At 35.4% G+C, this 72,089-nt stretch overlaps 1 long non-coding RNA gene across 1 annotated transcript; it reads right to left on the reverse strand.

Annotated features, from left to right (window-relative positions):
* Positions 1–12,418: 12,418 nt before the first annotated feature.
* On the reverse strand, positions 12,419–39,374 carry LOC109143889. The gene is made up of 3 exons (XR_005603632.1): positions 39,209–39,374; positions 28,757–28,854; positions 12,419–15,071 (listed from the first exon to the last, which is right to left on the reverse strand). It is a non-coding gene; the product is annotated as an uncharacterized LOC109143889 (long non-coding RNA).
* Between the last annotated feature and the right edge of the window lie 32,715 nt (positions 39,375–72,089).

The raw sequence follows: 72,089 nt of genomic DNA on the forward strand, positions 1-72,089 counted from the left end.
TCTATTTCTGTCACCTTTCTGTGGGGTCTTAACTGAAACACCTGTCTGAGGAGTGGAGACATTCTAATTTCTTTGTAGGTAAGAATCATCTGCAAGGGTTCATTCAGCTCAGCCTCTGCGAGGTTAAAACTTATCAATTTTCTACAGAAGGAGCTCAAGTCAATTTGGCTTCTAACTCAAGCTCAAGTCTGGGGAAATGAATCTGGTTCCATTGTCCCAGGGCTGCGTAGATTTTAGGCAACAAGAAAGGAGCCACAGCACAGCAACACAAATTTTACGCTGCCCTTTGCTGCATCCAGGTGGCTGGATGATCATGTGCTGTTTTCTTTAGGAACAGAAAGTCAAGGATGGGCTGCTGTGCTTATGACTATTCTGGTATATGCCCCAGCAAGGCTTTTTTTCTGTGCTGAGGGTGTCCTTGCTGGAAGGAGTTTACAGAAGCTGCTGCTTTCTACCTAGGCCTTTATGAGGTCTGGTGTTCAAGAGTACGCACATTCTTAAAAGAAAGCTGAAGTGGTTCACAGTTTTACAGAACTCCTAACAATCGCAAGGTAAAAAGTCACACTTCCATTTCACTCCACAAGTGAAGCTCACTCTCTTCCTTTAAATAAGTATCCCTTAAAATAAATAAGTATACAGTGACATACGCTTCTCTGCTCTCAGAGGACTTCTGTTTTCTTTCCTCAGAAATTACATTTTCTGGAACATGTTTCACAGCAGCTATCTCTTTGCCCTTCTTTTGGGAGAAGTTCCTTAGCAAATAGAGCAAGGCTTTAAAAAAACTATATATGATCTATACATGGTGTTAACATAGTAAAGTAACCTACCAGAACAAACCAAAACCCAAAGCAAACTCATACAAAGCCCACCAAGACAAAACAAAACAAAAGACTATCACAATCACTAATTTCCTAAAGATGTCCCTAAACATGGATTCATTAATTTATATCTAAGCAGTTAAATAAATGACATGGTATTAGTGTGAGCTGCTTTATAATTTTCTAGGCTTTTCTACCTTCTCCTAACCACCAGTTAGGATGTTGCATAAATACAATAACTTCTGCAAATGTGTGCCATCTCTCCCATTTTTTACAAAAATCATGAAAAAGAGCTTTGCTGGAATGCTCACCTTGCCTCACAGTGGCAACACCCAAAGAATAAACCAAAAATTCTAAAACATGATCAGCTTTTGATGGTAGCTGCTAGAGAGCTGCTGGAGATCTTGCATAAAAGTAGATCAAATAAATTGCCTAAGAAATTTCTTTGGTATCAGATGTTGCAAGTTCTTGGAAAGTTTTAGTCCCAAGTAAACAGTAACATAGTTTTTCCTTGCAGGGAGAAGTGAACTGTAGCTATGATATTACAATTTTCAACCTCTGATCTTGCTTCTAGCCAAATAAAGCATGATATTTGTTTAGTTAACACAGCAAAGAACAGGGTGGTCCTTGCATCTGTTTTTGTTTCTTTAAGTCCTTTTGGAAATAAAAACAAATTAATGTCTTGAGGATTTGTCCTTCTTTCCAATTTTGGTGCTTCATTTGTTTACTAAAGGGAGCATTTGAAAAAGAAACAAACATTTGGACTATTTCTTAAAAGGTAGAGACATCCACTTAGAAAGAATTAAAATGATTATAAAAATTTTGCTGTTGATGGTGCTGATTGTCTTTAACAGTTTAGTCCTTTTTCTGAAGAGCTATAAAACACAGATGCAGCATGCTGGTCTGATACACTACAGCATCTTTATATTTCCTCAGGTACATAAATTGTTGAATTTTCTTAGCATACTTTATACAGCTTGTGAATGCATCCAAGGACACATTTTACATGTCTTTTACATCCTTTTTAGAATACATCTCTATACCAATGTGAACGAAAAGCAGAACAAATTGGGAAAATTTTATCTCAGGTCTACATTTGGAAGCTTTGTACAACTCTACACCAAAGTCATTCTTTTGACAAAAGTAAGTGAAACATAAATCAATTATGTTTTAGAGAAGTCAGAAGACTAAATCATTCTCTGTGAACAGCAGCAATATCATAATTTTCCATAAACGGCACCAAAATGATCCAGTTCTGTTATCTAAAGATATTCTGATCATACAGAACATCTAAGCAGAGAGACCCAGCACAGTCCATCACACTGTCCTTCCTGCCAAAAAGTCATTGTGCCCTATGCACCTGCAAAAGGGATTATTCTTTGTGCATTTTAAACAGTACCAACACTGATAGATACTTGAATATGGTTTTGACCAACCAAAGCATAAAAATGGTGTTTCCTATGTCTGTGCTAAAGACACTGTTTACCTGCAAAAATCTCAGAAATAGACAAATAAGGAGATAGAGCTTCTTAATCTCATTAGTAAGATAAACTTTCTTACTGAAAAACTGGAGTTTTTACTAAACCTCTAAAGAGCAGCTTGAAAAATTAGAAATTATCCAGTCTGCATCCTTCCAGACAATTGAGAATAAAATCACAAGATGCTACTTCAATAACAATAATAATGATAATAATGGGGAAAACCCCCAGCCTTAACCCCAAAGAAACATTTGAATAATTTCTGATATTCACAAATCATTAGATGAATATTGTGGCATTATATTTTCCTTCATAATTTGGACTCAGACAAGTTTGGATGTTACCTAGGTAGAACAATATATTATTCTACAATTTGTCATGAGTGTGTGTGCAAGGATAAGCCTTGTCTGATCAGTTGTAGAAATCAGCAGTGCAGACTGCTACCCCAAAGCTTTCCATTCTAGGCTCCCTTCATAATTAATACAAATAAATAAGCTGTTTCGGGGTGTGATGCCTTTACCTGCTAGGGTTAACAGGGAGGTAAAAGTATAGATAATACATAAAATACTATTACTCTGACCTGACTTCATTAGTTCTTCCCCCTAAAGCCTTAAGAACCTGAAGACAAAGTGATGACTGCTATTTTTTTCAGTTGCTCAGATTTTTTCTACAGTATGGATAGGATCACGTTATGATTGTAACTACATTTTCCAAGTGATCATCTGACATGTTAAAAGCTAATATGATTCAGTTTATCCAGAGAGCAATTTTTTTTTTTTTCCTGGCAAAACCATGTGTTAACCAGGTTGGCCTGTCAACACCTAGTATGCTAAAGCACTGGTTTTGTTCCAAAGCATTCTGGTATAACCTGGGCAGCTTTCCCAAGCTGCCAGGTGGAAGAGATGGAGAAAATGTGGGTGTTAGAAGACTATAAGCCAAATCGTGTCAACTGTTTCTTACTGTAATTTTTTAACTGAAGGAACTCTAAAATTTAAATGGAAATTTCTTATTTTAAAAATAAATAAATAGATGCTGAACACCTTATTTTCCTTTCAGGAAATGTACATGGAAAAATTCAAATCTAGCAAACTTCCTGCTGTGGTAAGGGAACACATATTATTGTTTCTGACAATGAAATCATTTTTGTTTGGGATTTTCTTTTAGTGCTTTTAAAATTATGAATGGACTAATTCTGGTGTATCTCCTGCCTCCATCTAATTCTGAGTCAGTAAATTACAAATACATCAGTTGTAGCTCATTTATATTACTTTCCTATCTGGTCTTCAAAATGGAAAAGTTTGTCATAGATGTACATCTGTGCTTGCTTTATTTGTGCAATGTTCCAATCATTCCAAAATCTGAGCAAAGACTGGTAGATATTTCAGGGAGATATGCATAAAAACTATCAGTCCCTTTGGAATTCCAGTTAACTCCCTACACCACTTATCTACAGCTGTGTTAAACTTCTGTATTGGTTCTACTAATGTTGTAGTTTTGTCTTCAAAAAAAAAAAAAAATTAACTGCCATGTAATTTTTTCTGCATAATCAACAAAGTAAAAGATCTAGAGCACCGAGATAAATGGAATGTAATATGCTAATTATACCCTTAATTTAATATTTCACTGTAGTTTAATATTTAAAAAAATTATACATTTGTTCAAATAATATCAAGAAAATAAGTAAAATAAAACACAAGATGAGATTAAACAATGCAATGTAATAATAAATTTAAAAATCCATTCTCTGGTCCCTAGATGGAGAACTGAAATAGACAGTAAAAGCAAGAATAACTGAGATTATAATACATTTAATAATAATATTACATTTAATGTCCTAAATATAATAATGAAATTCTATGCAGTGAGTCTATTCTATTCCTCTGAGTCTAGGATAATGGCCTCTTATTAAATCTTGTTGTGCCTACTGAGGTACACACTTTCTCACCTGTAATCCTTCTTTATAATATAGTCAGAAAAGAAAATTAAAAAAACGCCAAAACGAAAAACCCCAACCTAAACCTCCACCATCATCACACAAAACAAAGTGTTCAGCATGGAAACAAGTTTGAATGGTAAAGCAATAACAATGTTAATAATGAAGTATATTCTGACTGGATAAAAAGACCAAAATATTAATAAACTTTCTTTTCTGAAGACTACATCACAATAGAATAGTATTGGAAATAAACCTTGGAGTTAATGATCCGGGTATTATGGATAAGTGATTTTTGTTGTGATCCACAATAGTTTCATTTAGCAGAGCACTTAAATAGTTGACCATATATCTTTGGACCATATTAATGTTGGTTTAAAATCCCTGCAAAGTAAAGAGGACTGCATTTCAACACCAACTTCTCAGAGAGTATGTGGGATGCCTCTCTTTTGGTGTCCTGTGTGGGGCCAGGAGTTGGGCTCAATGATACTGATGGGTGCCTTCCAATTCAGCACATTCCATGATGTTTCTATGATTCGATGGTCTTGTGAGCATTCCCAGTATACTTCTGGCTATAGTTAAATAAGTTCATTTAAACAACCCTCAATAATGTTACTTAGTTTATTTAACTTTTTTGGAAAATGAGATACAGTTTTTCCAGGTATCACAACTTTAACTGCTTGATAAACTAGTAGCTGGAAGTCAAGCTACCAGGACAAGATATCAGAGGAAGATCTTTTAAGCATAATATTTTAAACTATACTTCTTTCTTAATACATAGTGTAGTGTGTGATGGTTAGATGCATGGAGTGTGAGGTTGCTGATTAACATTGAGACCAGTTAAAGCTGAGCATGTAGACATGGCTCTAGCAAATTCAGTGATTATACATACATTTTTTAATTTTTTTAAAATTTCTTTATTTAATCCTATTTTTCTTGATATGAATAATTGTCTATATTGCTATATAATATTATTCATTAATTCTCTGATTTAAAGCATACTGCAGTCTAAGAACATGATTCCCTTGACTTGAAATATTTCACATTAAGCCTAAGAATATTTGCACTTTTAAAAATTTGCAGATCTCTAAAGGAGGTCTTAACATAAATATAAAAGGGCATCGTTAGTTCCTAATTGCTAGGGTAACATTAATTACAGCTGTTGAAACCTTTACACTAAGTTTCACTGTCACTACAGTAAGATCTCCTGGCTTTAAAAATTAATTCAAACAGTATAATCCATATTATTTAAATCTCAGTTTAGTACAAAGAAGTATAATCCATTTATGGTAATACAATAACTGCTTATTCACACTTTTATGAGTGTATCTAATGAAATGCTTTAAACCTTTTTATGCAAATAGGACTTTTATATATTGATCAGATTTACTGCTTTTTGCCTTTCCTACAATTGTATGAACAAACTGCATTTTGTGCAGAATCTCCATAAATGTGCACATACCTGATTAGTAGAGTGAAATGATGAGTATACATATCTGTACTTATTGCCAACCATTTATGTTTTATTGTTTTAATTATAAGGAGCAGTCTTTGCAGTGACTGCAATACAATATTCCTAGGAAGAGCAGAATTAAAAGAATTAATGTACTTTTAAATCAGACTCCAAATTAAAAGATATTAATCTGGCATTAATTTTAGGTATCACTTAGGGGAACTGATATGTATTTTAAATGCAGAGTAAACCAGAAAGTAGAAGTTACATTTCACTGTTAACTGACTGTTACATGACAAGTAAACAAGTTTAATTGTGTTATTCACCTCATTGACTTTAATGATTCAATAATAGATGTAATAGGCACCTCAGGACCAGATGGCTTAGGGAAAAAAGTCCCCATGAACTACCACTTTTTCATCTCAAGTATCTGATAAATATGTTAACTCCCTGCACTGCGATGACAGCCGGAATTTCTCACCAGCTGGCCAGTTGCTCTGCACAGTGGGTGATATCATCCTCAGCTGAATGTTGAATTCTCAGCTCTGTAGTAAGGTCGGGACTTCAGGGTTTTTCTTAAAAAACATATTTTTTTATTGATTTCACATAAACATTACAAACATTGACAAAAGGATAAGGGGGAAAGGTCTTAGGAAGGGGCAGATCAAGAGTTAAGGTTCAATACGAGCTGTACTTGTAGCAGTGCTCATGACCCCCATGCATTAGCGATGCGGGTTGAATGTGCAAAGAGAATGTGGGGCTACTGATACCTCTCATCAAGTTGTTTTACATCCCCAACCTTTTGCTCAGTATTTTGCTACGTCAAGCAGAGCCTGCTTATGATCATGCCTGGCAGACATTTCAGCCATGAAAACACTGTTTATTTCTAGCTGTCATCTGTGCTGCTGCAAAAAAAGGGCTCAGAAGAATTCCACCCCCTTCCTTTCCCAGAAATGTCAACAAAATGGACACATTGATTATCTACAGCCTGTATCAGCCAACACTGTTCAGATCTGAAGCAGTATACAGCCTACTGTCTGCCACCATTTCTTGATTTTAGCCTTGTTTTTTTAACACTTCTTGTCTACTTAGATACCACATCTGTTTTTGCCTCTGTGCAAAATACAACCATGGTAGATCCTAACAAGACAAAAGGGGTTTTTCATGTGTGTATATTCACAGACATTATTTCCCCTTTGGTCCCTGACTTCTGATTTACCTTTGTAAACTAGACCGTACTTGGTCCTGCATCAAGAAGAAATTTTGTCCTGAGTTTTGGAAGGAAAACTGAAATATACATAATGAAAAGAGAAAGGAGAAAAATAAGATACAGGCGCATTAACCATCTTGTCAGTTAAGGGATTCTGAAACACAAGACAATTCTGAAAGCCCATGGTCAGCTAATTGTATGTCTACTCAAAGCCCACTTTTAAAACAAATTGGATTTTCTCAGCAACTTTGATTGCATCCAAGTTGTATTAAAATGCTATAAAATCCAGAATAAGTGGCATCACACAACTTTATTAAAAAAAAACCAAACAAACCTTTTCTTTCTTACTCACAGCATTTGTTACAAGCTATTTATCTCATTTACATGCATGATAAGTTCTTCAGCTACTGTCATAATAACAAATAAGTCTCTTATCCTACCATAATGATATGTATTTTCCCATGACAGTACATAAAGCCACTTCGTATTAATTCATTTACTCACTCAACATCACTTTGAAACAGGGTACTACTATTCTTCTGTATAAAATTCCCTGGTTTAAGTAAACAGAAACTGAAAGATACTGACAGTAATCTCCTAATCACAGGCTGAAAAACAGATCTCTTTTCTCATAACTTTTAATGAAGTATATATGTGCCAAAACAATACATCTGGAAAAGTTAGTTATCTACCAAAAGGGAAGCAGGAGCAAGCAAAAAAATTACTGAAAGCTGGTAGAGCAAAGTATTAAAGTACAAAGAAATTGATATTCTTGACACAATAAAAATCAATACAAAGATATATCAACTGTAACAAGCAATGTGTAGAAATAACAAGACAAAAAAGAAAGGAGATCGGGAATAGGAATAGTAGTATTTTAAAAACAGCGATAGAAAGAAAAAGAAATTTTTCAATTATGTCAGAATGAAAAACCCAAAAAAGTAAATCAAAATAGAAGAAATGTTCTCTACATCATTCTTCATCAAAGTAACAAAAACTCTCTTTACTCAGGTGCATAAACCAAGGTACAACATGTATAAAAAAATGTGATGGAACTACATAATGAAGAAATACTAGGCCACACTGAGAATTTACTCTTTGGCACTTCACAGCTGCATGCAGGCACAAATGCTAAATGGTCCAGAACAGTTCACTTCTCCAGAGGGGATTAATTTTTTTCTACAACAGATAACATGGAGGACTGAGATTTTTTCAGCACTTATTATGTTTCTATGACCCTCACAGTCTATATATGTTATTTTTTTCAATTCAAATTGTCTGATAGTAGACAAAGTCTGTGCAGACCAGATGGTTGCATAAACATCAGAGTGAAGATCTTATTGAAGCATTTGGGAATGCAGGTTCTTCTGGCAAAATGTTGGAAAAGTCACAGGATAGCAAATATACAAATTACATTCATTTTTTTTCTTTAAGCCTTCAAGTAAAACTCCACAGGAAGAATAATCTGGAGAACCACATATAGGCTTTGCTTTGCACAAGCTGGTTGGTTCACATCAAAGGGAAGCTAGAAGTGAATTAATACTCACACAGGACTGAGGAACAAATAAGCCAGATGCATTGTCTGGGAATATAAACAGGTACTAAAGCCAACGAATAAAACCATTTTTAGATTGCATATATCTTTCTGTAATCAAGGGATTAATCCAAACAACTATTAAGAGTGAAGTATTTATAATTTTAAATCACAAAAATATTATATTGACTTTGATTTTTTGTCAATTTGTCAGGGAAAGGATTTTGGAATTTGCAAATGGTAAGAATTAATCCAAACAAAATAAGACACCATAAGAACTACTCTCTATTCGGGAACGTACTGGATATAATTCCTCTGAAGAATGACAAACCAAAGAGTATAATCTCTTCTGAAGTTTTCCATCTCTCCTGGAATGTTCTTTATGCGAGAATACAGCATTTTCTGTGATAAATTTCAGCTTCATTTATACTGAGATGCATTTATACTGAGATGCCATACATCCCAGTCTTCCCAGCATCTGGATCAGGCATTGGACAGAAATGCCTCATACCTCTCTTTTGAAAACCACTTAGTTTTATGTCTCTTCTAAAGCACACCTGGAATTTCATTTACTGAGAAAGCAAGACATGGGTGGCAGAAAGAAAGGGGCAGAAAATTTTCCTGTCTTACTTGTACTCTGATATGGGCTCTAGATATATCTGAGGTACTTAGATTCTGAAATGCTCTTAAGTACCTTGTTAGATATCTTTGCAATCAATTTTGTTTATTGAACTCTTCCTTGTGTGGTCAGGGCAACTGTGCTGGGGTTCAAGGCTTAACCTTTCCTCCTGACTCAGCTGACTGTTCAGCTCTCAACCCCTTCCATTTTTTGGGGGATCCACCTGGCTGTAGGGTGAGCTGATTGATAAACTGATTAGAGTTACAACTAACTTGGTTATGTGTGCTTTGATCTAAGTGGTCACAAAGTTGCAGCCTTGGGCAAGAGATTATATACCTCATGGTTCGAACCCCTTCTATTGTGGGTGCTTAATTTTTTATACAATGTACAACAGCAAGCTTTTGGTTCAGTGCTCATTCACACAGGATTCAAACTTTTTAACATTATGTGTCATGGGTAAATGCTTTAAAATAATAAAAATTACTGTCATTTTTATTTCACTCTAGTTATTTTCTTCTTTCTTCCTCTGCAAGTGCTTGATATTGAAAATTTCACTTTCAGTTTCAAGAGCTCTTTGATGTCACAGTATGAAGAGGGTTAATTTTTTTTCAATGAAAAGCTGTATCAATCAATCTGAATGCCTATTTTCCCCCTTCCCCAGGGACAGCATCAGAAAGAAATTATTAGGAGCACCCTCAGAATGCTACAAACAAATAAAGGTTAGCTGTGTCCTGAATTAATAACTAGTGGAATTCTACATATTTTATGGCTATGTGAATGTACACAATACACCTAAAGTGTGGAAGTTTGCCTTGTCCAAAATTTTCTACTTTTACTTTTACATTTTCTGTCTGCTGTCCGCCCAAATACTGATTATGTAGGCCTTTAGAGGCCAGCTGGGTATTGTTGGTAATTAACCTCACAGACAAGGGTAATTGCTCAATTGTCTTTGGAGAGTCTGATGGGAGAAGTCAGAGGTAGTAGCCAACCAGGAAGTGAAAAAGGAAAACTCTCCAGAGTTAATGAACAAAGTTTGTATTAGGGTCTTTTAACTTTCATTTGACAGTATATACATTTTCTCTTTCAAAACACATGTGGCCCAAAAGCCAAACTGCTATATTAGATGTTTTAAGTTTACATTAATGTGTAATATTTCTGGATATTTATGAGATAAGCATTTTATTTGCTTCCTGCCATGGTGTTTATATTTAAAGAGGAGTTTGTTTAAACTCTATGGAAGATGTAGTTACGATTAATAGTGGGAGATTTTTAATTTTATTTTAGTGATGGAAAAGCTTTCTGAAAAGATGTAATTCTGAGTGGTCAAATGTAGTCATTATGTCAGTAGAAATTCTACTAGTGTTATAAGAGAAAACTGAACAAATTTAACAGATGGTATTGAGAAAGCCAAATAATAGACTTATCTTCTAATCTGGTAACATTATGTTTTCTAGGTGCTGATAGAAAGACCTATGTAATATGAATAGAAAACAGCTGAATCTTTTCTTACAAGTGTACTTTTCTTTCCAGTCAGGATTAAACTTAGCTGAGGACTTTGGTTTCATTAATGAGGGGATCGTGGCCTTCCCAAAGTCTATGTTAAGTCCAGAAGTGTCCTGAAAGTAGCTACAGGGTGATGAGATACTGGTTACCCAGGGAGGTTGTGTTCAAGGGCAGTGTTACAGATCAGGTTGAACAAGGCCTTGAGCAACCTGGTCCAGTGGAAGCAGGGGGAGGTGGTTAGGACTGGATGATTTTTAAGGTCCATTCCAACACCCTAACATTCTATGATTCTGTGATTTTATATCATTTACTTTCAGACACTAATTTTTTTTATGGCCTGTTATTCAAATGAGGGTTTCCACAACTGACAGAATTTATGCCAGATTGCTTTTCATAAGTGGACAGGAAGGTAAGTAAATTGCCTTGAAGATCCCAGAATAATTAGTTTTAGTATCTATTAGAATGTTGCCATTTTTAACAGAGTCTATATTTTCTCAGACCAATTTTCCATATTCATGGTCTTACATCTTGCTGTGATTTTATAGAAAGATACTAATTAGTAACAGATCAATTTGAATTTGTTCATTCATACTTCACTTTGTAGTAGCCAACAAACCTGATAATATTGCTAAAGTGAATCATCATGGAGTTCAGTTTTATGAATGTATTTAATAATAAAAGCAAATTATCCCAAATCCTTTAATTTCGTGACCCATCCACAGCATGTAGAAAAAATGAAATGAACCTGGAAAACTGAATTCAAAACCTAGAAATCCAGGAGTTCTATTCCTAATAAAAACAGTGCAGATATTGAAAATATTGTAGGTTAAACATGCTACATACAACATTATCTTCATTTCAGTGAGTGAGGCATTGGGTTTTCATCGTGGTGTTTGTAGTGTTAAGGGAAGGTAATTGTCATGGCCCATAGAGGCCAACCAGCTACGTTTTTCCCTGAAGACAACAGATTAAGCAAGCCATCATATTTCTGTCTTATTTTCCCTAAACTTTTCCCTCTGAGCCAGGCTCAGAGTGTGACAAAATTAATTTGGTACATGGCTGAGAATCCTTAAGCTGGCCCTATCTGGAGCATGCTAGAGAGATTTCTACCCATCAGTTTAGTTAATAAGCAGATCAAGTAACTTTTCCAGATGCAATAGACATCTTTCACAGAAAAGTCATTTTCTAAAGTCTACAGATTTTCTGCAAAGGATAACAAAGGGTTTTCATTTCACACTTACCTGTACCATGGCTCTGAGTCATCCCTATGGTATAAAGAGTTTTATACTGTGATTATCAAAACACAAAAAAGTCAGACACAGTGAACAAGTGAGATAAAACTACTAATAGAAAATAAACCAAAAACAATTCAAATCTGAAATATTTTTCAAACTAAAATTGGTAGAGGAATTGAAAAAAATAAATTGGAAATATTGCTGTTGTGTAGCATTCTAGATATAAGAAGTGATGTATACAAAGAAGTATTTAGTAAATGTTATTTCTAATTCTTTTAGCCTTAATTGTGAGGATCTTACTCATATTGAGTAGTACCTATCTGCTGAAATTTTCCAATTAATTTCACCAAGTGAGATATTTTTCACTGGTGAAGATGTAAACTCCTTTCTTTTCTGGTGTAGTGGGTTGACCCTGGCTGGATGCCAGATGTCCTCCCAAAGCCACTCTATCACGCCCCTTCACAACTTGACAAGGGGCAGAAAATATAACAAAGGGTTCATGGGTTGAAATAAGGACAGGGAGAGATCACTCACTGATCACCATCACAGGCAAAACAGGCTCAGCTTGGGGATGTTAATTGAATTTATTACTAACAAAATCAGAGCAGGATAATGAGAATAAAACAAACCTTAAAACCACCTTCCCCCCTATGCCTCCCTCCCTCCCAGGCTCTACCTCCTCCCCTGCAGCAGTGCAGGGAGATGGGGAAAGGGGGTTATGATCATTTCATCACACGTTGTTCCTGTCACTGCCCAGGGGGAGGAGTCCTTCCCCTGCTCCAGTGAGGGGTCCCTCCCGTGGGACACAGTTCTCTGTGATCTCCACTATTAGTCCATCCCACGGGCAACAGCTCTTCACAATCTGTTCCAATGTGGGTCCCTTCCCATGGGATACAGTCCTTCAGGCACAGCCTGCTCCAGCGTGGTTACCTCACAGGGTCACAAGGAAACCTGCTTCCACGTGGCTTCCTCTCTCCACGGGTCTGCAGATCTCAGACAGGAGCCTGCACTAGCACAGGCTTCTCATTCGTTCACAGGCTCCTCTCAGGCATCCGCCTGCTCCAACGTGGGTTTCTCCATGGGCTGCAGGTGGATCTCTGCACTCCCATTGACCTCTATGGGGTGTAGGGACACAGCTGCCTCACCGTGGTCTGCACTTCGAGCTCAGCTTTGGCACCTCCTCTCCCTCCTTCTCCACTGATCTTGGTGTCTTCAGAGCTGTTCCTCTCACATATTCCCACTCCTCTCTTTTCTGAGAGCAACTAAATTTTTTCAATAACTTTTTTCCCTTCTTAAATATGCCATGACAGGGGCATTACTATCATTCCTGATTGGCTTGGTCTTGGCCAGAGGTGGGATCATCCTGGAGCCAGCTGGCATTGACTCTGCCAGGCATGGAGGAAATTTCTGACAGCTTCTCACAGAAGCCACCCCTGTAGCCCCCCCTACCAAAACCTGGCCATGCAAACCCAGAACAGCTGGGTCATATGCAAGCACTTTGACAGAAGTTATCAAATATCCTGTTGCAAATTTTAACATTGAACTATTGCTTCTAGAGAATGAGAACAGCAGGGTTTGTACTATTATTAGAAGTATTTTTAAATTCAGAATATAATAGAAAGAAATATGTGAAGGAATACAAATGTGTGTGGTGTATATATTTATGTATTTAAAGATAGGAACATTTTGCAGGCATAAGTATTTCTTAAAAATTTTTGAATATTTTTAACAGAAACAGAAAGACACTATAAAATATCCTGTGATAAAGCTTGATAATTCATTTCCTTTAGAATAAGAACAAGTTGTACCACATTGCACATCTTAAGATCATTTTTCACCTGCAAATTGTACACAATTGTTGCTTTCTAGACCATTGACAGTTACTATGCACTATGCAGCCTTTTATGATGGTTTGCAAATTACTGTTTTTCCACTTGGTATGCAGCAACTTTGATATTTCTGCCTTGTCACTAGTTTAATGAACTTTTCCAGAAAAACTTGAAAATGGCTGTTTGCTATCATCCTGGAAAATGCCAGGAAACACAAAAAACCATTCAGTAGCAGAAAGGTTTCATGTCTCAGAAACTACTACAAGAACAAGGGGTTATTAAATTTGCTGTAATTCATTGGATTCAGTTTATGCAACTTCCAAAGAAGAATTGCCATAAAGAAAACTTAGTGATGGCATACACTATGCAGTACTACTGTAAGCCAATGAAGTGTGTGTAAAGTATTATTTCTGTAAACAATTCTTTTTCCCAAACCCAAAGAGCTATTTTCATGCTTGACTTCCCATTCTACATGAATCTCTGAATTCAAAGTTTTATATAAATCAAATATTTTTTGCATTTATTTTTACTGCACTTTATGGTATAATACATCACCATAAGAGAATCTATTTACGACATTAAATGCTGTAAATTACTACAAAACAAAGCAGCATATCACAGTGTGATGCTGGAACTGTAAATCATTGATATGTCCTAGCTCCCAGACTGATGTTTTTCTCGAACCTATGGTGTCTGACTTTTTTTTTTTTTTAATTTACATAACTGGCCTTAAATTATTCTGTTATCAAAAACCAGCAGGTATATACATGAGCAAACACATGCACACACCTGTGAATATATATGTGAGCTATCTTTTCTGAAGTGAATGAAAAAGGGGGTTGAACTGGTAGAAGTAAATCACAGAACATATATCAATCTTCATTTCAATTGGTCTAAAAAAATATAGCTTAACATAATAAAGAAGAATCTATGAGTATTTGATAGGCTTTAAATAATGATCTTGTGCTATATCATTAATCTGAGCTCATATTATTTCCTTCTCTGTTATAACATCATTTTAAATTTAAGCATTTTCCAGGGATGTCAGAATTGTCAGACCTTTCTAAGGTTTTTTTTCTGTGCCACTACATTAAGACTAAGATTAGAACTGATTTTCCCCCCTGCTTTTTTTTGTAATTTGTCACTGAAAATAAACAGTTTGACATTACAAAATCCTTTAAAAAATTGCTTGCAAGTTAAATTGTTCTAGACATGTTTCCCTATCTTCAGTGTGGCAACACTGTTTAAGTCCATTTCTGCTATACAGTAGTGTAGGCAGGAGCTGACAGCTCTGCAAACAGGCAGAGGCTCCACACAGAGCTGCTAATCAACTCTGCTTAACAACTGATATTAGTTAGGGAACTAGTGGATTAGGACAATGTATTTGAAAAATGTCAGATCTGTTTGTTTTGAGGCAACAGGAGCTACTTCTGAGGGAGATTAAAGATCAGATGAGGTCCTGTGAGGGAAACAAACAGATAATTTGGTTAGGATTCTGCATTAGAAAGATAGAGTAAAATATAATAAAATCAGCACCATCTCAAAGAATCTCAAGTCAAGCAAAAAAAAGAAAAAAAAAAAAAGAAAAACTCTGCTTAAGCCAAGAGACCAGGGATATATCACACTGAAGTACACCAGGAAGGGATTTGGTTCACAAAGTCTCTGTGTTTCTGTGAAACAGAAAATTGATTTAATCTTACTTTATAAACAGTCTTTGGATTTTATTATTTTAGTAAAGGCAAACAGGGAGCATGCACTTCTCACAGAGAATGAATAGTCTCTGTTTCAGAATGAAAAAGTGTTTTCTATATACAAACCAGATTAACTATCTGTTAATTGTTTAAGAAGCAGATAGATGATTCAACTGCCACAATGCTAATATATTTTTTACACTCCTTACTGAGATGAAATCTGGGGCACAGCTACTAAATGTGCATATGAAGGAACTGTAGTGAATCCACTGACAGAGGAACTTGGAGCAACAAAAGGCAGAGATTGGTCCTGGCAGCTGGTTGACGAGATGCAGCAGAGTCACTCCCATCCTTACACACTATTCACACTGATCACACACAGCATCCTAAAGCAGATCCCTCTCTCTCCTAAAGGTGAGAGATTTCCCTGGGTCAAGTGGGAATACAAAGAGCCAGGATTAAGTTCTCCGACCAAAAGCAGACCTTTTTTAGAGTTGAACAGGAAATATTTCCGCCCTTTCACATAGGCTGTTTCTGACCTCATTTACAGAAGTGCCACCTTTGGACTGGCTGTTTTCTCCTCAACCTTCAGAGGTAGTCCTAATAGCAAAGCATCTAAATTTAAAGGCTGATGAATCTTGTCCTTAGGGTCCATCTCCTGGTTGCACGGGTCCTAGGTGACTGATTGCCACTCCCAATACAGGAGTTGTACCTGTCTTGCTCTTGAAAGAACATAAGAGAGAGTATGAAGATTAGCATAAATTAGACATTTCAGCAAATCCTTCCTGTCTGTCCAACATGAGTGAGATCTCAACTGAGTTTTGGCCTGGTTTTGGACCTCACATTTATAAAAAGTTTTGAACCAGTGTGACAGAGTCTGGAAGACAGTTACTGTGGCCAGAAATCTAGAAAACCACTGCCTGTGAGGAAAGTGAGGAATTCAGCTAGTTTCATCTACAGGACTGAAAACTAAAGGGAGACAAAATAACAGCCTTCAAATCTATGGAAGATTATGGCAGAAAAGAATAAACGGACTGTCTCCAAGGGGAGAAGAAAAAAGAAATAGGTTAAATTGCACTGAAGGAGATCTAACTTAGACACTCAGAAAAACTTTCCAGCCTTGAGGCTGTTTAAGCAAGGTAACTGATTGCTATAGCAGGATGTGAAATCTCTATCTTTAGATGCTTTTAAGAACGGTTTAGATAAACATCTGTCAGGAAAAGTTTAGATATAGTGACCCTCTCTTCAGGAGGGAATATCCATAGATGGATTCCTGAAGTGTTTGAGAAGTTTTTCAGTCTCATTTTCCATGACTCTAACACATCTCAAAATGTTATGTTTAAAGAATTTATGAACTCATTAACATAGAAGTACACATCATCCAGTCATTAATGTTGCATTATTCCTTAGAGTTGTTTTGCTGTTTTCCTCTTTGCTCTGTTTTATGACTAAATAATGCTTCTACTGCTTAACAAATACCACCTTTAAGAGGTGCATAGCAGAGCTGCACATAACTGTAAGACAGAGCAAGACCCTGCTATTATTATTTATGAACAATAATACCTAATGTATTACACAGTTGTTTCGCTTTGGCAGAGAGAAAAGATTCCATTTACAACATAAAATTAGCATTAATCCAATGAATAGAATAGCTGAAATTAGGACAATATGGTAGCTTTTAAGAATAAGCTAAATATTTGTCATCTTTGTAGTTATAATCCTACTTGTTCCAGCTTTATTTCTGCAATAAAATCTTGGAATACCTGCCTCGCAAAGGTATTCCAGTTAATTTATATTCTGCTTAAATGTATGGTTATTCTAGGAGGTTGGATTAAGAAGGAATACTTTCCTTTTTTGATTAATGCTAACTCAGAACACATACAAAGCCATTTATCAACAGATGCTTTTTGACACGCGATAAAGTCTGTTCATCCAGATATTTTTTTAAAGCGTGCTTGTATAAACATTCTCTAATATATAAAATATGACAGTTCTGCATAGCTTTGAAAGTGAAAAAGGTATTTTATTCGGGAGATGAGATGTGGTTTATTTTCCCAAAAGATCATGGCTATGTAATTTATGTTATTTATACAGAACAATGTTGCAGCTCTGTGTTCCAGCACTAAAAAGAAAAAGGTAAAAGGTAGAGGACATAGAGGTGCCTTTTTGATGTTCAGTGGTGTTCACGAGACATAGAGATATATATTTATATATAGAATTTAAACAGTTTTGTCAGTAAGTTGTTCTCATAAAATTGCACTACAAAAAACTTATCACCAGTGAAGGAAGGCAAAAGACAAACTTATCCTTCATAAGGTAGCAAATCTATTACTCTCTTTACAATAACTGTTCCATACAGTAAATCACATAGATACTTTTCTTAAATGCTGCTGTATTAATCACTTAAAATAAATGAGTCAGAGTGATTTCAAAATTGTCTGTGGGCCTAAAACAGTGCTGAAGGACAGATGTTTATAATCACCAGTGCTTCTCCATATTAATTTTTTCCAAATGTTTCTTCCAAGCAGGTACCTAAGACTCTGTTTGGTTTTAGTTAAAGAGAAATTCAAGCTCAAATGATGTTCCAGATTTTACAAAACACTTCCATTAGAAGGCTCCATTGACAGAAAGTTTGTAAACTCTAGCAAAGATGGAAGTTCTGTAGGGAAAAAAAAGCAGCATTCAATGATGACAATGCCTGTTAGATTAGGGCTGAGCACTTTCCTTTTGAAAATGAAACAATGTGAGAGAGTAACTCATGCCAGGTAGGTGTAGGAATACAAATAGCAGAGACTGTGTGGTACTGGTTGTAAAAGTACTTCCTTGTTATAGCTGTCCTAGACTAACTATTATATTCTTCTGAACGTCTACCCTGATTTTTCATACACTTCTCCTCATCTGAACTGTGAGAAGTGAAAAAAAACCCAAAAAACCAAAGTCTTCTTTGCAGCAATAAAAGGAATACAAAACCTACAAAGATCACTGAAATAAATTGAAATATAATGATTATTTTTATGTCAGTTTAGATTTAAAATTAAATATAATACTTTTAAAATGAATTCTAGTCCTTGAAAAAGACATAATCATAATCATTATTGTATCTGAATACAAGACCTCACCTTTTTTAAAAATTTCTTTCTAGTTGAAAAAAACCAAATCCAGACCTATCACTTTAAAACTAAATAGAACTGAAATGAATAAAAAATGTTAAAAAGATAAAACTCTTAGCAATTTGTGTTTTACTTTTGTAGAGAATGCATCACAAAAAAAGTTCTAAGGCAAGAACTTGATTTTTCATATGAATAGCTGAAAGTTAATTAGCTACTGTTAAATATTTGGTTAGGTAAAACCAATGCACCCAAGACTATAGTTTTTTGTGGCATCACAATATTATCCAGTGAAAAACAAAGTTTAAAAAAATTCCACAAACCAGATAAACCAGGTGCATTTTATTGTAAGAAAAAATACATGTTGAAGAGTTGCGAATGTTCAGTAACTACTGATACTCTCCTTTTACTTAATGCAGTGGAGTGTAATGAAATTATTTCAGTGATGCACATGACAGACACACAGCAGAGAATTCTGTGAGGGATCTTTCTGACAGGACCCCTGAGCTGGTGCATGTCTATCATATAGCTGCTTGCCTAGGGCTGGTTTCCTTCTACCAGGTGATTTCAGGTCTTAGCATTACCCTCTATTTGCAACACTCATCTGCTCATGCTTTAGTTTACAAAATGTGCTTGTGTATTTCAGCCACTCTATTTTCAAAGTCTGGAGCAGAAGTGAAAGTTCGCATTGATCTACAGTTTATGTGATTACAGGCACTAACATCCACAGCAATTGAATTACTCTGCTAATGTCATAAGGAATATTTACATGTAAGGGATGGTAAGTGACAATTCAGAACATCCTTTCGACTCTATTTTGGTGCTTAACAACACTTTTTAGCTCACTACACGTATTATTTTTCCTGAAGACTTACATAAGTAACCTCATAAATGAGTCAGGCTGCAGTGTGAGCAAGTGCTGCTGCAAGGCATGTAATGGTTAGTCCAACACATCGTCTGTCAGTGGGAAACACTGGTATATTTAATTACTGGATGGAGGAAAATGGGAGAAAGCAGAGAAAAAATTAAAAAATATATGTGTGTGTATGTACACGTTGTTAAATATATACACCTTCTGTCTGATTTGTCTTGAAAAATGTTCCATATGTTGTTCTATAGAAGAATGATAGAGAATCTCAATGATGATATACACATCTAATAAAAATGTATCTTTCTTTTGGAAACTGCCATATCATGAAATGGTAGAAATATTTTTTAAAGATTAAGATGTTAGATATAGCTATAGATATAGATATATGTATATGTATGTGTGTATATATATATATTACTTACTTGATAATCCCATTGATATTTCAAATGGATCAATGATTTTTTGCATTGTTCCTTTGAGACTCAACTCAGGTCATCTAATTTAATTTGAATTAACCTTGAATGACTATTATCTTAGTCTTAAACAATGGACATGAACTGAATAATCAGGTAAAAATTTGAAATGAAAAGCTTTTGAAAACAATTGGGTTGAATGTTATTTTAAATAAAAAACTTATATCAAATAATGAAAAAACCCTAAAATTTCCAAGCTTAGCAATGTATGTACATTAATACTTTAAATTTTTAAGTTTCCCACTGCAATTAGTGTCACTTTCCCCAGTTATGATAATTCAAATTTGTTTATAACTATGTTCCATGCTTCTTGTGTTTACATGGTTAGTTTGCAATATTGCTACTCAGATACAGAATTATCTGAAAATAACAGATTAAATAGTTCTTCATTAAAAAATCAATACAAATTAAAGTAATAATATATTTTATTAGAGTTGTATTTCTAATTTGATCCAGTCAATGGTCCAGTTATCTCACATTTGCTTTTTCTTATTTTTATTGAAGTGCCTAGTATGCTGTACATGTTGGCAAAACTAAAGTATATGTGCTATTTAATCACTCTTACATAGCAGAAAATTATGCAATAAATTAAGAAAGGTGTTAGTAACAAGTAAAAGAAACAGGATATATAGACAAATTATTTTGACAACCTATCCAGATTAAATATTGTAACTCCATGCAAGAAAAACGCTCACATTTTATAAGGACACTTTGTTCTCACAACCAGGGCACAGCTCAGAAAATTGAGATCATCATGACTTAACACGAGAGGAACATAAGTGCAGTACATTTCCTCTACAGTCACTTGGAATCAGTCTAAGGATCCAAAATTTTTGTGACATCAATAACTTGAGATCATAACATATAAAAATTAAGAATCTCCTCAGGCCAAATTAAATGTCTTAAAATAGTAAATTTTTAAAAATATTTTCCTACTCTTGCTGAGGTTTTGGCATCTCAGCAACGGTGGTTTTAACTATTACTTCTGATGGGTTCTTGGAGGAATTGATTTATTTTGGGAGTTCTAAGATATGTTTACACTGATAATCATTTTAGGATCATCCTAGTAATTTAAACTCTTAGGCAAAATAATTTTAGTGGTCTTCATCTCTGTTTCAGAAGACCTCTGCCTCAATGCTTCCATGTACAATGTTCCTCACTTTTCAAAATCTAATAGCCCAAAGAAAGGAATAATTTTAGTGTGGGTGTATAGGTGTATAGCCAGAGCCAAAATAAAATGCAGTTATAGAACACCTCAACTCCAGTTCCATTTAACTCCAAAAAAAAAGCCCTGGGAAATTGTTTTCAAGTGTACTCCCAAAATGTGTTGTAGGATGTTAAAATGCTCAATTCTGTTATGGCACAATTTTCAGTAAAATAATACCATTACAGAGCAACATGTGCAGGAGTCTGTTAAATGTCATATTTATCAGACCCAATATGGTTATACGTTAAAAGTTTGGGTGCTGCTGAGGTATTGATATTATTAAAAGTTTTAAGGTTTCTTCTGCGGTTTTTGCTTTCACATTAAAATGATGCTACTACCTGACACTAGCCTAGAAAAAAAAAGCACATTTGAAAAAAAAACCCAAAACAAACCAAACTCCCAAAATATTATCTGTCTTGTTTATTCAAAAGAGCACAAGAACAAGTCAGAAATAGGGTATTTTTTTCCAGGTGTACCAAACTTATAATTAAACAATAGTATGTGCTTCTTATTGAAAAAGTCAGTCATATTAGTAAAGTTAGTTATATATGAGTTAAAATTGGTCCAAAATATTCCAAAATATCCCATGAAAATGTTTTACTGAATACTAGATTTCACAGCCCCCCACACCCAAATAACTCAAGAGTGTTGCTTCACCACAGGAAATGTTAAGTGGAAACTCTCTATTTTAAAAGGGCAAATTTCCACCTAAGAGAATGTGGATATTTCACAAATATTGTAGCTTAGTGTTAATATAATACAGTAAAGATGAAAAAGCACTGCTTTTTGCAGTGACTGCTTTTATCTCTTGGAATGTAATAGCAATCTGTTTATTTAATCAGGACTCTTATTGTGGTACTTGAACCACATGTGTCCTAATTTGATATAAAAATATCAGGGTATTCATATGAACTTATTCTAAACTAGTTAAACTCAATGCATTCCAAGCATGTAAGATACAACATATGGATTTCTGTTCTCTAACCTTATGAACATTTGCACATGTTCAGGAAAGCCCACTGGATAAAATTTATGTATTGCTAATGATTTTTATTGGCCCCATGGCCCAAAGTGGTGGCAAAATGCCCAGGACTTTGAAAGAATCCTGTTTTACTTCGTAGTCAGAATGCAGAGAGCCATAAAAAAAGAAAGGGCTTCATGGAAGTCCGAACATTTTCTAACTGGCAGAACTGAGGTTGCTTGTGCTATGCAGCCTTTTGTTGTCAGATCTCTAAAGCATACTTTTAGGGGATAAGGGGAAACAACTTAATATGTTGAGAAATATCTCAACATATTAGCAATGATATAAAGATGGAGTGATGTTCTTGAGCTGAAATTTTCCAACCATTTTTTGGAGGACCCGATGTGGAAAATCCACATAAGCATAAATAGAGAGAGAAGTACAAAATCTTTTACTTAGCGGGACCATTTGGAAAGCTCTCTGTTGCAGCTCAGTATCTTAAGGATGCTGTTAACATTTTTGGGTGGAGATATGGGTTACCATTGAAATTGACGTGATGTGGCTTTCCACACCATGGTCACCTGTGGCTGATCCTGAGGACGCTAAGGCAGAAGTTTGTTCAAAGTTAATATGCCTTCAAAAAGCACTAAAGTTTGTAGATTTCTTTCTGCAGCTACAGCTTGGCAGCTAAGAGAAAGGAGTGAACTAATGATAGGCTGTTTTTCATAATAGTTCTGCTGACAGGGGATTTAGTCCAGTAGCTATGCAAAAGAGGACCAGAGAACTTTTCTAGTTTCTAAAACCCCATAAATATGAAATGATGGTCATCCTTTCTCATTTTCCTGGATTCTGCTCTCAATCCTGATGAAAAATTTTTCTAGCCTTCCATTGCAGTACTGGGAGAAGGGTAGTAAAGTTTCTCTTGCAAGCAGCAAGTAAATGCCAAGGACAAAAGCCCAAGAGTCATGACAATTCAAAATTTGTATAGGCAGAAGACCAGGAAACCTATTCAGATTTAAGAAGGCACAATTAAAAAAAAACAGGATGAACTTTAAACTTTACAGGAAGATCTTTAAAAATATTGAGATCATCCGTAGTGCAGCCAGTTTGTGGTATTTAAAAGAGGACTTTGCTTGCTGTGTAGGTGATTATGTATAACTGAGACAAATTAGATAACTTGATGTAAAGACTGAGACCAAAATCTCATTTACTTGTTAAGTAGGTCTTTTGAAGTGGTACATCCCAAAAGACATTCACATACAAATTTATGTACAACACTGGGTTTTGGGGTATTTTAAATTAAAATTTCAAAATAATGACTAAGCTTTCACTTGTGTCCACATAAGCACAAAACCCTGATCAGACTCCAAAATCTGTTTTACATACCCGAAGTTTTGTGTTAGTGAGATTGAGTTCCTGTCTGGTGGAATCAATTCCAAGGGTAAAGCACTCTATATCTTTTCTTTTTTTTTTTTTTTTTTTTTTCATCTACCTGCTTTTAACTTTACAGTTAAGAGAACTATCTTCTCTTCTGCTATCTGTCTGAAGCAGATCTGAAAGTTGAAAAATTATATGCACCGTCAACTTTCTCTGTATTTACTATCCCATAAACCACACAAACATAGCATTCATTCCTACTACACTGGCCACAGAAATTTTCAAAGACTGGCCACAAAAACCAGGGGATTGTTGCATTCATAAACATTCCATGTACCTCCTCAAAATGCTTTATGAAACCCTTTCCAAGGTCTTAATGTCAAGAGCACTCTAAGTAAAAAGGAATATAATGCAAAGATGTACTTCATATAAATTTAATCCATACATTCAATCTAAATATAAATTCTTGAACCTTATTACTTGAAATTATTAGTAAAGTTGATGGTAGTATCTCTGATGGTAATAGCTTTGCCTTCGAAAATTTTGGCAGAGATAGATAGAATATTTGCCTGCGTTGATTACCTTGGCTTATGCTATACTGCATTCATATAATATTTTTGTTAGTTCCCCAGAAAGATCTGCAAAGTCAACAGGCTTATCTATATATACCTAAACTGGGATTCAGCCTTACTGTCTTTGAAAACCTGACAGGTAGATCAAGAATTACGTCTCTTCAAGGAACATCAACTCCATAGTGAAATGTGGTTCCAAGGAACCTCCATTCAAAATGCCTTTTAGGAAAAAGATAAAAATCTGAGTATCTCTATTCAATTTATAATTATCAATTATTTACTATTTATTCACTTCTCACACTTTTTTTGTTCACATTCTGTGGTCTCATTATGTTCAAGTAACCATTAGAAAGATTGAAAAAAGCAAAAGAAAAAAGAAGTATAGTTCATATTTGGAAATTTTTGACATAACTGTGCCTTTTTCTCAACTCAAGTCTAGACTTCCATGTTTAGGCAGCAAATATGAAGCAAGAACACAAAATAATTTTAATTAGACAATTATACCTTTCCTTGTTACTAAAAATGTAGAACTCTTCACAATACTTTAAATTTTGTAAGAAATAATTGGAAAAGCTATGGAGATTTGGAAAAGGTGTGACTAGTTCTGAGTTCTGCACCATTTACAGTAGGATTAATAAAAGAAGAATTACAAAATGTAAAGTGACAATTATTCCTTATATAATTATCAATATTAGTGCTGTAATAAAAATGATTTTAAGTAGAGACATATAATTTGCAAAATCTGCAAGCGATTTCTTAGTTGTGTTACAAGAATACAAGAAAAGGACAAAATATAAGGTGATATCTAAACTTTTTCCATACATCTAAGGAAAATTTGAAACTGGTAATTCAGGAGAGGTTTTAACATCAAATAGTGAGAAAGAATAGGAAAAGACTTATTGTTACCTCATGATGGATCTACAGTATAGTTTTAAAGACACAGGAAGTTCATGGACTTAAAAGTTGTCTTTGTTTTTTAGCATTTCAAATGAAACTAAAAAAAAAATATCTTTAATAATTTTTATGGGGTTTTTATTGCAAATGAAGTATTCTGCAATAAATCTGTGAATATATTCTGCTGTGTCCTTAATACTCTATAATGAATCAAGAACAATAGGAACTCATCTGATCAACTTTAAACATGTATTAGGATGAAATGAACGATAACTAAAATGTTCTTTGTAACTGTTAATATATAAAATAATCTAAAGATTATTATCTCAGTGTTTCCAATGACTAACTACATAAATGGGATTTCAATGCTCATATTGAAATCAATACTTCGTACTTCAATATTTCTAGGCTAATTCTTCATTAAAAACAGAATGAAAATAATTATCCATCTAAAAAGCTCAAAAATGCAATCTGTGCATTTTTATGAAATTGAATTAAAAATTAAATTATTAAGAAATTAATTTTTTTTTATGGCTCAAAGAAAAAATTGTAGAAACTCTTTCTTTAAATAATTAAGTTTAACTCAGCACCATTTCACTCAACGGCTTTGGTGAAAGGAAGGAGTGGAAGAAGGATGACCAACATTATCTCAGAAAATTTATTTCTTTAGAGGGTTATATTAAAAAGCCATGTTCAGGTGGCTTCCCACCTGTCCAAACATTAATTCTGGCAATTAAATTGAAAGAAAGATATGAGTGATCAAAAGGGTTCTTCAGAGTAAAGACAGGTCTTTAACTGAAGTTATAGTTTATTTTATGAGCTTGAACTATAACTACAATATTAAAAATAATAAAAATATAAGAATTTTCTTATTGATAGTCTTTATAAAGACTCTGTTTTATCGTGAGCTTAAAACAAAAATCACAGTAAGTGACAAGGGGAGCTTCATTTTGCTCTTCAAATATGCTGTAAGAGTTCTTAGAGCCCTGATTCAGGAAACTACTATGCCATTTTTAGCATAGGTCTTCTATTGTTGATTATAATTATGGCTATTTTTACTCCTATCTGCTTTTATTTAATTTCCATTCTAACATAATTGCTTCATATGTTTCTAGAAAACTTTCCTACTTGCTCTCTCTGATCTTTTCCACATAATTTTTAAAAACCCCTCTGTCTCTTTTCCTTTCTTTCCTGTTTCTTTCAAAGAAAAAAAAAAAAGGTCTTTGATGGACTAAATCTCTAGCCAAGTCACCTGTGAAAATGTTTACTTTTCTCCCACCACTAACCCTTTTTTTATAACCAGGTCTTTTATCTAACTGTGATGCAATTTCTGGCAGCTTAGCAACAAGATCTTCCCTGCACTTTTATTCGCAGCACAAATGGTCACAGATAGACACAGTGAAGAAAACAGGCACAGCATTTATTCCCATGCAAAAGTGTGTTCTTGAGAGTTGGAAAAGATCACTTCACTTGCCTGTTAGAGTAAGAAGTGTAAAGCAGCCATGAACTATATACAGCTTGAGGAAATTTCTCATACTGCTTCAGGATATCAAGTGTTTAAAGACAAATCTCTGTATTTCAATACTAGGAGCTATACAATCTATCCTCATGTTGTATTGTATTTTTAGCAGTAGTGATGGACGATTTTTATTTTTTTTAATGAAATGAATTTTTTTTAATGTATTTGTTCTGAAAGAGGATGGAGCCCTGCACCTTCTGCCATTTAAAGGGGAAAAAACAATGACCATCAAGTTGTTGCTAGTTAGAATCGTGGCACCTAATGATTATTTCTAGCTGGCCAATTACTGACATAGCCATGGCTTTGGAAGTGTTGGCACAAGAGCTCTGGAATTCACATGTCAGCTGCTGTTAGCTGAACTCTTCTCTTGCTTGACTGAAGCAGATGGTGACTTCCTTTAGCTGAAGAAAGGGTAAAAAATTCCTCATACATTTTCTCATGCATTCAAAATTCTTGAGTAGATTCTCAAGAATCTACTAGGCAGTCTGTGAAATCTAGGGAAACTGTAAAACAAGCTGTGTTCAACTGACAGCCTAGAGGGACTTGGCACATAAGATAGACACTATTTTGAATCCAGATGTCTGTTAAATGTGGAATACTAGCGTGCTCTGTATTCTTGATAGATATCTGTGGAAGTATAACTTGTTATACACCTTGGGTATCTCTACAAGTCATCTTTAACCTGCTGGTATTTATATTTTTAACAATATGATCTGAAATATGTATTGATTACTGATGACTAATTTCAATTATATTTGCTTACAGGAATATTCTGTATATTCATGTCTATTAAGAACAGAGCCCTGATAAAACTGCTGTCTCCATCATTATGCTCTTTCCAACTATCTGCAGCAGAACTTCATATATTGTAGAGGATTTTTGCTGAAATAATGTCAGTGAGATTATGACCAGACATGGAAGAAAAAACTTGCTAGTGCTTCTTAACATTATCTGCATAGAATACATACAGAATCAGACTTGGACTATAAAATAAGGAGCTATCAAATACAAGTAAACTAAATCACCCTAGGATATTTCAAATCTAAAGTTTAAAAAACAAAAATAGGCAGATACTCCATTCAATTTAATGAAGATCTCACTGAGATCAGTGGTTTGACAAGCTTTTCTTTAAAAGGTCACCTGTTCAAGCTGTTTTCCACATTTCCTAATAGCTCTGCTACTGATGCAACACAAGCAGGGAGTTGACCAACCATGGTGACATAAAAGGAACTTCTGCTCACAAAAAAATCACATATTGATGTAATATAGTTTTAAAGAAAGGTGGTTTTAATAAAGAATTCTCTTTATACAGGAGGCATTTTTTTTTAGATTTATATCCTGTAGACTATGATGACAACTCAATAATGACTGTGCCAGACCCCTATATTAATAAGATTTAATATGGCAAAGTTTCCAGAAATGTGTTTTTTGAAATATTATGAGTCAAAAACTGTTCCTCTGAAGCTGAATCTCATCAACAGGGGTCTTTTTTATGAGTTTGAATTCAAGGAATTATACACAGAATGCAAAAAAAGAAAAAAAAAAGGTAGAAAAGAAAGAATGAAAATAAGAAAGAAGGCAAATTAGTTACAAGTCCCTACATACAGCAGATATATGTCTACTATGCCATACTCTTACTACAGAAGCAGATTACTTCTTTTTAAACCTTTTGAAGTTTGTGGTTTTGGAGTTAACAGTAGAATGAAATTAATTTTGACTGCATATGTATTAAGTTGTAAAAACCAGAAGTTCTGCCTTGAAATACCAGCTAAAGCATTGGTACTTATCTGATTGCACTAAGGTGAAAGGCTATAATATTCCAAATATTAAGATTTTAACAATTCAACAATAACTCAACAAATTACACTTTATTTTCTTCCCCTAGTCAATATGTTTAACTCTCCCAAAGTGTCATATATATTTTGATAATATAAGAAAATAAATTTATATGTAAAATTTCAGATTAAGTCTATCATTCCCATAAGTCTTCAACTAGCTATTCAAAGATGATCTTTATTCTTTCTTATATGAAATAACTATGTAGATATACATATGTAGACATATATGTGCGTTGTGTTTTTGGTTTCTATATCCAAACTCTTCTACATCTGTACACAGATCAAAGCAAAAATGTAGAATGGACTTATATTTTGAAGCTACAGCAACAAAAATTTTTGAAGAGCATAATCTAAAAATATGTGCAATAACTAATATTCGTGCATAAATTTGCAAAGACAACATTAGCCTGATTTAAGAGAAAATTACCAAAGATGCTGTGTCTGTGCAAGGTAAACTAGTGCAACATCAAATTCTTAGATCTTTCTTTAAAAGAAATCACTTCAACAAGTAGCTATTTTCAAATTATATTATTTACTTTGAACCAGAATATTAACACGTGAACAGCTGCAGCAAATTGTCTACGTGTAGAAGACTCTCCAGCTTCTTGAAAATATTCTGTGACTGTGCACTTACCTAATTTAGTATTATGTGCAGCACTAGTAGTATCCAGGTGGTAGGCACTGAAAGAAGGGATAGGTGGCTGGATGCTTTGTGCAGCTGCTATCCTGAGCCTGAAAGAAGTGAGACAGTGAGGAGCTGAATTGTGGAAATTAGCTGAAATTAAGAGTTCAGCTTAATTTTCCATACTTGTGTTGCTGAGTAAGTCTCATTAGATTTCGTGAAAGGGAAGAGATTACTAGTAAAGGGATATCACAGAATTCTGCATAACCCAACAAAACTTTGGTCTGTTGTGTCAGAACCAGAATCCACTTTTTCTAGACCATCATCCAATAGCAAAGCTACAATGTTGTCTTCATACCTTGTAGTAGGGAATCCTTCTAGCTCTTGTTACTTAAGTCAGGATATATCTTACTCTGTTTGGAGGTACCAAAGAAGCTGCAATAATCTATACGGTTTGGAGCAATTTTCAAGTTTACATCTAACAGTATTCTACTTTTGATCTGAGCCTCTGGCAAGTTTTGAGAAATGAGTGTGATATGAGGCAGGTAATGAGTGCTGTCACCACAGAAACTTTACCAGTGCTTCTTTTCCTTAACCACAGGAAAAGTACATATAACCTGGGCATACTACATGTCTAAACACTTTGATAGGAATTATTTCATAGCAGAAATTTTAAAAATACAAAGGAAGCATGGTAAAATGTTTTGCCTTGTATGTATTTGCTTTGGCTATCATTGAAAAAAGCTACATGGAATATGCTTCATTCATATTTCAGCTGCAGACAGCAAACACAATAATTGAAAACAAAATCATGATGATTCACTACATCTCCCCTGATGCATTTCACACCTGCTAACCAAGGTCAGCAATAAATTAAAATAACTTAGTACATCAGACAGTTGGCAAGCAAACAGTTTTGAAAGCCCTTTCCAGATTCAAGTTTATAGCTTATCTGAGGCTGGCACTACCATACATTTCAGTGATATTAGCATAACATTTCTCTGATAGATGTTTGTATGTGTGTATATATAGATAACATATATACATATATATATATATCTGTAAAGAAATATGTGTGTAAATATTTGCAAAAACAATTTTTTCTTCTTCAGTGACTAACAGCCTGCAAATTAAAATCCTGAAGTGCTACTTGGGTCAAAGTTTCTGAAGGAGAGTGGTTAAGAGGAACCTGGTGAAAAACTTGGGAAAAAAAAAAAAAGAAAAAAGAAATGTTTGTTTTTATATATAACATCTTAACTGCAAACTTTCTGAGCAAAACTAGAAAAAAATTAAGGATTTAATCGTCATATTTAAAAAATTTGGGGAAAAATAGAAATAATTCTAAGGTTTCTGCACAGTTTTCAGCCTGTTTCTTTTTTGTATCTTCTTGTAATAAGGTGAAAAATACACAAAGAACAAACCAAAAAGGAGGAGTCTATTGCTTAAACAAAATAATGAAGAAACTGGACATTACATTTCAAACATTTCAATTGATTGATTTTTATGAATTTTTATAATTTATATGATCAAAATTCCATTTTCCTTGGTAAATGCATGCTCTCTATTAGTACCACCCTTCTCTCTATTGAGAGATATGGATAGGTAATCAGAATTACATTGAAAGAATATAAGTATTGCCTGTCCTTGATATTGTGACAGACTGTTTCTAAGCTCAGCTTTATGATTTAGCAGGATTTCTTTCAGTTTTGTTCAGAAGGTAATATCAATTCTCTGTAATTGTAGTGGCTGCATGAAAAGAATGGCAGTCCACAGCTCAATATCCAAATGGAGATCAGTCACAACTGGTGTCCCTTGGCAGTCCTTGTCGGGACTAGTTCTGTTCAATATCTTTATTAATCACATAGACAGTGGGACTGAGTGCACCCTCAGCAAGTTTGCACATGACACCAAGTTGAGTGGTGCAGCTGATACCCTAGATGGAGGACAGGCCATCCAGAGGGGCCTTCACAGGCTTGAAGAAGACAATATAAACTTCAAGAAGCTCAGCAAGGCTAAGTCCTGCACCTGGGTTGGGCAATCTTCAATATCAATACAGACTGAGTGGTGAATTCATTGAGAGCAGACCTGTGGAGACTTGGGGATATCAATAGATGAAAAGTTAAATATGAGCCAGCAGTGCTCACTTGCAACCCAGAGATCCAATCCCATTTTAAGCTGCAAAAAAAAACCCCCATGGGCAGCAGGTCAAGCAAGGTGATTTTTCTCCTCCACTAGTCTCATAACATCCTACCTGGAAGGTGTTCCAGCTGTGTCCAGCTCTGGGATCCCCAGCACAAAAAGACCTGGACCTGTTGGAGTTGCTCCAGAGGAGGGCCTGAACACCTTTCCTGTGAGGAAAGGCTGAGAGAGTTGGGCCTGTTCAGACTGAAGAAGAGAAGCACCAGGGAAGCCTTATCATGGCCTATCAGTATATAAACGGGTCTTTTGAGAAAGACAGAGAGAGACTTTTTACTGGAGGCTGTAGTGACAGGATAAAGGTGCACTGTTTTTAAACTGAGGGTAGATTTAGACTGGACATAAAGAAGAAGTTTTTTTATTATGTGAGCGATGAGGCACTGGAACAGGTTGCCCAGAGACCCATAACTGGAAGTGTTGTTGTGGATGCCCAGTCATTGCGAGTATTCAAGATTTACCTTTGAGCACCCCGATCTAGCGAAAGATGCCACTTCATGTGGCTGAGAGGTTGGATTCAGGGAACTTTGGAGAGTCTTTCCAATCCAAACAATGCTATGGTTATATGATTCTGTAATTCCATATGTGTTGGTGTCTATACTAAAGAATCCCCAGTTTTATTAATATGGAAACATGCTTAAGATTATAGAAGAAGTATCAAAAATAACATTTTTTATTATGTAATATCTTACAGAAAATCTATGCAATACAATTAGTTTTAGTACCTTTTAAATTGGAGTAAATATTTTATTTCCACTGTTTATGTCTATTAATTTTATTTCTGTTTTATATTTTTTTTTGGTGCTAGTTTTTAAAAATACTTCTGATTATTTTTCTGCTTTGTGTCTTATGCTCATATCTGTTACCATAATACCCTACAACTTTACATGAACAAGGTGACTCTAGTGTCATTTTGCCTTGAAGAAGATTATAATAAGGCAACTATTACCTTTGAAAGCTTACAAATTACATCAAAGCTGTTGAAGAAATCTTTTATACATTCAGAAAGCTTACTTCAGTACTCCAGTGTGCTGGTACAAGTTTTTTGAAGAAGTTTAATTGAGACATAATAGAAAAAAAAGAAAAAAATCTGTCTAGTCAAAGAAATCTTAAAGAAAAGCCCTCCTCTGAGTGCAAATGGTTTTATTCAGTGATCTGACTACTAATAATTCAAATTTTGGCACTAGCAAAGTTGAGCCTATAAAACTGGTAGCCATCTGTCCTCTCTTCTTGAGCTTAAAAACACTGACATTTTCACTTCTAAATACTGGGTTTGATTTATACAGTCTAATGGTAGACAGGGATTCTTCTCAGTCTCCTTTTAATTCTCTGCAAAGTATCATTTCACTTCTCACTCTCACCTAGAGAGCACCGAAATACTTCATGTGAAAATCTTCTAAAGAGTGCATAGATGTCAGCCGAACCTATGGGTACAGAACAAAAGCTGAGAATTTGTAGAGCCTTTTAGTGTTGTAACTTCACTGCTCTCCCAGGTGAATTTTGCCAACAGTGTAGAGTATAGAGAGTAAGAGGCTGACAGCTTTTTAGCACAGCTGAAATCTCTGGCAAACACATTTGCTGAACTTTCAGTTTTCAACTAAATGCTTTGTCATCTCATAATAAGGACAAATTTAGTCTAATTTTCAAACTTGTCTCTTCAGGAGGTCTTTAAGAATTCTGCTGAGTGGTTCACTGTGAAATTTTATTTAAAATTATTGTTACTGGGCACAGAAGACTGAGGAAGCCAAAGCTGAACTTTTTCTTTATGTATTTTAAGTGTATGTTAGAGGGGCCAACCACTGACAAAAGTATAAGCAGTATGTGTATGCGCTAAGGTTCATCAGTGTTACTGTTACACAGCATAAACAAATTAGGTTTAATGAATTTAAGATATGCAGAGTCACAAACTGAGAGGTCTGTGGCATCACTCAGCATTCCTTTCACCACACTATGGCAGATACAGAAGCAAATGTGTGATGGATGAAGTGGAATTAAACACTCATTTGTATGACCTACACAATGCATTTTATTTTCTTCAATAACTATGTAGGTGTTCCAATAGTTTTTATTTCAAATAACTAGTAGATATTTGGCCCAGTAATCTATGATTTTTCTTATGCTGTTTAGTTCTAATGGATTTTTTTATTGTTTTTTTAAGTTTTTTATATATAAAATTTTACTCAGCAGCAAAGTTGCTATAAACAAGTAATGAAAAATATATTGATAATGATTAAAGTGATACTGGAAGTAAGTTTTTGTGATAAAAAGTTTCCTGTGTTCATTTTTTTCTCAAAAATTTGATTTATAGTTAATTAATAGTATAATGTTTAAAAATGTGTGAATAGTGTAAAATCCAAATGAGCATTCATAGCAGTCTTCTGTTCACATTTCCTGTTTAGTTATTGGCACATTGTGAAATAATGGGAATTTTTTTACAGCTTTTGTTTCTGAGGTGACTAATATACTGGTGCTGTAGCATGTGCTTTGCTGGACATGGAAACAAGCTAAAATATCTCAAAATTACAGCAACCCTTTTTTCCTGTGATTCATTGAATGTTCATTTCCCCTGCCAAACAATGAGCCTGTGAAAACTGTTCTCCTACATCACCATCCCAAATTATTCCTGGTTTACTTAATGCATTATGAGATTGATTTACAATCTATTTAAACTGGTCCCTCTGCATACAGTTGTGCATCATCACACTTAAACTTGTTTATATTGCTTCTGTCAACAAAGCAGTTCTTATAAAGTTCTAGTCCTGTTGATGCCCCTGGACTATGCAATTATTTATATCCACTGGAGTAATTTCAGATGTTAAATGTGTACAATTCCCATTTTTATATGTTACACAGCTGTGATTATAACATGATTTTTTTTTTAGAAAAGGTTGATTTTTTCTAGATATCTAGAAAATCAGCTAAATATGCTGTTCAGTAAATAGTTAATATTTACCAAAGAAAGAAAAAGAAAAAGATAAAAAAATATATATCCCTGTTTGGAAAAGAGCTCTACCATGTCAGGTTATGTTACATTCTTTTCTCCAAAGCTCTAATTCCATTTCTATAAGCCCCATGATTAACACTCTAATAATTGAAGGAACACATAAGCTCTGTTTCACTGTTGTTTAGTAACAATATTTAGTCCTGAGGTGACATGAGGTAACAAATCCTTAGGACTAGTCATGAATGAGACTGTCTTATGCTGAAATTATTTGATAAACAAAATGATTGTGGCAATATTATCTGTTGATGAGATGTCACCAAATCATCCCAGTTATGATAACATGGTCCAGCTGTGCTCTACATGTAAGAGCCACTGAGTTGCTAATGTACTGCATTTTGTATACATATCGTAGAATCATAGAATATCCTGAATTGGAAGGGACCCACAAGGATCATCAAAGCTCAACACCTGTCCCTGCACAGGACAGCTCCAAGAGTCACACCATGTGCCTGAGAGTGCTGTCCAAAAGCTTCTTGAACTCTGTCAGGCTGGTGCTGTGACCATTTCTCTGGGGAGCCTGTTTCAGTACTCAAATAACCTCAGGGTGAAGTACCTTTTCCTGATATCCAGCCTACACCTTCCCTGACACAACTTCATGCCATTACCTCAGGTCCTGTCACTGGTCACCGCAGAGATCAGTGTCTGCCCCTCCTCTTCCCCTTGCAAGGAAGTTGCAGACTACAATGAGTTCTCCCCTCAGTCTCCTCCTCTGCAGGCTGAACAGTCCAAGTGACCTCAGCAACTCCTCATATGGATTCCCCTCAAGGCCCTTCATTCACTATGATCATTACCCTCCTTTCAATGCTCTTTAATAATTTATTATCTTTATTATATTGTGGTGCCCCAAACTGCAAACAGTACTCAAGGTGTGGTTGTGTATGGCAACAGAAAAAATGGCATAGATTGTTTGCAGTACAGAGGTGTGAAGGTTTGATTGTTAATAGGTATGAAATGTTTGAGGTCCACAGACAGTAGTTACTCTCAAAGTGCAAAATATTATCATTATTTTATATGTAGAGGACTGTTACTCAATCTGATTACATGTGTATTCACCAGCTTCATGATTTGATAATCAAATACTTCTTGAACTGGAAAGATTTACAGTGCATATATTAATATAATACAACCTACTGAGGTTGTAAGTTGTATACAAACACTCATGCATTATTCAGAGTTTTTAATAAAATTGCTAGGCAACACAGAAGCTTAGTGTAAACTCTAAAAAACCATGGATAGCAATATAAACAATAAATACTACTATCTAAATATTCAGGAACAATAAAAGCAAGAGGTTTTTTTAGTGTTTTCATCTCAGTAAGGTTACCTGCTCTCACAAGAACAGGCTTAGTCTGATAGCTTAGTGAAAACACAGACAAAGGGTCCCAGAAAAAGCTGTTGGCACTTCTGCACCGTGTCCTCACAAGTGCTAATCTGCATTAAAGATAAAATAAATTCATTTCATTGACTTGAGCCTGGATTACTCTTACCAGGCTTCAAATGCCTGAAAGTTAGGAGCCTAATCATATGTGGAAAGAATGAGTCTAATCGGGAGAAATGAACTTATATATTATATATTATACTTATGAAATGCTTATACTTAGGTGTGTGTCACCACATACTCTTCATAGGAATAATGAGCAGAAGGGACTCATGTCCTTTTTCCAGCACACATTTCAGTTCTGAACCTCTTCATTTATTTAACATTGCAGGCTGTTAATTACCCATTTCACTTGTCAGTTTAAAAAGTCACTCTAATAAAGAGAGCAACTGAAGTTTTAGACGGCTTTTTTGCACCACGTGTCTTATCTTACAACAGGATTTACATCACATGAAATTCTGTTCAGAGCTTCTCTATCTCTGTGGAAAGAAGCATGTACAAAAAAACTGTTAACTTCTTTCATACTTCTACATACAAAGAACAATTGTAGGGCAGTACCATTTTTCTTATTTTAATGAACTCATCATTCACTGTTGAAAGAAATTTCTCAAATTTTTTTAACATTAGAGTATGAATGCTATGTTTTTTTCTCTCTGCCAAAATAAATAGTAATGAAAATGGCAAGTTTAGACTAAGTTTTCAACCTCATACAACAGAGAACTCTTGGAATATTTACCAACTTACAGATTTTTTAAAGTCTTCATAACAAAAGCAACAACAAATTAATTCATGCAGTAGAGAGTAAATCTGAAATATTCATTAATGTGAACAGAAGTACATATATACATATATATATGTAATATTTTATCTTGAAATAAATTTATTCAGGAAGCCATTTCTCTCACATGCATTTCCTCACAAAAAGAATATAAAGATGTAATAGCCATAAATAAGCAAAGGGTGAGATATGATATGAATACCCAGTAGAGAAGACATCTAAGGCATCATTCAATGCAGATAAATTTATAATAAGGTAGAGAAAATATCAAAATGGTGCTCTCAGATTTACTGAACAGCCTTCTTTAAAGTTTTATTTGATTTTCTTTTTTTCTCCTACACTGTTCCTTGATGTTCTAAAATGCAGTTCATCTCTTCACTGGAAATTTTTCAAAAGGTAGAATTTAAGGAATGGATTTCTATTTGTTTCTCTTATGAGACTGTACACACCTTTGACTGCTGGGTAGGGCTCAAGGGAATGATATTAAGGTGGGAAATGGACATGCTCCCTCACTCCTTATACTTAAAGCACAAATGAACACTTCTACTATTAGCGATAAATTTAATGTTGTCTAAAGGCAGCAGGGAATTCCAGAAAAATGTAGCTGCTGAGCTCTGAAGTATCTCAGAAAGTGTTTGTTTTTTCTCATAGCTCTCAGGAAAGATCTACAATTCATGTTGCATTAATTTTACATGATCCAAAAGCAGTCCAACAGTGTAAATAGAACCTTTACTGACAATAATTCATCAAAAGGTTTAAAAGAATGCATATGCCTAAGGTTATCTATATGTATAAAACCTGAGATCTCATTTGCACTGATTTCTGTTAGTCTAGGATATGTCTGTGTTGGAAAACAGAAGTGGAAACTGCACAGTGGTATCACATCAGAATTGAGCTGGATGTACAATAATATGTGAGAGATGAAAAGTGGACAGGAGTCCTCTGCTTCGCCATTAAAAGTGCATTTGTAGGCTGTTATTACTTTCTGCTTACCATTACTTATGGCTTTCTCCTTACAATTTTGTATGTTGGACTTCTAAATCTCCCATCAAATCATAGAATTATAGCACCACAGGATCACTGAATCACAGAATGTTAAGGGGTTGGAATGGACCTTAAATATCATCTAGTCCCAACCCCCTTACCACAGACAGGGACATCTCCCACCAGGAGAGGCCTTATCCAGCCTGCCTTTGAGCACTGCCAGAGTTGGGGTACTCACAGCCTCCCTTGGCAACTTATTCCAGTGTCTCACCACCCTCACAGTTAAAAATTTCCCCTCCTTCCTAAATCCTTTAGGATTCCTAAATCTTTTAGGAAGGTTAGAAAAGCAGAGGGAGACAAGATAGGAAAGCTGCTCGAATTTATTCTGCAAACTATAAATCAAACATTTCTTTGAGGGTATGCACCTCTACAGTGCAGAAAACAGAATTCTCACTAATCTGGGAATTTAAAGGTCCACAGATTGAATGCAGCACATCATAACTCCTGAATCACAGCTCATGCAGATGTTAAGGAGCTTTCTACACCTTAAAGTATAAATAGTAGTTTTTAACTATTATTACATAATTATTATTTGGAATTTCAAGTATAAACCATTTTTTTTTAATGTCCACATTTTCAGCTATTCATTGAAATATTTTGTCAATGAACAGAAAATTCTATCTCATAAAGACATTATACTATATTGTGTTTCAAGGTCGACCTGCAAAGCTTTTAATACTTTGGATATTCAGGCATGACTATTTTCCCTACAGGATGCAAAGGTCTCAATCTTTGATTTTTCTTCTGGCATTGTATAAGGGTAGTGGAGGAAGACAACACTAGTTTAAAATCAAAGTCTTGGTTCTGTTGGGAGAAGTTTAATTTAAACAATGACCAACACACTTAGCTTAGAGTTGCTGATATTTAGCAGTGGAAGTGGAAACATTTTCCACCATTGAATCTTGAATCTTTTTAGTGATTCCTATTACTTAACTAGCTGGTTTTCACACTGCAGAAATTCTCATTGCTAACAGTGCACCTTAAGAAAACTCCTGGAGATAACTCTGGAGCAGAGAGTCTTGGTCAGAGCTAGGACAATGTTAACCAAAGGCTCAATTCTCTTCCTTTTCTACTTCTGTAAATCAAAAGTGACTGCACTGATTTCCATGGATTTCCATTAGCATAGAGTAATTTAAATCCTATAAAGTCATCATAAGAATAAGGCATTTTTTCATTCCCCCATGTTGAACAGCATTAACAAGGAGGAGGTAAAAATAAGATTTAAATTGTTTAATTGCAAGGGTAAGACTTCCTAGCAGCAGTGGTCCATTTTATCATTAAGAAAACAGCCAATCTTAAAGCAAAACTTGAAGTTCTGAATGTGTGCTGGCTTATGTAAACTAGTTATTCAGAACACACATTTAAAATTTAATCTGGCATTGTTAGGAACAAGAGCTGTATTCTACCTGTTTTTGAAAACTGCTGAGTGCCCCCTTTTTCTACACTGAAGTTGCAAATCGCCTTGATGTTCCCTGTTTTAACATTCCCTTTACAAGAAGAATTTAAAGTAGGTCACAGTGGCAAAGATTTAAAGAAGAATTAAATGGAGTTTGTGAATTCCTTTAGGGATCCCAGAATCTTAAAATGTGTAAACAACAAAAAATGTCATCTAATCCCCTCCTCTCTGTGAAACAGCGAACTCAGTGCTCTACATGACGAAGGTTTGTCATAGCATAGAGATTTAGCATCCTATTATCATCCAGTTATTATGATCCAGTTTTTATTTCTGTTCACTGCCTCTTATTTTTACTTCCATTCTATAAAAGCAAGGAAACCGTTTCAAAAGAATTGTTTGTTGATCTTTTTATCAATTCACCGGAATGCCTAATAACTCTGACTGTAGGAATACTATGGTCTATATGTCATGCTCAGTCCCTTTCAATTCCTTTCATAAAACAGGCAGAATAGGAGGTTGGGGTTTGCACTTAATGGTTTCTTTTCCTTAAAATGCTCCCCTACCCTGGTATGGTTCACCTGCTGTTGTCCTCCTGGTGGTGTCACTATCCCAAAAAGGGTCCTCTACAAGCTGTGGTCCCTTAATGGTGTCCCTGCTTTGATGTACATTACCCATGGCAACATTTGCCTCAGAGGTGTCTCCTCCACCGTTGAGAATCTCTTTCCAAGGTGTGGGCTCCAGCTGTGTCTCCTATGCCTCATATCCACTGCACTTTCTAAACATTTTTGAGTAGAGGCATAATAAACTCCTGTGCCTTGTTGGGGTGGCTCAGCCTGCTCTCGGGCTGAAACCATCAAATGTCAGCCACCAGAAGAGATCACTGAGGTCTAGGTTACCTCCCCCTGGGTGGCTCCCAATCCTAAATTACCTCCCCCTGTTCCAGAAAGTTCTCCCTTTTTTAGTTATTAATTGGTTCCCTGTTATGACTCCTGCCTCCCTGTTTTCCCCATTTGTTCTGAAAAATTGTATCCTCCCCTCTGTTTGTACCCCATTGGTTGTTTTCCCTTTCCTTGCCTTATTCGCGTCTCCTCGGGGCTTTTGCTGGTCCCTGGTCCCTCCTGCAAATCAACCTGTTCGAACTCACACCAGAAGCCCCTCCCGCCTTCTTTGCCTGCGGGCTAACGTGAGCCATTCCATCGGCTGCCCGACGTGTTTCCTCTGAGGAGGAGCCAGCGCACGCACCCATCCCACGCTGATTCCACTGAGCTGTCCAGTGAGGACGCTGTGGAGGCCAACGCTGCGTCCCCTCTGCCCGAGGGCACGCCGGGGCTTGTGCTGACAAGCCCCCGGTTGCGTTAGTGCCTGGTTGAATTTCTGATGTTCAGTGATCTTTTTTGGCCTGTTTCACAGCCTTATGGAACCATCTGGGACTGGCATAGGGCCGTTCACTGCCTTCTTCCACAGAGTTCACCCTACTACCAAAAGTCTGCCATTTATGCCCAATATAAGACAAAACCTAATTATAGTGATGCACTACATACTCAGCACCAGAATGGAATATGATACCTTCCCACATAGGCTTGGAGAAGTAGTGAAGGAATATGAATGGTGAGAAAATGTTTTGAATTTGGTCTCTGTTGAGACCTTGAGGTTGTGAACAGACAGGCTATTCATGAAATAAACAGATTGCATTTGTTTGCAGTTTGCAGAACCTGATGGGCTTAGAAAATGTGGGTTATGTCTACTAAACAAAGTCACTTTGCTCCTTTTCATTACAGATTCAAGTAATCTCTTTGAAAATCTGTAACACCTCTAGCCTATACTTGCACCTCAGAAAGGTATTTGTGCCTATTCAAGCTTTTGAAACTACATTCATAAATGCTTTTGCACTCCGATGACATTTTTTTTCAGTGATAAATTCCTGCCAAATTAAATATTTCTGTGCTTTATAGTGAGATGGGTGTTCAGACTTAATTCCTAATCTGATCATTTCCAGGTTCTCAGTTCAATATGATTTATATGCCTGAAAGAAGCGTTATAGCTGTTATCAGCCACCACTAACGAACGCATGAAAATGACACAGTATGTACTTCTACTGGCCAGTCATGCAGTCTAAATATAACCATACAAACCACAGCTACAGTTCTGGTACTCCTTATGACTTGTTGAAATGAAAAGTTGCTAACAGATATGAGTGTGCAGATTTAGTATAAAAGAATGTCTGTAAGCCAGCTGGCCTAATGTTTGTGCACTGTAAGGAGGTCAAAGGCCTTGTATGGTCTTAATAAGTAGAATCAACTGACTTCATATGTATTTTGGCACTAATATGTGGCCTATGGCATCATTTCCTGAGGTTTAGTACAATATTAATAAAAAGGCTATTCCAGATTAGGTCCAAATCAGTGCTATGGTGAAGAACAGTTTTTCTCTTTGCTCAATCAGAAATAAATAAATAAATGGAATAAGGCACAGCTGCTTATGGCATTACTTTGAAATACCCACACAAATACAAATCCCCAAGTTAAGTTGAAGCTTGCTTCATTTTATTTATTTCTAATTAGTTTGCTTTAAATCACTGACTTCTCTGGGAAAGAAAAAAAGGAAAAGAAAAAAGAAACAAGTCCTACCCATGCCAGAGAGATGAAGAAAGCACATGCCAACAATAAATCCAGGTTTAGCCTTTGGCTCTGAAGCACCCTGAATTCATTACGTTTGTTTGTGCAGCCACTGTTAATCTGTTGTGACAACAAATTAAAGTATGATTTAAATTAAAGCCAATCATAAAATAATTAGAAGCTTCTTGTCTCTCATACCACTTCCCAGCACTTCATCCATTATTGGTCCCAGTTAGAGATTCACCACCTGCCATCTGATGTTTCTGAAGGTTTATCTGTTAGTCTTTCCTTTTTCTTTTGACAAGGTACCCCATTTTTTCATGGAATCATGTGGGGTACTTACACATTAAGCACTATTTGACCTGCTTCCCTTCAAAGACTCTCACTTTAGATCTCAGAGGAAAATATACCTCTTGATTTCCTCTTTAGCAGTCCTAAGTGCTTGTCCAACACCTTCATTAGCCATTTTTCTGAAAATTTTTATGAAAGCTTCTCTGAAAGATGTAATTTCAAACATTTTTTTCCCACTGTAATGCACTCTATTTCAGTAATGAGCTGTGTTATGACTCAGTGTGCAGCACCCATTCCCACAGATGCGTTCTTCATTTATGAGAGCCTATAATCCTGTCCTACTTTTTATTTTCTTTCACTTTTTCTCCTTGATAAATGTCAAAGCCAACTTTGTATTTAAATATGGAAGCATGAGTCTAGAAGTGAGTATGAGAAAAATAATACGCAAAAATTCTAAATCCAGGACTAAGTGTAATTTATTAATCAGCAGTATGTGCACTTCCTCTCTATCTGAAGTATACAAGTTATCTGTGTTTAAATTAGAGGTTTAATACTTATTTTGAAAAATGGGAGAATCATTTCTTTTCAAAGCCTTTTTCACCAGGATGGATTTTATAGAGTGTGTATGTGCATTTGTTTACCTGTATGTGTGAATTTTTGATACCTGAGGAAGTAAAGACAATGAAGTAGCAATTTCAATATAAATAGGGGAAAAATCCTTTTTAACTTTTCCTGAGCTAAGCTAAGGCACAATCTTACATTCAGTGTCTCTTTTTAGTTGTTGTTGTTTGTTTTGTCTGTATTGTTTTTCCAATAAATAAATCAGTAATGACATAATTTTGTATTAAAAGAGTGGTGGTTAACTTCCTAAAGTTGATTGCCTGATGCCTTTTGAGGTAACTTAATGTATCTTGTTTTCCTTCCAGCTGCAAATAAATTCTAACATATTTTTAAAAACATTTAAAAGTGAGAAGGAAGTAATGCTCCCAGTGGTAAAGATATCCATTTTTAATTTTCTGTGTCTGCATGGTGAGCTGGTATTGTTAACATATATGCCAGCTTTGAAAGGATGTAGCTTTCAAAAAGTTTTCTATAATTTTGCTATTTTAAGGTGTGACTTATTCTGACATGCAGATAAAGCTAGTAGAAATTTAAATCTATACAAAAAAATTAGGAAACTGCGGTTATCTTATGAATGATGTTTTTCAAATCATTAAAACTTCCAGAAACAGATGCAACATATTCCTTTTTTAATTCCCTAGATTATCACCAGCCTTGAGGTCACAGATAATTATGTCTTCAGCACCCCTGCTAAACCACTGGAATTACAGTAATGATTTATAAAAGGAACTTTTCTAAGTCTTAGGCCTTGGCATGCAATTGAAAGTATGAAAATGAGAACAGAAAGATTTTTTTGTCGCTGACTTGATTCTGTGACTGTAAATATGAAATACTGCACAAGTTACTTAACATAAACACCTCTTCATGTAGAATGATATACATTCTTGATTCGTTTTCGTCTTTTTCAAAGCATACAAAATTTGACATAATTCTTAAAATATACCTGCAATGAAGTATTTTCAGTAAAATACACAGAATTTGAGCCACCTTGATACGAGTTTCCTATGTGGTACATTTCTTGAATTTACTAATTTTTTGGAGAAAAGAAGTTTGGAGGTAAGGGCTAATAAATGATAGGGTGAAAAATGTCTCTCATTTCTCAAGATTAATTAACAGATTGACTCATTGGTACATACAAGGACAAAAAATTACTCCACAAAAACTTGTGTATATGCCCAAGAAAAATGTTGCATTGAAAAGAAGTCAAGATTGAATTTTTATTCATGTGCAATAAGAGAATTAGGGACTAGTAAGAAAGTGTTCACATATATGCATTTCCAATGTTTGAGTGAGCCATTTCATGCTCTGAACAAATGAAGTATGAAACTCTAGTTTTAAGTTCCTAGAGAGAAAAATTATTTTCACTCTATTGCATTTCTGACTGTGCTTTGATTTTGTCCACTCACTTTAAAACCAGCAGCATTTCTGAAGCAAATAAAACAGGTTATTGCAGAAAAGTGAAGAAATTAAAACCTATTCTGTCTATAAATCTTCTTGTAACCTTCCCATAGTTTCTCCTGTTTTTCCACTTGATACACCATCTTAAATACCTTCATATCTCCCAATAATGTACTGAAAAATGCATTAACTTTCAGAGAATAATAGAGATGTTTTCTGGGTTAACTGATTTGAAGTCCAGTTCAATGGAAATGGAAACTGAGATGTTCTTTGAGAAATTGTAATTCAATATTATGGATTTGATATTCCCCTGACATATCAGGAATAACAACAGTGATCCCAGCAGTTTATGATCCTAGCCACATTTAACATTAAAGATAATTCCTGAATGACTGTCTCATGGATTAAGATAAATTATAATGGATTGTATTATGGGAAAGAGAAACAAATGAAATAATATTTTAATCAACAGTTTTTTAAGCACAGTATAACTCTGCTTGGTGACAGATTATGTTTTTGTGAATTGAGAAAAATAATTCAGAAGCCCACAGATGGGGTTGGAATTAGATGATCTTTAAGGTCCCTTTCAACCCAAATCACTCTATGATTCCATGATTTTACGATGTCCTTCATTTGCCTTTACTGGTGTTCCATGCATGGTTGAAATTCCAGACTCTTTAAAAAGCATTTTGTATGGACAGAATATTTAATTTCCATGGTGGAAACATTTCTATGCATTTTCTGGGTAGTTTGGCCAGCTGGTTTTACACTTCAATACTTTTGATAATTTCAGTTCTACCTTGAATATTAACTTGTTTTTGCATTTCTGGAAAGTGAAAGAGTGCCCTTGCAAGACAAAAAGAAGCAGCATGCTACAGGAAAAAAACGTTGATTTGGCAAAGCATCTTCTTTGGAATATAAAATTGGTTTCAGAATTCTGATACATAGTTTTGGTGAACTGCAGTTTTTCACTTTTTACCATAAGAAAGTATTCTAAAGTTGATTAAGATTTTCTTACAACAACAGCATAGCCAGAAAAAAAGAGGGTTTTGGTATTGCTAAAATAACCAATACACCAAGAGTAGGATAACTGAGATTCACGAGCTAATAAAAATTATAAGACAAATAATTCCAAAACTTATTACTTCGGTCTTGTGTGCACTAAATTAGCAAAGCTAATAAGAAAGAATGTTTTTACAACATTAGAATTTAATTAAAAAGTGACATTTTTAAATAAACTCAACATTTGTCTCCCAAAATTAATAAAATCATACCTACAGCTATGTTTAAAAAAATGAAACCCACCATCTATTGTATTATCTGAGTGACAAAAAAAAATCCCTTAGCATTATTTTTCTTCTTCACTTAGGGTACTGATTAAAACGTCTTCAAGGAAGAGTTTGGGGGTTGTTTGGTTTTAGGGTTTTTTCAGCTGATATATGCCAGTCACGCAAAATTGGTGATAATTCAGGTAAGAAAGTTATTTTAACAACAATGATGGCTCCAACAGTATTCATCGCATTCATAGTACACCTAGTGATGGAGAACTGAGATAGTTTTAGACTTTTGCACTACCTTTTCTTCATAGAATCTCAGAGTACTTCACAAACTTTGCCACAAGATTCACTTTATCCAATTCTGAAATTCATTGCTGCTTGGCAGCCTCTGCAATTCATGAAAAACTCAAAGGGAAGTTTAGTCAACCCTAACAGTGATTAGGGAACTTCCCCAAACTAACTGATACAAAAGCATTAAATACACTCCATAATTCAGACCACTGATACTGAGGAACTGATGTTTTTCCTTTTCTTTGGTATTCAGAGTCTGAATTTCTCTCTTGAGGACAATCACCCTTTAAAGGACAGATTACTACCAGGTTGAAGTACACATTTTCATTTAGTTTAAGTATGGTAGTGAAGTTTGCCACTACTTGTATGAGAATTCTGTAACTAAAGTGTTTATGCACCTATGTTCTGTCCAAGATCAGTGCTATTACTGCTTTGCACTCTCAGATCGGTGCACTAACCAGAAGTCTATATGGTATCAGCAGGAAATTATTGGTATCTATAGATCTTAATCATCTTTTCTTTCCATTGTTTTTTTGTGCAGGGTTAGGTGACAGAAGTGGGAAGCATTTTATATGTGGTTGGTTTTTTCCTTTTCGCTTATTTTTTTTCCTGGCATGAAGGGAGAAATCAGGATTCTTTTGTTCATCTGAAAGTGACTGATTTGCAGATCTCATTTTAAGTTTTTCATATTTTACTGGCATCTAGACCGTTGTAAATTTTAGATATCCATAACTAATATGTTCACTTCCTGAAAGGAGAAATATCTAGTATAATTACGTATGTTTCATAGCACAAAGAACTATCTAGCACAACTGACTTTTTTAATTAAAATGTTACATTGCCCTAGAGAAGTTACTGCTCCTAGTTCATGAGTCAGCTGATTTGAATCAAGATTATATCAATTAATTCAAATCGTATCAGTTATTTTCGTATTTATCGTATTTTTTTTGCTTTTGGGTTTTGGATTTGGGATTTTTTTGGTCTTAGTTTAGCTTACTTTTGCTTTGTAATTATTTCCTCATAGATAAAAAAGAGCAATGAGTTCCTTCATAGTAAGTTAAACCACCACCATCATGCAAGGGGTTCTACAAGAAATGTATTGGCACAAATAGCATACAAAATGTTAATGGTTAGTATTTAAAAAGAGATATAACACCCATTGTAATAAAATTAGAAAGCAGAAATTTGGTCCATTCTTTCAGAATAATACTGAATATTTTTCTTTGAAAATGCTGTTGGTTCAGCAGTTGAATATGCAGGAACTCAACACATTCCAAGACTGAAATATTTGTTTATTTAGGTGGCTGAATATGGATTTTTTAGTCCCATGTCTTGCTTAATAGTTGTTCTTAATGTCTCCTTTTTGTCTAACTGAGCTTTTGAAAGAAGAAAACAAAGGGAGATTAGTGGTCAAGCCATGGCAGTCATCTTTGTAAAGTTCAAAATACAGCAGTGACAGCACTTTCACTGGTGCTTTCTGCAGGTGAAGGACACTGGGCTAGATCTCATTCATAGACCCTTGCCTGGTCCTAAACAGTACAGTGTAAATCCTCAGCAAACAAACTTACTATTAAAATATCCGAATCCAAAGCGTGATTGCTTCCTGGGTTGACAGGATTTGCTGTTCATTTTGGAAATGTTTTGGACATTTTATTGTGGAAATGTGGTTACCAATTTATTTCTACTGATTTAAACCAGCAAGAGAGTGTGGCTTGAAATATGTAACAAGGCATAGTTCACTCTTTTGATCCTGAGAGTTAAAGTGGGAATAGTTCTTTTAAAATCAAATTCTCTCTGGTAACTTCAATCAATCACTTTAATGTGCTTTTATTTTTAAGCTACATTTTATTTTCCTACTGTAGGCAAATGAAAAAAAATCTGTTGGAGACTGAAGAAGTTTGTGAGCCTGCCCTTTCTTATTCAGAACTTAATTCCAAAGTTATTTATAATATCTTCCTGTCTGCTTCTATCATTCAGAAGATGCTGTGTTATAACATTCTTGCTCTTTTATCTCTTCCTAGCTGTGCTTATTCTCTGATCAGAAGGGTGCTATCTTTCCAGTTACTTTTAGCCACATCAGAGACCTGTAATGTGGGGTATGCCCAGCCTCTGCCTTGGAGGGATTGCATAACCTCCCGGCAAGATCCCCTTGGAAATGGCAGCACTTCTCGGTGAGGGTGAGAGAAAACAGACCCATGATCCTCTGGGAGACCCTATGTAGATTCTTTGTAACCCATTGGCTTCTATCCTCTCATTCCCACCCTTGTATCCCTATAAGAACTACCCTATTCCCCCTTAGAGAAGAGAGATCATCCCTAGCCTACCCTTCGTGCGGTGCGGGCTAATAAAGCTGCCCCATGCAGAACCGCCAAACGAGCCTCTCATCTCTCTCCTCATCTGGCCTGGGTCTGCCTCGCAGAACAAGAGCTGAAATCACTCCCGCTGAATCACTGAAGGGCTGACAGCCTGCTGAGACAGGCACCCCCTGTGAAGGCATCCCCGGTGGCCGAGGGATCACCATAGACCCCTGGAAGACTGTCCCTTGCGGGACGCTCTCTCTGGGTCGCTCATGGCTTCCTGGGTCTGAGCCACAGACCCCAACCCGGCCACAATACTATAATATGGGAAAAATTATAAGTGTACATATGAAAATATATCATTAAAATGAGCTTACCTTGAACTCAACTGGAAGCATACTGAAATTGTGTAACTAACAAGAGTATTTTAAGTATTTTGTAACATTCTGAAAGTACAGTCAGATACAACATTACATGTGCGTATTATTACATGACAATATTATCCTCACAGAAGCAAAGAAAGACGGATATAATTATGTTGTATTTTATCCTCAGTTTGCAACTAAGACCCACACAGCTGCTTACGACCTCACCCCTGGTGAGATTGGGAAAAAAATCAGAAGAGTACAGATAAGTGAACTCATGGGTTGAGGTAAAAACACTTTAATAATATAAATAAAATAATTAACAAAAAAAATAGTAATAATAATGAGGGGAAAAAAAAAGGAAAATAAGAGGAAAAGCCCCAAACCAACCAAAAACAGAGAGAGAAAAGAGAAGAAAAAACAAGTGATGAAAATGAAAAACAATTGCTCACCACCAACGAACTGATGCCCAATATGCTCCTGAACAGCAGCCCCTTGTCCAGGTTTCCTTCAGCTTTCTATTCTGAGCATGATGCCATATGGTATGGAATGTCCCTTTGGTCCATTGGTGTCATTTGTCCCAGTTGTGGTGAGGTGTGGTGAGAGGCAGAAAAGAGCTTGACACTACAAGAACTGTTCAGAAATAATGAAAATATCCCTGTGCTATCAGAATTACTCTCATCCTAAATCCAAAACACGCAATTATAGCAGTTACTAGCAGAAAATTAGTTCTATCCCAGCTGAAACCAAAACCAGCTGGATATAAGAGGCATCCAGGCAAAAAAAAAATGCCAGACCAAGGCCAAGATAAGCACAACAGACTGTAAATATTCAGGACATTCTCCCAAATACACAAGACAAACTCCACATTTCTTTCTGGAGAAAAAGCAAGGAAAAAAGGCAAGATCACTTCAGTTCCAATTTCTCTTGCCAATAAGGTCTTAAGCTTCATCACTTCAACCTTGGTGTCTCAGGACAACCAAGGCTCTTCTCCATCAGTGCTAAGTGTAGAGTATTAGCTCTTTGGTATTGCATACTCAAAAGTAATTTGGAATATGATTGTTAAACATGACCACCTTTGTATATGTGGTGACGGTTAATATTGTGAAAGAACTGGCCATAGCTTGAAGTGAGTTTTTAATGACTTACTTTATTAAAATTTCTCTTTGAAGATTAAGTTTGGCCCAATTTTTCTCTGAATTAACCTATATTCAACCTTGGATAAGCAGGGCATATGAAGTGAGTTAAATACTATAATTCCAGTGTGTCTAGTAGAGTGCCTTGAAGTTCATGGAATCATGGTATCTATCACTGAAACGTTTTGCATGCTGCAAAGGAAGAGCTGTCTTCCCTGGCTTCATTCACGTCTTATTTTTTTTGAGTAAGTGATATGCTTTTTAACCACTTATGTCACATTAGGAAGCCTCTAGCTCTGAAAGCCATAAAACCAGAGAATACACTTATTGGGGGGATGATTTATGAGACAGCTCAGTCTGACTGAATAGAAAAGATGAGAAGGAAGTCAAGGGAGATTTCAACAACTGAAAAAACAGTAAAAATGAGAAAGCTGAGGATAATGACTGTAGAAGAGGAATGCTGATATCTGGGGACAGAGAAACAAAATTATTTCAGAAAATATGGAAACAGAAATATTCATGTGCTTCAAAATGGAGGTGGTATGTGTCATCTTGCAAATTTCTCCTTTCTCTTAAAACCAGAATCAGGCCTATGTGATTTTTTTACTCTGCTTGTCCCTCTTTGATGAAAGGAACCCCTGCCACCCTCACAGAGATAACTACCTGGATTTAGGAGTTGATAATTAAGAAAAAAAAAAAAAATCTAACTGCAATCTGAATGCATTTCTTACTAATGTTCTGGAGGAACTGACATTAAAGCTGGTAAATGTAGAGTTGCTTGGGTAAAAACACTAGAAAAAACAATTGAGGGGAAAAAAGTCACTAAATCTCCTCTCTAAATCAAGCAATGGACTGTGTTCTGGTCCTGGCTGAAGAGCTCTGAATTTTTAAACAACATCATTGACAAAATATATTAGACTATCCTGATCATGCAATTCTTTGTGTTGAAAGGGGCCTTAAAGGTGATCTAGTTCTAAATCCTCTGCCATGGGCAGTGACACGTTCCACAAGACCAGGTTGCTGAAAGCCCCATCCAACCTGTCCTTTTTATTGTCCAATAAATTGACCTAGCTTTGCATTACAAAGAAAGGTAGTTCATCTTTACATAGATACAGATTCCACTGGATGTCTGCTGAACAGTATATGGATGTCCTCAAAGCCCTGTTGCAGAAAAAGTGTCAAGGATAGTCATGGATGTCTTTGACAATGCTCTGGTGCCCAAGAAATAGTAAGCACAATATTGTAACTACCCTAAGAAAAATCTTTGTCCCGTGAATTCATTGGTCACTCTAAAAGGATGGAAAGATGCCTGTTAGTAATGATAACTGCCAAAGAAACAAGAATGGGAGGCATAAAACAAGATCTGCTGAAACTCTCGGGCCATGCCAACACCTTTCAGTGCCTAGTGATTTACTGCCTGTAAATTAAATTGTTTCCAATAGTGCTTCCTTCCCTGTGATGTGCCTTCTGCCTTCCAAATTTTTTCTCATGTCTTCATAGTCAACACATATTTTGAAAATCAGATGCCTCCTAAAGGAAAGGTAGATAGAGACCTGGGAAAGGCTCAGTTCATCATATTTAAAATAATTTAAGACCTTTAAAGATGGAAGATTTGGTCTGGAGAAGCTCCTCTGGGCCTGGCTAAAGTTTGGTCTGGCTGAATGAGAGCAGCTATCGCCACAAGGACCCTGTGCAAAGTTCCTCATGGAAGCTGAGAGACTGGGATAGAGTCTTCAAAGAGGCACTGGAGGACTGTTAAGTGATCACCGACAAGAAAAGACAAATCTAGTTAGCATACTAGAAGAAATTATCAGAGTTAAGTTCAAAAGTGGTTTTAGTTTAAAAACTTAAGTTAATTTCTGTGAAAGCACAGAGTTAATGCAACTGGTGAAAGATGGAGATGAACAAAGGTCAGCATATAAAATCAACTATCTTTAGTGAGCTGAAACATGAGACAAGATTCATTTCATGTATCTCACTCTCTGCTGTATTGTTGCATATTTTTATTATTATAAATTTGTCCAGTATATATAGTTTACTCTGCACATTCTCTAACAAATCTCGAAGTGTTGGAGGCAGAATGATTATTTTTGATGATAAAAATAATCTGTTAAAAAAAATGCATAATTAATTATTCAACAAAATAAAGGAGTGGCTTATTCTGAGTAGATTGAGTAGATTAACTTCAGTAGTTCTTTAGACAACTAACGCTAATATATTTACAAGCATGCCTTTCACTCTACATGATGACTATAAGGAGAAAATATTCTTCATTAGCCACATATAAAAGTATTGTAAGTATCTAAACAATAAACTCTTTTGACTAGAATGCTAAATGAAATTAATTAGTATTTTGGACAATGCAATATCATATTATATTTATTCACCTATTCCAAACATCCTTGAAATTATGAATCTTTTACTACTGGCCACTCCTTGATTTTTGTTGATCTTGGGTTTTAATTTTTGTATTTAAAAAATATTCCAAATTAGTTTAATTAAATAGAGAAAGTAATTGAGTGAAGAAAAGATTAGGATTATCTCTCACCATTATTTGAATTACTTTATCAAGTCAGAATATTATTACTTCTCAGTTGAACTTCCTGTTAGGAAATCAGCTGTATCTGTTGCAGTGGGAGATCATGTACCTTATTTTCCAAATGAATTTACAAGAAGTAATAAAATAAGCAAATAGTTCAATGGGAAACTTGTGGAGTTTGGGTATTTGTATTTCTTCTTTTTCTTTTTTTTTTTTTTTGTGGGACTTTTCCTAATATGTCTGTAAAATGCACTACTGGAATAAATAAAGGCAAATATTGCCCTAGCCTGTTTTTAAGTTTTCTACTCAAAAATGTTTCTTTCTTATTTTCCTTAATGTTTAATTCTTATTGTTGACTATAACATTTCCAGCCCTGATGTTAAGAAATAACCATAGGATTGGTGTGTTTTTGTTGGTTTTTTTAAGTACATCAATAAGTGTTTTAGGTACGTCCATCTGATGAAAATTATCTTCCTGAGCCAGTAGCTTTTATTGTATTAATATATAGAATATATAGAATCTTTGTCTCTTATATTTAGGGTATTTTAAAATATTTGTTTCTTAAGTTCTCTGTTCTCATTTTGTCTGCTTCCAAGTTTGCTTGCCATCAGAAGCAATCGTAACAGAAACTAAAGTTTTGGAAGGTGAAAATATTGGTGTCTGTTTGTCCCTTTTTTTTCTGTTGACTATATTAGATGACAAATTATTGCAATGAAATTCCTATTGATCTCTCTACGTGGTGCTTCATTACAAAATGAGATTGGGAGAGATTATATTCTGTAGCATGTCTTTGTTGTCTTGAACATATACAAACTAGAACACAAAACCAGAATTAGAACACTGCCTATCATTTATCATCCATCCTGACTAAACCAGGAAGGTTCCAGTTGATTGGAGGTTAGCCAATGTGATGCCCATCTACAAGAAGGACTAGAAGGAGGATCAAGGGAACTATAGCCCTGTCAGCCTGATCGGTGCTGGGAAAGGTCATGGACCAGATCATCTTGGGTGCCATCATGAGCATGTTCAGGACAACCAGGGATCAGGCCCAGCCAACACAGGTTTATGAAAGAGAGGTCCTGCTTCACCAGCCTTATCTGCTATAACAAGGTGACCCTCTTAATGGATGAGGGAAATGCTGAGGATGTTGTCTGCTTGGATTTTAGTAAAGCCTTTGACACTGTTTCCCACAGTCTTCTGAAGAAACTGGCTATTCATGGCTTGGAAATGTGCATTCTTCCCTGGGTAAAAACTGGCTGGATGGCCAATCCCAGAGTGGTGGTGACTGGAGTTCCATCCGGTTGGTGGCTGGTCAATGGTGGTGCTCCTCAAGGCTCAGTTTTGGCATCAGTCCTGTTTAGAGCCTTCATTGGCAATCTGGATGAGGGGATTGAGTGCAACCTCAGTCAGTTTGCAGACAATGACAAGATGGGCAAGAGTGTTGATCTGCTGGATGGCGGGAGGGATCTGGACAGGCTGGATTGATGAGGGACTGAGGCCAATTGCATGAGGTTAAACAAGGCCAAGTGCCAAGTCCTGTACTTGGGTTACCACATTCCCACGCAGTATAATAGAGTTGGGGCAGAGTGGTTGGAAGGCTGTCTGGAGGAAAAGGACCTGGGGTTGCTGGTCAACAGCGGCTGAACATGAGCTATCAGTGTGCCCAGGAAGCCAAAAAGGCCAATGTCATCCTGGCTTGCCTCATCAGTGGTGTGGCCAGAAGGATCAGGGCAGCGATTTTACCTCGTACTTTGCATTGGTGAGGCCACACCTCGAATCCTGTGTTCAGTTTTGGGCCCTTCACTACAAGAACGATATTGAGATGCTGGAATGAGTCCAGAGAAGGGCAACAAAACTGGGAAAGAGTCTGGAGCGCAAGTCTTATGAGCAGTGTCTGAGGGAGGTGGAGTTTTTTGGCCTGGATAAAAAGAGGTTCAGAGAAAATCCTCCTTGCTCTCTGCAACTACCTGAAAGATTATAACAAGGTGCATTTCAGTCTCTTCTCCAATGTAACAAGATGTCAGAGACTGAAATAGATCATGCCTCAAACATTGATATGAAGTTTTAAAGAAGCTGCAGCCACAGAAACCTCCTTGAAGAACTTTGGACTGTAAGTCAAACTGCTGATTAGATAAAAGGAAACCCATTGTTCAATCACCTCAGGCTGAGGGAAAGGTGTGCATCCACAAAAGGACAAAGCTTCCAGCGGAGTTTGGGGTTGGGGGTGGAGAGCACATCTCACAGAAGCCAGGTTTACACAGACTCCCCCCAACCAAGAGGGGAGGAGGAGGTTTTGGGTGCATGGTGCAACCTCTGGTGAGAGGCAATAAACACCCATCCTCCGATTACACAAACTGGGCCAGCTGTGGAACCCCCAACCCCACAGGGCACATCCACAGGACTTTCCCGTGAGAGGCTTGGCCCCACAGGGCTGCACGTGGTGCAACAGACCCAGAGTCTGCTGTGAGAGACTGACCCCACCCCAGGGGGACATGGCCGGACGTGCCCACCCAGCCTGAGCATGTACACCCATGGGACTCTGTGCCTTCCGGGGGGACCTTCACCACGCAGAGACCAGCTGGAGAGGATCAACGAACAGTGTTGAGATCCACAGAGTGGTGATATTTTCCTTATTTTGACTCTGTCACTCTTTCTGTCTCTCCCACCTATTTTCTACTTCTTTCCTTCTCTCTCTCTCTCTCTCTCTTTCCCCTTCATATTTACTATCAAATAAAACCCTTACTATTGTCACTGGCATATGGTCTTGTTTGCACCTTAATTTGGGCAGAGGCATTTCTAAGAACTTTAAAACTGGATCATAACACAACAGACAGTAAAAAAGGAAATGGCCTCAAGTTGCTCCAGGGGAGGTTTAGGTTGGATATCTGGAAAAATTTCTTCATCAAAAGGGTTTTCAGGCATTGGCACAAGCTGTCAAGGCAGGTGGTGAAATAGCCTTTCCTGAAGGTATTGAAAAACTGTAGATAGAGCTTTTGGGTTAATAGTCGGATTTGATGATCTTGAAGATCTTTTCTAACCTGAAATAGTCTATGATTCTATGCTATGAGTCTAAAAAGATATTCATATTTCATTTCCACTGTTCAGCGTGTGTCAAATTTGGGGAAATGACTATGTATGCTCATGACTGTATTCACATAGTTTGGATATTTTTTGTTCATTTTTCAGTTTTTTCCCTTTGGCTAATAATGTAAATAGAAATCACTGAGTGATAAGTAAAAAAAAAAAAATGTTTTCTTTCCTCTATTTCACTTATTTCCAAGACTAAATGAAGGAAATCTTATCCCAATCCAAAAAAGCAAATTATTTTGAGGGGTTTTTATTTCTTGCCCCCTCAACTTGCTGCTATTGAAAACCATAACTTGTTCAAAATATCTCTTGATTTGCTTTTCTCCTAAAAATCAACCTCAGTAGAAGAGTGATTTCATCCAGGAGGAATAAGAATTCTTTTTATTATGTACCTCCTCTCTGTAATTCCTGTGTGTAAGAAATCAAACTACAGGGGAAATGAAATAAAAAAAGACACAAAGGAAGAAAAAGTATCTTAACAGATATCATTTACTAGAAGATTTTCATACTTTCCATGATGATTAGTAGAAAAGATGAAGAGGATTCTCTTTCCTTACCACTGTAGACAGAGGATCATCTATGTAACAGGATGCTGAAGAAGGATAACTTGCTCTCAGTAATCTAAATGGAAAATCTATATTTGCCCATTTTATTCCCTGAACTTTGGGCAAGAATCCAACAGTTCATCAGTTCCTCTTATATATAGGTTTTTTTCTATACAGGTTTTTTTCTATACAGTTTTCATTATAATTAATGAATCATGTTTTCTCCTTTAATTAACAGCATGGATTAATACATTACCTCTCTCCTATTCTTTTGATGACAAATTGGCGCATGTGTAGCCTCACTGTCTCGGTGAAAGAAGTGGTCTCCAGAAACACTCTTGCTGATGGTATATTCTGGTTTGGTCCTTTAAATCTGATTATCTCAGATCACTCATATGTTTTGAAACATTCTGCTGAAATTTTAGATAAGAGACTCATTCCTGAAGAGCAGGGTAGAGAGATAAGTATCCTTTTTTCACTTCCAAGTGGTCTTCCAAACAAACTGAACAAACTAAATACAAATTTATTTTGATTCTTGAATGTACTGAAAAATATAATTTTACTGAGATTAGTGGACTCATCCATATATGTTAACTGTATAGAAATCTAAGTGAAGAACAAGCCAATTAAAAAAATACTTGCCTGGCTGTGTCTCAACAACTGTACTTATAGATAACTTCTCCTTAGAGGGATTAGAAGTCAGAAAATCATCATAGTGAATGCTCTTGAGAGAATGAATCCAATGTGACTTTCTCAGTAAAGTGAAAACCTTGGAAGGATGTAAAAACCTCTCAGTTTTCTTGACAACTGAAACTATCAGGTATGTTGTAGCTCATAGAAGAGCATGTGTTTGAGATAGTTACATACTTACGTTTCTTAGAACATTTTATGTCCATATGAATAATAGAGTTTCTCTTTAGATATAAATTTTTCACAACAAAAGTCTCACCAAATATCACATCATGTCTCCCTTGCCTCTTCAAGCCACGTTCCTTTACATGTTCTGACAGATGTCATATCAAAAGTCAATGAAAAATTTATTAAAGCAATACTTCCTTTTCTAGCTCTTAAATAGTTCTGTATAGCTGGATAAAGAGTCAAGTATTTTCAATATAAGGACTGCTGAAAATTTGACTTGTTTAATAAATTTTTATAATTTAAAAATTAATTATGTGTACAAGAGGAGTGCCACTAAAAAAAGATGAGTACAGGTGTAAACAATAAGAACCTGCTATTATCTAAGGGAAAAAAATAATTAAATGTTCCTTTTTGTAACAATTAATTGTTAGATTCAGGATTTGGTCCAGTTTAGTTATATACACCATTTAAAGCAAAATTTTCAAGTGTAATTCAGACTGCATGTGTTAGTCTGACTACAGTGCACCTTGATATTCTGCAGCTTTCCATTAGTTGCAGCTCTGTGGTTTTTCCTTCCTATCTGTTTGTTGGGAAGAAAATGGATTTCAGATGATATAAAATAAGAAGAAGAGCAAGAAGAACATTGACCTGGATTAATAAGAATTGAATATAACCTGATAGCTCAAAATACAACATGCCATGTGTAGAAATTAATGGACTGACAAACAGTTGCTGTAATCCTCTATATTATCATCAAGTGATGGTATCAGAAGAGTCATGGCAGGGTGATTAATATTGATCACAAGGTAATGAAAAGGCAGATTTGGTCTTTCAGAGAAAGTTTTCTCAGGAAAGAGAGGAAGTATTACCTTTGGTTCATAAGGTAATTCATTTCTTCTGTAATTTTACATGGTTCTGAGTCACATTCAGAAAGGTAAAAGGTGAGTATTACTGAATACAGACACTAAAAATTGGACAGGAAAAGAGCATAGTTTGAGTATTCTAAGTAGAAGAATGGCCAGAGTATTAACCAATTGAGGACAGATCTTCTAATAAAGAAAACTGGTGGCTTGGAACAGACAGGAATGAACTAATTGTGAATAAGTTTCCAGTTGTTGGAATCATGAGACTCTGACATGGATTTTCGGTGGTAACAGAGGAGTCAACGCCACTGTATTGATATAAGATGGATTGTGATTGTTATACCTAAAGGAATAAATAGTGAGGTAATTGATGGGAGCATTTGGATTTGATAAGCCAGAGTTTTCTTAGGTCATACATGAGCTATCTAGCCTCATGCATGACCTAAATTTAGAGAAGCCTAGTTTTTTTAAACTGTCTTCTGATGTCATCTTTACTGCCAAACCTCCTCAATTGCTTCTGCAGCATTAAAGTAGGTTATTTCACCTGCAAATGAGATTCAGAATTCCTAAAAAATTGTCACTGCTTGAAATGCTTATGAAGGACTTCACTGAATAAAAAATAGCATGGTTTCAGCATTAAAATTCAGAATCAAGTGACACTTCACACTTTATTCTGTTAATTTTAACAGAGTTATGCTGTTATCTTTAAATGCATAGAACAGAGAGAATTTTACATATTCTACAGAAATAAGTATGAGACATCTTAATCAGGTGTAGTCTGTGATAATCTATTCCTAATTTATTTTTGTTAACATCTTACATTGAAGTAATTAACGCTGTCATGGATTATCCACATACACTCCTTACGACAAAACTTATTGATACATCCATCATTCTTCTAAAATCTACTCATTGTGAATATGTTAAAACAACATTCCATTAGCAGATTTGCTAAATAAAATAAAGTCAGCCTGAGAGTTTGCAGATTTCTCAGCTCTTAAAATATCTAATCAGGAGAACTTCACTCATGCATTTTGGCACTAGAGTTATAAATTATGCATAATACAGCATAGTATTAAAGCATTAACATAATTTAACAATACCAATCTATCAGTTCCTTAGTGAAAGCATTAAAAATTGTTGTATCTGAGTGTCTTGACTTGATTCACCTAGTTTGTACATGTAAGATTTCTAATAGTAAAAATGGGTATTTAAAAGCTTTAGATCTTTACTAATATGCCTTTATGTTTTTCTTTAAATGTAACTTTTGCATGCAAGCCTTCATTTGTTGACTTTTTTTTTTTTTTTTTTGGTCCAAATGACATGCTAAGTATTGTCCTTTTTTTTAACCTATGAAACCGTACAGTTAGCTATGACTAGCTGGTTTAAAGAGAAAATAAATCTCTGGATCACATCCAGTTTCATTCTGATTGTTTTTTAAATATTAATATACATATAACAATCATTTTTAAAGGATACTTCAACCAGTTTAGCTAACATTCAGCAGAAGAAAATAGGTGATATTTTTCCTCATGTGTGATGATTGTCACACTAACACCATTCCTAGTGGTTCTGAAATCTCAGCTGAATGTTTTTCTACTTCAAGTGTCTAGCCAAAAATATGGAGGATAGTGTGATCTTGTGGATTGTTTTTTAGACTTGGAAACACAGATCTTGGATTGACACAAGGATTTCTGAATGTTTTTCTGATATTCAAGATTTTATTTTGTTTTATATTGTACTGTTATCTCAGTCATAAATTACAAACACACCAATGGAAAAGACTTTTCCATTACACGTGTCGACATGTTAACTATGTACCATAATCCTGTAACTGGTCTCTCAGGCTGCCTAACATGACTCTAGGTCATATAGAGAGAAACAGAGGAAATGCTGTGCTAAAAACCCCACATTATTTTACCTCTGTTTCAAGGATATTTAAACATGCTTTACTCAAAAAGTTCCTTGCTCCTGTACAATTGCTTCTAATGAAACTGCTGTGTGAAAATGGTGTTGAACTTCGTTGTATGAAACATAACATACAATGATGACAAAAAGTTCAAACTATTATAAATCCATTTCATCTTACAGTATATGACTTATATTTTTTCTCATACCTGTCTGCAATTATTTTTTTTAGATGAAGGAGAAAACAGAAAGACTAAACTTTCATAACAGCATTAGATTTTTGACTTTCTTTGGCACAGTCTACAAAGATAAAAAAGGGGAAAATGCATCTTTTTCTGCCCTGTTTCCTCTAGAGGCAAGAAACCAAAAAAATGATAAAATGCATACATACACCCTAGTTACTCATTATTAGTAATTCTGATTTTCTTAATTACCAAGGTTAGTTTAGACACTGAGATCAGTCATACACACTAAGAGCTTGTGTTTGAACTCAGCGTTTTCTATGGCATTATAAAATAACCTTGCACTGCCTGGTGAGCTCTCAATCACCCAAATCCTCTTTCTTTATCTATGAAATTCATTTTTTTTTTTTTTTTACTGGGAATGTACATAAATAGCATGATTATGGAGCATAACAATAGATACTCTTCATGGAAGTTTGTTTGGGGAAAACAAGTCCAGTTTATGTCCTTGCTCTAGAGTGCTTTAGCATTTTTCATTCAAGACTGACTTTATTTTCAAGACTGATGGGAGAGAGCTGAGGAAAATAGCCTCATCAGCATGCAAGGGTCATGCTCCTTATTATTGCTTTTCCAAAGGTTCATGAGTTTTGTATCCTCAACTGTACCATGGGCTAGATTTTGCAGAAGTAGTGGCTACAAGCCTAAGTTATAACTCAGCAGAGGGGTATGAATTTGTTCAGGCAGAAGAGGGCACTGAGAACAAATCTAATTTGTTGACAAGTAGTGTGTAACTTGCTGTATTACAAAATGTAGGCAGGAGTAACAACACAAGTGTTACAGGCTGGTCATTTTAAAATAAAAGAAAAAAACTATTCATATTTATTAAAAAATGATACTTAACAGCCTTAGACAACTAAATTCAAGGGAGAGGTAGAATTTTAAAAATACTATTCTTTTGGACTTATTATGTCATCTATCTGATATGTCTTTTGTGCTATGGGTGATCTCTTTTATGGATCAAATATGGAGGCGTTCCTATAGAAGAAAGTAAGAGATAAGTGCTTATACCTGTGTGTAGAATCCAGCTTCTAATAGCTGCACAAGGTGGGAGAAATAAATCCTTGATAGTACATTTATGGAAGAAAGCCAAGATTGTTAATGCTTAGATAGGTCCACACAGGTGAAGCACAATGAATGCTATCTTCATTGCACAAGGAATTCAGGTTCATAATTCATGTTTTTTGAATTTAAATTTTTCAATTTTTCAACTCCCAATAGAGCATTCCACACCATCAAACATGAGACTGTTGTGAATTTTGGCTTTAGAAGAAAATAAAACCATCCAATAAAAAACAAACCCACAGGAAATCCTAAATTAAAAATGTAGTAAATGCTAAATTAAAAATGTATCGCTTCATACCATAGAATGGCCTTCATTGGAAGGGACCTTAAAGATCATCTGCCATGGCCAGGGCACCTTCCCCCAGATCAGGTATCTAGCCATTTCATGCTGCCCACTTTGCATAAAAACTACACACAGTAGTATTAATATGCTATATTTCATTGTTCTGTCACAGCATCTTTTTTCTCTTTAACTTCTAACTTAATGTTCCATTTCATGTTTGATGTATGATATACACAAATATAATCAGGGGAATGCATTTCTTTAACTCTCCAGTATTTCTGAACCAAATGTGTTAGTCTTGGTGATTCTCTAGTGGACGAATGTTGATCTATCACAGTTATAATCAGCACAGGCCATAAAGAGTAATAGAAACCTCAACACTGAAATAAACTGACATAGAGACGTATCACTACCACTTTTTATTTGGTGGCACTTTTCAGTATAACAGCATAAAGCATTTGATAGAAATTTCAAGTATAGCTAAGTGATTTGGTGTAAATAGCTGGGACTTTTGAATTTCAGTTTCTTATCTGTATCTGCTGCAGTCTGCTTAAGCAATATTGGATTTTTTTCTTTTTTTCATAGCAATGAAAATTTCTCTAAGTGTTATGTCAGCTATGCTAAATTTAAAAATGTGGTCCTAAAACCATTTCTAAAAATGACTTCTAAAACCAGGTCATCTGCCTACTTCACTGGCTTTGAGAATTGCCTGATCAAGTACAAATATTTGTGTATTTACTCTACTGATACTGGAGAAACTCTTGTAATACGTAGTAGTGAGAATGCTGCACTTACCACGGACAATATATTAAGAATAAATCTTAAAATAAGAGCACTGAGATTTGTTTTGTGTTACCTAAATACAAAGTGACGTTCAAAAAGGAAGGGATTTTTTGGAAAAAGGAACTGAGAAGTTGAAATTGGATAAAATATTCTGTTACAGCTTTCTTTACATGCTGAGGTGAAGTCCGTGCCATAGATGTGTTTGAGCTAAAGGGGGAGTTGAATTCATGTGATGGCTTTTCCTGGTCTTAAAATCAAGAGTCAAATACGATTAGAAGGGGAAAAGGGATTTTACCTTGGTATTTATTTTAAGGATCCTTAGGTGCACGCGTCTAGGTCAAATGCACCGAAATGCACACCACAATGCCCACCCCCAAAAGACCTGGTATAACATTATAGGTTTTACTAATTAGCATATCTATCAAAAATTCTCCAATGAGAGGCTCGAGTGAGCCCCCGTCCCCAAGGAGCCTTCCCCTGGATGGTTCTATCTTGGTTTAGAGAATGTGTTCTGGAGAGGACCTTGGGGTCTGGGGCACACTGATCCCTAACTATGAATCTTCTAAAATGTTTAGTCTCTTAGCTTGACAAACAAGTCCAAGAATGTAGGCAAAAAGCACTAAGAATACAGAAGCTGTAAAAAGGTATAACAGGGGTATAAAAGAAAAGGCAAAAAATCTTCATGGTATCACATGTATGACCATTTAGAGCTCTTTCAAGTTCAGTTTGCATATACAGGACAGGTTGTCATTACTGAAATAAGGTATGCCCTCCTCCTACGCGTTTCCAATTTAAGTATAACCTATGAATATTTATGTAACATTGTGCTTTCCAAATTCGTATAAGAATATTGAAATTACTAAAGGGAGATAAAATAGATATTTTTCATATCTAGAGTTCTATGTTAGAAAACACTGGTTTAAAAATCCTTTTTTTTAAACCATTAAAATAAAATTATATGTGCAGCAGATGAATAAAATTAATGCAGAGAAATACAGCAGAAGTGGAACTTAAATAGGCAGACTTTTATGCTGATAACTATAACTTATTTAAACCGTAGGCAACAGTTACAATAAATTGGGTCATAGCTGGAAATTTGATACCAAAGCATCATCAGTTCTGCCTCGTACAGGTTTTAGTTCTTTACCTCCTGCCCTCAATCTCTTTTGTTGCTTTTATTACTCCAGTTTAATGTTTATATGTTGGTTTGTTTGTGAGTTCATCTAAATTTGACTGAAGTTTCAGGGAGTAGAAACTTCCAGATTTCTAATATCACAAGAATTAAAAAATTAAGTTTTAGTGATGTTATCATTCACAGAATTTAAAATTACAAACGGTGTTCTCATCTATAGTATTAACTTCTAACAGCCGAAAGGTAAAACTTGATTTTTGTGACAAGTTAATTATAAAAGTAGTATTTGTGTCATCTTTTAAATTTCCTTTGAGTTATCCATATCTTTAAAGGTTTTCTAATTTCTCAGTGTGAAGTTTCTTTCAGTGAGAAAGTGGTGTACTACATACTTCTGGACACAGCGTACAATAATCCACCTATAATAAATAGCCTTAGTTGGAATAAAATCAGACTATCATAACATGGAAAACTTTCTAGAGTGTTACAACTCTAAATTTATTAAATCAATTCAGAAAGCTGGAAAAAAGCATGCCAAGTTTTTGGACACCCATTTTTGATTCTTATATTTTAATTTTGTTATTAATTTTTTATTAATCTATGTCCTCTTATACCTACAAACTTACTAAAATAATCAACACTACTGTTATTTTAACAGTGAATGTGGGAAATAGCTAAGCACTCCAATATTCTCAGAACAAAAATCCAACAAATAATTAATTAAAAGCAGGGCTATACTTATATTTAGCTAATTTTTGCTGTTGATGTATTTTAATTTTTTCTCTATGATTTTATGTATTTTAATATATAGGATTATTATGTAGCCTCAGGACTCCAAAACCTTAAGCAATTATTTTCTCATTCTAAATTAACTAGAAAATTTGGCAATTTTGATCATTCTAATTAAAAGAAATATTAATATATTTACCACTGACATTAAAAATAAATAACATTAAGCAATGAGGGAAAAAAAACATGCAGAATTTACTAAGCAATTCTCTGATTATGTTAAGTAGAACTAATAATAACCACATCAATTTCAATAAAAGAAAATGGGCAATCACAGGCAATCACAAGCATGAAGACAATACTTTCTCATCAATCCAAAAAGAATTTTTTTCCACGGTACAGATTCTACTTTGGTAATTTAAATTGTTTGTTTCCCAGAGAAAACCTTAACATTTTGCGTGTTTTTGTGGAAAGAAAGGTGGAACAACTTTTGTATACTCGGTCTGTTTCCTGTAATTTTTTTTTGTCTTGAAAAGGTTTTTTTGTCTGACTGGTCTCTATATTGCTCGATGTCCAGCTGTCATATTCTTAGATGTTGCTCACGATTCCATGCCTACATCTCCCTCAGGCCAAATCTGTCTTGCATCTCCCTTGCAAAACCTTCTCCTGTGTCAGACTAAGGATTTAATTTTTTTTAAGTCAGAAAATGGTAATTTTAATGAATTGTTTTAAAGATGAAGTTTTGTAGATGCTTGTACTGATTCACTTGACATCAAAGGAACTCAAGTTATTGCATATTCATATTGTTGCTCTGTGTTTTTCTTGATTGTTAATAGAGTACACGAGTGTATATAACTTTATATCCTTTGACTAAAGGTATACAATTCACTTATAGGAGTGACTTACAGAGTGTCTTGTATGACCCAAATTACCCATTTCTGAGTAACTAACACAGTAGCTGTAATTGCTTCCGATAAATATGTGTGAAACTGCAGCCCATACAGACTGATATGACATTTGGAATATCTGAGTAATATGAGCAAGCTCAGTCCCTGTCATCATTAAGCCATCCACCTTCAGTCTTGGAGGTGGGATTTTATGCGGCTGGAAGAAAAGGAAGCATGGGTCCTTAAGGCATTTTGTGCTCTTGTAACTGGAAGTTTTTATCCTCGGGCCATTGCCAGAATATTGGCTGCATTTATCTCTGATTCTGGGAGCAGCTTCAGGCAAGTAAATACTTACGACTCTCCTGGCTTTGATTTGTTTCAATATTCGGAAAGGAGAAGCTACCCCAAGGGCGATATTTTTTCCCAGGAAAACAATAATTTGAGTGCTGTTCTCAATTACATTGGTGTAAAGTAGGATTAAATCCTAGCTAAATTCTTAGAATCCTAGTTAAAGTTCTTAAAAACTTAGATTAGATCTAAATTTATATCTCAGTACTAGAGATAAGAGTCTGATCGCATTTTTTCCCAAAGTGCATCCTGTAAATAGTTGTTTCCTAATTCATCTGTCACTTGAAAACTGATTGATGACTTATGTCTTATGAATGAAATTGCTAGCAAATTTTTCAGAAAGAGAAGTAGTTTTAATCTATGAAGTGCAACAAAACAAAATGGATATTTTACATAATAATAAAGTATTTTGAATATATTTGTTATGCCCTGACTTTGGTGAGTCAAAAAATATTGTTGGAATATTTTCTTTTCTCCATTTAGCTCTCTGTTCCCAAGTGAAACCATCTCAAAGAAAAAGCAGAGGCAAAAATATGCTGTGACCCTTACATAATAATTAGTAATTTTAAAACTCTTCAGTAATTTCTTAAATTATCACAACTGGTTTTCTATGTTTGGCTATTATTTTGTTTGTGCTTGCTTTTGTTTGATTTTTTTTTTGTTGTGGGGTTTTTTGTTTGTTTGTTTGCTTTTTTTGTTTTATTTGGGGTTTTGTTTTCTTGTTTTTGTCTGTGTCTGTAGGTTCATTTTTTTGTCTGTTTGGGGAATTTTTTTAAGCATCTAGTTTCAGTCCACTGTAGTCTTCTTCTGGAATTTTTAAAATCCTTCTCTCCACTTGTACTTTTAAAATCTATATTTGTTTTTTATGTTAAAAATATCAGCACCTGTCACATCAGGTTAGTAATTATGCACTAAAAAAAATGAAAGATCACAAAACTTCAAATAATTTGGGTATGCTGCACAAAAATTAATATTTTAAGATAAACAGAATTATGTGTTTCTCCAAAGATTATTCACCATTTAAAAATTACATCCATATTTTGTCATATTTACTAGATTATTGATATTCTTTTAAAAAGAGCCAATAAAATGAAAGTGTATATGAATAGCTTGTTTCAAGTATCTAATGTAGCAGGTGTCTAATGTACTATTCTTGTTTGAAAAAAACCCCTTTTTACTGGTCGCTCCTGTTAGTCCCCATAGCCTCCACTGCTACTTTGAACAAAATTTCTAACTGCCAATGATGCAACTGATATGTGAAACTGTCAGTGGGATGCTTTTATTTTGGGTGTGCTTGAAATCGATCATACAGCATGACTCACAGGCTTTCCAGGTGTTAAATGGAGTCTAGCCACATAAGGTTTATTCAAGAGTGTCATGGTTTAAGCATTCACTATAAAAACCTTTGCAAGGAGCTATAAAATGTGTTAATGGGGGCATTTTCAACTCACAATGCCATTACTTTAAATACGCAGTTAACCTGAAAAAGGCAGTTATTTGTAAAATCTTTTTTGAATTGTGTATATTGATGCAAAACCACTAAGGTTTCCTATTACTTCTATTAAACCTCATACAAGAAAAGAAAAGACATGCAGTGGTATTAGTAATATTATTATGCACATACAGATACATTCATGCTTTCTGTTTTAGGCATTAGACTTTGTGTTGCAGAACATTTACTTTGTACTAGTTAGCCAACAGAATGATCGTCTCTAGAAAATGTCTGTTAATCAGAGAAAACATGCTTTATTGGTCGTGCTATGCCACATGTGTTCCTAATGTGGATGGCAGTTTCATTTTGCAACCAACGGAATAGACATGCAGCGATCTTGCAACACAACCACAAACCGTAGCACCTCTGTAACCCCATGTTTTGATTCTTGGAAGGCTTCTATGCCTTGTTCTTTGCTGATGCTTATCTTTTTGCATGATCCTGGGTAACAGGTACAAGTTTGGGGTACATGGGGCAGATAAAGCACAAACACCAGGCGCAGCGCCACGTGGTCATAGGTGGTGGTAAAGGGAAGTAGGTGAGTAGTAAGGCTGTGGTAGCACAGTGGATTGATGTTGGCCAGCACTTTACTAAATTAAACTGAGCGGTTTAACCTTGGAGAATAATCAAGAGCTCCAATATGAGGCAGACAGAGGCATTTTGGGGGTCATGGGAAAGAGTCAGTTCTTTGGGATCAAAACTGTGTGAGAGCAGGATCCAGCTGGAGAAATATTTTTGAAATTTGATTGAAATTTTAATGGATCCAAGTCTCACTAACCTTAATTTGACCATCAGTTTTACATGGACTTTTCTAGGCCTTTTAAACAGATTTAATTCACACGCCATTGCATTTTTTCCTCATCAGTGTCCTTTAGAATTCTGAGCTTTCTGGAAAATGAAATAAGAAAAAAAGAAATTATGACATTTATTTTATATATTCCATGATGTTAGTAAGTTTCCTATTGAAATACTTTAAAATACTTTTATGCACTGAAGAGGAAATTGTGCTGATCATTGAAAACCAGTGTGTGGCTCTGGGCAACTCTAAGTTTTAAAGGCTTCATTTTAAGAACTATATCAAGACAGTCATAGATTTAGCCCATATGATTTATTCAACAGGTAGGTATTGTAAAATACCTAAATAAATAGGTTGTAGCCTATTAATTAATTAATATTAAACTGGAATGTCAAAATCTCCATGGATGTTGTAGACACCAAATAATGTAATATGTCTCAAAATCCTTTGAATTGTAATTTGATTTTTAAAGAGTCTAAAAATCTGATTTGGATGTTAATTCAAGAAAACAAATGATAATTTTCAAAGAAATATACCCCTGCTTTGCCTAAGTTTCATTGATACATAGATGAAGAAAAGGAAAGTTGATTTTGCTTTTTCAAGTATTTAATACAATTTTTACAACAATTACATATACTTCTAAATTATAGTTACCATAATAACCAATTCCCATTGCATGATATACTTGGGGAAAATCATTCTATAGTTCTATAAAATATGATCCAGCATGGCAATACTAAATTTTGCAAGACTGGGAGATTTTGTATTAATTAGTCTATCTTCAGTCCAATTCTAATATTACAGTGAGTAAGCAAAGGATTACTGATATTCTTTAAAATAAAGGTAAAACATTTAATTACATATACTATTATAAAAATAAATAATTCATTTGTAGATCATAGACAATAAAAATCCCATTGAGTTGATCACACCAGCATTTCTCCTGTTGTTTAAGATACTTGACTTTATCACAGATATCCATGTGGGACTGGCAGATATTTCAGGACAGCAGACTTATACTGGAATCAGGATGTGAGAGAAGATATTCTAGAGCCTCTCAGATGGCAATAGACACTACTGTGAAGCAATTCAATCAAACTTTAGATTCCACCATACCACAATGGAAGCTTAAACTTCGAGCAGTAGACACATGGAGTTTTAATTCAGAGCGTGGTCCCCTCCCCATTCCCAAATTCTACTGTGGTACAAATCTCACTATGGTACTGAGTTATATCTCTGAGAACCATGAATTTAGCTATCCTGAGACTCCTCAGGTGACTCCAGGTGCACATAGAAATACATGCAACTAAATTGAGCCTCAGTCTACATGAATCGTAACAGGAACCAAGGGACTCCACTTAAACATGGAAGCCAACATTTAGATGTTCACATAGCTGAATACCACCTAAAAATACCAGAACCAGGAATTCAATCCATATCTCAGGATAAACCCTTCAGCAATATAAACACAAATTATACTTTATTCCTAGAACTGTTCTTTGCATTGTAGGTAATAAGTAAAAATCACAAGACCCAACTGGTAAGAATTACATTAAATACAGAAAAGCTCTGGTAAAGGGAAGAAAAGCAAAATGAGTTCTTTCCTAAGTTGTAGTTTAAGTTTTTCAAAGACAAAGAGCATGTATAGCCAGCCTCTCACAATGTACTGCCAAGAAACGCTGACTGTACAGCTGGACTGATCCAGATTGACATCAGTGGTAGGAGAGTCCAATAGAAGCTTTCAAGAAACAAGATATTCTTGGCAATAAAACTAAAAATATGACTAGTTATACCAGTTCTGATATAAAGATGGCAGGTGTTCTTCACATTTTTTAAAGGCATTATCAGTTGAAAGCAGTCCAAATGGTGATGAGCAAAAAGGAGAGCACCTGCTTTTCACTCATAAACACATACTGCTCAAGACAGGAGCTCCTGGATAAAGGCTTCTGTAATAATTCCCTGTTAAAGAAATGTCTGGGAAAAGAAAATAAAGAAAAATCAGAATAACTTGACTGCATTAAAAAGAGACTTTTGTTATGAGTATATATTAAGATGATAATTTCTTGTGCCATTTTTAATCAACAAGAACTATTTCTACAAGTCTGCCTTCCTCAGTCCAGCTGCTCCTCCTACTTTGTTATTCAGCAAGGCTTGACTTGTAAGAAGCTATTTTTAAACTAAAAATCTGTTAATGATAGAAAAGAATAATGTTACGAGTCATGGAAATGAAATACTTTGACACTATAGTGAATATGTTCCTTTGTTGAGCACTGGTCCAACTACATCTTAGCCTGAAAAAATACCTGATGAACTTAAACCCTAAACTAGAAACCACTATAAAAGTCAAGTGAAAAGATTACAATTATGTGGAACATTTATTGCAAAAGTTGTCTAACCTTTTTAATATTTTGCAAAATTTTCTAACAAATATGTGTATCCTATTCAATGTACTGTTGAATGCTGAGGCAAGTATATACCAAAACATAAACAGCAGCTTAGGTAAAAAATACTACTCTTCACAGCTGAATGCATGTACGGTGATTATTTTTGCTCTCAAACTTATGAGCTGACATATGGTGATTAAAGCAAATGTAAAAAAATACTGAATTATGCATTATGCCTTAAAATATTACCTGAATTTCAATAAATAACCATATTTAAAAAAAAAAAAGAATAAGTATAGTTTAGAAGAGTCAGATACAAAATATAATCCACTCTTCTATGGTAGAACAAAAGGGTGTTTTTAGTACTTGTCATGTTATCAACTTTCAATTAACTTGCCAAGAAAATGACAAAGAGGTGATTTCTGAAACTGCAAAATAAAAATTCACACAACAAATCTCTCTGAAAACTTGTTCCCAGTCTGAAAATGGTCAAATCTATTCGATATGGTAACACAAGGAAATGACAGTTCATGCATAGATTTAACATTATACAAATACAGATACGTGGAAATTATTTTACCCCAGCACAGAAAAAAAAAGAGTAGGATCAGGCAAGTACTGGGAAGGATAGGAACTCAAATAGCTCATTTTGTTTATGCAAAATTCTTTAAAATCTCCTCTTAGAAAAATGAACACAAGTAACAAAAAGATTTTAAGAGAGCTCTCCAGTTTTACAATTGTAGTATTTTGGTCTTTGGCTACTAAAGTATTTCTTGTCTCCTTATCATAATATAACATCAAACAAGCACTATGCTATTCTATGAGGATTTTTTTTTTTTTATTATTATTTGATTGATCCCATAGAATCATAGAGTGTTTTAGGTTGGAAAGAGCCTTTAAATCTTACCAAGTCCAACATCCTTACCATGGGCAGGGACGTTTTCACAAGACCAGGCTGCTCAAAGCAGGGGTTTGAACATTTCCTGTGAAGGGGCATCCACAGCTCTTCTGGGTAATGTGTTCCAGTGCCTCACTAGATCTAATCTAAATCTACAGCTTTCAGTTTAAAACCATTACTCTTTATTTTATAATACAGGCACTGGAGAAACACGTTTCTCCTTTTCATAATCCCCTTTTAAGTATTGAAATGTCACAATAAGGCCTCCCCAGAGCACATTCTTCTACAAGATGGACAACCCCAACTCTCAACTTTGTTTCACGGTAAAAATGTTTCAGTCCTCTGATAATTTTTGTGCCGTCCTTTGGAGCCATTCAACAGATCCATGTTTTTCATGTAGTTGTAGTAATAATTAATGCAAGTTAATTAAAAGGATATAATATTTGGTGAAATGTTTAATTTTTTTACTTTACAGTTCAATTTATGTCTCTATAATCTTACATTACACTTAAATAGGGAGAGAGAAGCTGTGGATTGCCGTACAGTAGCTTATGCCATCCATTATTTGATATGCCTCCTTAAGGTACTCTTTATTGTTGTGTACTCTTGCATAAATAAGAGCACTGTTTTCACATTAACTTTTCTCTTGCCCTAATCATTTTCTAAAAAAAGATATGCAGCTAAAACCAAAATTCTAACATGTTTGAACTTGCGGACTTAAATGAAATCTAGTATTTCAACTGGGGAATCATTATAACTTTATGGAATTTAATCATACTTATACCTTCCTTTTTTTTCCTCTGTATCAATCTTCATTTGTGCTAAGACATTTTGACAAAATGCTCATTCTGTCAGTTCCAGCTCTCAAATAGACAAAAGTGTACGATAGTGTGTGTGGTTGACTCACACTGTCAGTATTAAACATCTTCTGTTGTTGTTATTCTCTTACTGACTTTGTCTACATCCTCTCAATGTCCGACTAATTCTTGTCTGATTTTGAGTGATGTAAATAAAAAATTATGTTATATGTAAACTATTTGTTTCCCACATATGTTAACATTTCCAAATATTGTAATATTGACTTTGTACATTAAATTATAAGCTAGTAATGGACAACTATAGACACAAATATGAAACAAGGAAATTATCAACTGAGTGTGTATATTAATCACTGCATGACTTCTTTTATTTGAAATTCAACCTTCATTTCCTATGAAAAAGCTTTCTATAATGGGGTGATTGCATCAGTGGACAAGAGAAGGGCTACAGATATCATTTATCGGGATTTCTGCAAAGTCTTTGACACTTTCCCTCACAACATCCTTCTCTATAAATCGGAAAGAGACAGATTTGATGGGTGGGCTTTTAGATGGATAAGAAAGTGGTTGGAAGGTCATATCCAGAGAGTAGTGGTCAGCAGCTCAGAGTCCTGATGCACATCAATAAAAAGTGATGTCACTCGGGGTCCGCATTGGGATCGTTATTTAATATCTTCACAAATGGCACAGAAGAAGGGATTTAATGTACCATCAGCAAATTTGCAGATGACACCAAGGTGAGTGGTGCAGTTGACACACCTGAAGGGCAGGATGCCATCCAGAGGACCTGGACAAGCTCAAGAAGTGGATCCATGGGAATCTCATGAAGCTTAAGACCAAGGGCAAGGTGCTGCACCTGGGTTGGGGCAATCCCTGTTACCAATACAGGCTTGGAATATAAATGGATAGAGAGCAGCCCTATCAAGAAGGACTTGGGGATGCTGGTGGGTTAGAGGCTAAACATGACCTGGCGATATGTGCTTGGAGCCCAGAAAGCCAATTGTTTCCTGGGCTTCATCATTACAAGCTTGGCCAGCAGGTCAAGGGGAGGGATTCTACCCCTGTGTTCTGCTCTTGTGAGATCCCACCTTGAGTACTGTGTACAGTTCTGGAGTCCCCAGCACAAGAAGGACATTGATGTATTGGAGTGAGTCCAGAGGAGGCTCACCAAGGTGATTAGAGAAATGGGACATCTCTCCTATGAGGAAAGATTGGGAGAATTGGGTTCGTTTAAACTGGAAAAGAGAAGGCTTTGGTGTGGCCTAATTGCAGCCTTCCAGTATGTTCAGGGAGCCTGCAAGAAAGATGGAGAGAGACCATTTACAAGACATGTAGTGAGAGGACAAGTGGAATGGCTTCAAACTAAAAGAGGGTAGATTTAGATTAGATACCAGGAAAAATCTTTACTGTGAGGGTGGTGAGGTACTGGAACGTGTTTCCCAGAGCAGTTTGTGAATGCCTCATGCCTGGAAGTGCAAGGGGCACCTTCGGGGCAAGGTTGGAGGGGGTTCTGAGGGACCTGGTCTAGTGAAAAGTATCCCTGCCCTTGCCCATGGGGCTTGGAACTAAGTGATCTTTATGGTCCCTTCAAACCCAACCCATTCTATGAT

The sequence above is a fragment of the Corvus cornix genome, chromosome 1, assembly GCF_000738735.6.
Source record: "Corvus cornix cornix isolate S_Up_H32 chromosome 1, ASM73873v5, whole genome shotgun sequence".
Classification (NCBI taxonomy): domain Eukaryota; kingdom Metazoa; phylum Chordata; class Aves; order Passeriformes; family Corvidae; genus Corvus; species Corvus cornix.